At 46.0% G+C, this 71588-nt stretch overlaps 2 protein-coding genes across 2 annotated transcripts; one reads left to right on the top strand and one right to left on the bottom strand.

Annotated features, from left to right (window-relative positions):
* Nucleotides 1-10149: 10149 nt before the first annotated feature.
* TBX22 (T-box transcription factor 22) lies at nucleotides 10150-17227 on the bottom strand. Its single transcript, XM_065846782.2, is given in 9 exon segments — nucleotides 10150-12376; nucleotides 14983-15068; nucleotides 15149-15213; nucleotides 15348-15512; nucleotides 15710-15884; nucleotides 16115-16216; nucleotides 16501-16630; nucleotides 16715-17089; nucleotides 17092-17227. Coding segments are annotated over 9 exon segments (1845 nt in total). The 3' UTR covers nucleotides 10150-11765.
* A 39133-nt stretch (nucleotides 17228-56360) lies between these two features.
* ITM2A (integral membrane protein 2A) lies at nucleotides 56361-67123 on the top strand. The gene is made up of 6 exons (XM_065846646.2): nucleotides 56361-56520; nucleotides 60618-60749; nucleotides 60889-61077; nucleotides 62463-62573; nucleotides 63678-63828; nucleotides 66042-67123. The coding sequence occupies exons 1-6, from the start codon at nucleotides 56437-56439 to the stop codon at nucleotides 66128-66130; spliced, it is 756 nt and encodes a 251-aa protein (XP_065702718.1). The 5' UTR covers nucleotides 56361-56436; the 3' UTR covers nucleotides 66131-67123.
* The last annotated feature ends 4465 nt before the right edge of the window (nucleotides 67124-71588 follow it).

Below are 71588 nucleotides of genomic sequence, written 5' to 3' on the forward strand. Positions count from 1 at the left end.
CAGGTGTTGAGATTTAATGGGACAATTACAAACCCAAAAGCGTCTTTGCTCCAATACAAGAAAGCGATTCCTGCTCTCCCGAGTGCAGCACACTGGATATAAGTCATCTATCACATTTTACTCCCATAAATGGAATATTTTGTCACAGTGAGCCGCGTTATTCAGCTGATTCCTCTGCAAATCTCGACACGGGCATTTCTACATAACTTTCTTTGCATATTTTCTTTAGCACACTCCCATCCTCTAGTATCTCACCGAAACACATGTCCAAGTCCAGATTAGCCCCTATGAAATGAAAATCGCTTGGGGTGCGGAGGGGGAAGCAGAATATTATTCTTTATCCCGAATGGAAATATTAGAAGCTGACTCCTGAATTATCCTCCGGGTTAACCGAGCCCTAATTGAGATTGAAATTGGGCTGCTATTTCGGGTACGGCCTGGAAAGCTCCCAGTTCTATTCCCATTTGTGCCGCTGGAAATCCCCACCCATCAGCTCCAATTCTGCTCTGCCCGCATCTTGGGGGTGACGGGTCCCTCCCCGGCTCCTTCCTCCCCAAAATCACATTGAATGACAGCTCGGCAAGATTAGAGCTGGCGGTTGCTCACGCCAAGATGAGAGGAGGCATAGAAGGGGCTCTTTCCCCCAAAAAAGAGCTGATTGACAGCCGGGGTCAGGTTGGGGAAAGCATTTGCCGGCCCCTGTCAGCTCACGGGGAGCTGCTGACAGCTCGCACCGCAGCTCCCTTCCTTGCGATTTACGCTGCGATTCGGAGGGTGCCAAGGGAACCCTGCTCTGCTTACAACAGCCTGGAAAATAAACCACCCCCAAGGTCCAGCGTCCTCCTTTAAATCTCATTTTCTGGTTCTATAGGTGCTGTCTACAGGTGGTTGGGTTTCTCCAGAGGAACACGGAGCGATGCTGCCAAATGCTTGGAAATATCAGAAAATCCTCTATGAAAATGTATTAATCCTCTATGAAAATGTATTAATCCTCTATTAAAACCTATTAATCCTCTATTAAAACCTATTAATCCTCTACCAGAGGAACACGGAGCGATGCTGCCAAATGCTTGGAAATATCAGAAAATCCTCTATGAAAATGTATCAATCCTCTATTAAAACTTATTAATCCTGTATTAAAACCTATTAATCCTCTATTAAAACCTATTAATCCTCTATTAAAAATCAATGCTGTACGCTAAAAATCAATGAACTTTAACTTCAAGCCTGTATTTCAAAACCAAAGAGAAGCTCCTCTTGCTTAACCCTCTCAACTAACAGATCTTTTTTTGCTAGAACTGTGGATAATTATCTTTCAATACTATAAATGCACAATAGTATCTTAATAATAAGGTTTTTGCAGTAGTTCAGCACATGGGTGCGTTGGTACAATAGGATCGCGATGCTGGGAAAGGGGGGACAGAGCTGCCAACAAAAGTGCACTAAATTGACAAATAATTAATATTAACAGATTAACATGGATTGGTTGATGGATTTAGTCGTGGCAGTGAGGGCTGTTAATGAAGAAATGACATTATTGTGAAGCTGAAGTGACAAGCAGAGATGACCTGGTGCTAGAGGTGTGGGGTGGCACGTGTGGGGTGGGGTGGCACCTCGGGACATGGGGGTTGTCACCTGGCCACGCGTGACAAGGAAAGTCATGGAAAGATGAGGGGAAGCTGATCCAGCTTCTGCTCCAACCCTTCAGCATCAAAACGGAGAGAAACCAGGACAAAAGGGGACAAATGAAGGAGGGGGGAGGCATTTCCCCGAGGAGCTGAAGCAAAATACAACGTGAGATTAAAAAAACAAAACCAATTAAAAAAAAGAAAAAGGCAAATGGTCTGTGATAACCCGCATCTCACTGCTGAATGTTATCGCTGTCTACAGGTTACTGGAAAAACAAAGGGGCCAGATGGCAGCTCCTCGCCGGAGCAAAATTCCTCCTTCAATCTCAATTCCAGATTTTGGAGCTCCCCAGCGAGGTGCCCGGCAGCTCCCAGAGCCGTGAGGAAGCTGCTCGGCTCCCCAGGGCCATAGCTCTGCTATTCTTTATGGTAGATTTTATGTGTTTTAGCTGGAATCGCTGCAGTGCGCTGGGAGTGTGGGGAGGGAGCCCTCACCTGGCTGCCCATTCCAGACTATTCTCCTTGCAAAATGCCTCGAAATCCATAGTGGTAAAGCACGTAAATCAGAGAAATATTAATCTCTGGATTTCCACGTCACAGAAGGTAAAAATCCTCTATTAAAAATCAGCGCTGTACGCTAAAAATCAATGAACTTTAACTTCAAGCCTGTATTTCAAAACCAAAGAGAAGCTCCTCTTGCTTAACCCTCTCAACTAACAGATCTTTTTTTGCTAGAACTGTGGATAATTATGTTTCAATACCATAAATGCACAATAGTATCTTAATAATAAGCTTTTTGCAGTAGTTCAGCACATGGGTGCGTTGGTACAATGGGATCGCGATGCTGGGAAAGGGGGGACAGAGCTGCCAACAAAAGTGCACTAAATTGGCAAATAATAAATATTAATGGATTAACATGGATTGGTTGATGGATTTAGTCGTGGCAGTGAGGGCTGTTAATGAAGAAATGACATTATTGTGAAACTGAAGTGACCGGCAGGGCTGACCTGGTCCAAGATGAGATGTTGAATTGATTGTTCCCCATGGTCTCAGAGGGGAACAGCGCTCGGTGCATCACACGTGGCACAAAACGCTGCCAAGGGCACCACGGTGCTTTTTACACTATAACTTTAAAAAATCAGAACGTGGAACCTGCACCCCAGGAGACGAACACCCAGGGAGCAGCAAAATCACATTTGGGATCGCACCCCAATTAATTAATGCCATTTCTTAACACTTTTGATGTCCTAACACGGTGCTCAGGCTTCGCCACAGGGACAGGGAGGAACACATGAAATAAATTACCGAATTGCAGCTCTGTTTCCTTGGAGGGTCTGAGTGTCCTGGGGATGGGTTTGCAGCCACATCACTGCATCACGGCTCTGGGCGGAGAAAACGCGGGGCAGGTGCAGGTGCTGGGGACAGAGCCCTCCCCAATTCACAACCTGCAAGGATTGGATTCGTCTCCATTTATCAATCCATGCAAACAAGCAAAAAGCGCGTTGGGTTGAGACAATTAAACGCAATTTTAAAAGATCGTTAGTTTTGCTTTTTAGGCAGTAAAACAATCCCCAAGCCGCAACCGAGGAGTTCATACGCAACTTATAAACACCCTGCGGGGAAAAGCCAAGGGGAAGCAAACAAGACCCAAAGTAGATTTATCTCCAAACATCCCACGAAGCCAAAGAATCCGCTGCTATAAACACAGGAATTGCAACCGGCCACATGAAACAAAACCCCGCTCTCCGTGGCACCTGGGGACAGCGAGATGGAAGCGATTCCTCTCTAATGAAGATATCGATGTGCGGCGGAGGCTCTCGGAGCAGCAACCTCCGCTGCCTGGGAAGGAAAAGGGGATTAAGTTACAGAGCGGTTGTGCAGGAGGAGAAACCCCTGTTTGAAGCGAAACCTTCGCTGGCGTTATGTGTTTAATGCGTTGCACGCCATTCGTGGCATAAACACTCCCAGTTCATTTTAATTTCATATCGGAGGGGAATAATAAAGACAGCGGGGTTATTGGTCGCAGCTGCGGGAATGTGGCAAATGTAACTTGAAGAATTATTCTGTCAAAGAGACAGAGCCAGATATTATTGGGTTTTTTCCCTTACAGTCGTGCCAGCAGTTAAATAGGGGATTTTATTAAAAGTATTCATACAATTAAAATCTATAGCCTTGAAAGCCTTTATAGGAACTGGAGTTAAACCAAAATAACACATTTGCTTTCAAATGTTGTAGGTTTGTAACAATATGGAGCTGCCTTCCGTTTATAAAGCAAAAAACTAAGGTTGTTTTGAACGTCTGCCTTACATTTTAAAATGTAGGTAGCTCTGAAGCGTGCAGTGATTGATAGAGCTTGGGAGGATCACCTCTCCAGGAAGCATTCCATTTGGCGATAGGCATTTCTTACAGCTATGACCGGGGGGAACGACGCGTCCTGAGAGGGAGAAACGAGTTCTATTTGGTACACGTGGAGCTTCAACAACCAATGCCCGGGTTTTCAGCCGTTGTCCATCAGCGTGATGGATCGTCCTTCCCAAACCCAGCTCCAGCTGGAACGGTGCGTTTTCCTCCAACTAAGGAGCTACCCCCGGTGAATCGCAGCCCCAACAGCCACCCAGAGCCACCTTCTTTTGTCTGCCTTTCTTTTTTCATCTTCTCGAAGCTTTGTTCAGTAATAAACAACTGTTTCAATCTGCTGCGTTGATCAAAAGAAACGTTTTAATCAGTCCCAGGCAAAATATCATGCTATTATGTTATCACTGGAGCAAATCATCAGAAATACAAAACAAAAATATCGGTTTAATGCGCTCCAGATCAGGAATGTCTTGCAGAAAGTTGCCTTCCTCACAGGTGCGTCCTATTTTAACAAAAATAGCAGAATTAAAGCGCAGGGGCTTGTGCTGGGGTGAGCGTGGCTGTCAGGGCAGAAATGCCAAGATCAAACCTGACTAAGCCCAGTTACTGCAAAGAAAGCACTGGAAATGCTTTCCTCTCTCCCAGGGATGGTTTGGTTGTTTGGTTTTTGTTTAAACTGACAAATTATCTGTAAATCACTCATCCGTGTTTTCACCTGCTGCAAAGCAAACCCACAGGGACAGCTGTGGGGACACCGACCTGGTTCCCCCCACCTCCATCCGTGGTGAGGGATCCATCCCCAAGGAAACCCAGAAGCTTCCAAATTTTGGACACAATATTCCCACCGGGAGCCGGAGCGGGGTCTGGCAATGGGAACCATCAGGGATGCAGGAGCATCCCTGCCCCGCCACTCCGATGTGTGATCACTTGCAGAGGTACCCGACGTCCCCTCCTGAAGATTTAGGCTCAAGCAGGGCTGGATCTCATTTCCATCCTCCGCTCTGTTCTGTGTCCTGCAGACTTACTCAGTGAAATTCCTCGTTTTTACAGCCCACGGCTCCAGCTGCACAAATGGTACATGAAAACAATTTAAAAATAAGCGATCTTTTGGTCATTTGGGAAGCTCCATTTGGAGCAGGGTGCTGGGGCTGTCCCACCAGCCAGACCTGGCAACCGTGTTCCTCAGATTGTAGAATGGGATCATCACATCATTTTGGCTGGAAAAGACTCTCAAGATTATCGAGTCCAAACATTAACCCAGCACTGGCACTAAACCATGTCCCTGAGAACCTCATCTACATGATCAGATACATTCTCAGATGGACCTTTCACACTTGTTGGATTGAAGAAATCTTGACTCTCCACAGGGTCTTCAAAGGGGAAAGGTCCGTGTGACACATGTGGCTTTCAAACACCACCCAAAAACCCTTCTGACCAAAAACCGTCTCAGAAAGCGGGGATGTCAGCATGGGAAGGAGGGACAGCAACAGGGATGGAGCACCTGGGCCTGGCCGGATCCAGACGAGCTCTTCCCCATCCTCTCCTTGACATCCCTTCCCTCAAGAGCTGCTCACCTGCGGTTCCAACGTCCAACACCATCAAAGCACAAAGGCTTTGGAAATGTTCGGTTTCATTTCAGCCGGAAATGAAGTCTGAGCCTTCACTTTGATTTGGTTTCACCTCAAAAATCTCCAGGAAATAAAGCTATATTTATTCTACCAGTCTAAATTCTTAAATTCTGGTAGTATTGAGAAGAAGAGAGACCTGATGTTATCCGTTAGAATAGCCCAGATAGAGACATTATCCTGCTTTTATGAAAACCAAAGGCCAAATTCATATTTATTTGAGATGCAGCAGAATCTGGCTTATATCCTGGACAGAACAACATATTGTTTCAATCTATATTTGTATTAGGAATATTGATAACATTAGAAGAAATATAATACAGGAAATAACTTATCAACTTCAATTAATTTCACAGTATGGCTTTTTAATTAAGATAAAAGAAGAATTCAGCAAAGGGCTGAAGCTCAAAGCGTTGCTGGTAAATGGAGACGTGTGGTACCTGCACTGGAAAGTCAGGGGGATCTTTACTCCGTAGGAGAATAATGGTTGATAATAAATTTCTGTAAGAAATCATTACTTCTCCACTTCAAGATGATTGACACTGTCCTACATGATGATTCACTGCCAAAATGAAGAAATGGAGATATTTGTGTAAAGCCAAATGAAATCTGTTTGTTGCGCACAGGGAAGGGTGTCTGGGGCTCACGCTTCTGCTTTTAAAGCCCCAGTAGATTTTCATAGGGAAAGACATGTGAAATGCTCTCATTGCAGGGAGAGAACCCCCTAATTCCAGCCCCTCAAACCTCAAACCCTGCTGGAGGATCAGCTCTTACCTGACTCACTCGAAGGTGCTTTTGGGATAGGGCGGTTTTGCCTCCAAGTGGTTTTGGGGTGCGCAGGAGCTTTCTGAGCTGCCAGCCCTTCCTCCTTGTGCTCTGTAATCTGGATTTACACCTTTTTAAAAAGCAATTATTGTTTAGGTTTAAGACGCTGGTCTGTGTAGATGGCATCATGGTGCAAGTTGAGGATAAACCACTCCAGCCTCCTGATCTCTCAGTTTTCTCCTGCTGTCAAAGATGCCCATGAAACAACCCCATCCTACGAAATTTACCAAACTGCCTTAAATATACAGGGCTTTTTTTGACAGTGCATTCAGCATCCCATCAAAAGCAGAATCTCCTAAGCATTTGAAGTAATGTGCAATGGGAGATGATGTTATTGGGGTGATGTGGGCACAGCCAGAGCAGCATCCAACTGGGCAGATACCATAGAATCACAGAATGGTTCGGGTTGAAGGGACCTTCCCAGCTCCCCAGTGCCCCCCCTGCCATGACAGGGACATCTTCACCAGCTCAGGTTGCTCAGAGCCCCGTCCAGCCTGGTCTGGGATGTCTCCAGGGGTGGTTCATCCACCACCTCTCTGGCCAACCCAGACCAGGCTCTCAGCACCCTCAGGGCCAACAATTCCATCCTCATGTCCAGCTTGAATCTCCCTCCTTTAGTTTAAAGCCATCACCCCTTGTCCGATCACAACAGACCCTACTGAAAAATCTGTCCTCACCTTTCTTATCAGCCCCTTTTAAATATCATCGTCCTTCCCACAGCAACACCAACTGGCTTTTAGCATCACCTATTTGAAACCTTTCTAGGGAGTGCAACAGCAGCGAGCATCTTTTCCCAAACCTGAATGAACAAAAGGTATCTCTGCCGGTTTCAGATCCACACTGAAGAGATGCAGCAGCCTCTCCGCTGCACCAGCACCCAGAGCATCACCTGAGTAACAGCAGGAGTCACTCTAAGTAACCACACAAGCCCATTTCTCTCTTCTTGCCGGTTTTATTTGGAGGCTGACTGGAAGCAGATGGACCTGTGGGGCTGGGGCAGGTGGACCCAGCGGGCGGACGAGCTGCTAAGTGCTCCCAGCTGCGGGGCAGGGCCCGGAGGAAATTGTTGGAGGCGGGACCCAGCTCCGAGATGAGATTTGGAGCCAGTGCCAATGAGGAAAAAAGTGAATTTCTCAAAGAAAACAGTCTCTGAAAACCTGAAAGAATGAGGCTTTTAAAACAAGAGGAAAATATCTGAAATCTCTGTAGTGCATCTAAGATATGTTCAGAGGGCTGGAAGCCATCCTGAGCCCTGCCTTCATCTCTGGGGTTGTTCGGGCTCTGCCTCCTTAGACAGCAAATACAACTTTTCCTGGAGGTTCCCCTTTATCGCTGGTGTTTTCTCCTCTAGAAAGGTCTTGAATTCTACTTGCTGGTTTGTGTAATTTGATTTATAAGCTCGAGGGGTCCTTCACAAAACCTGGACTACTTCTTATGCTTAATTGCTACAATAAACTTAAAACTCGGTGCTTTAGGACCAGCAATATGGGAGGAAATGGTTTGATGTATGGCAGCAGAGGGTAGGTCCTTCTTGCGAACGTCACCAAAGGGACACGGGGGAGAAGTGGGTTTATAAATAACAATAAAGCTCAGAAATGACATGAGCTCGGGGAGACCAGAGCTCTGTTAAACGTGAACAGCTTGCAGTGCAATTCCCAACATCTGCAAAAGCCCTTGCAGCCGGTTTAATTCCCAACAGCCCAGATTGCTGCACCCGGGCTGTCCGACACCAGATTTAAATCCGTGGGGCTGGAGGCTGCGATTTGCACAGAAAGGGGTGCCCGGAGCTTGTATCCTAAACTGCAAATCAACAGGTGAAAGAAAAAGTGATTAACAATCCCAAGCTTTTATTCACATTGCAAGGAAAGTGTCTTTTTCTTTCCCTTTTCAAAATTGCTTTATAAAAAAGAACACCTCACATTTTAAACGTTGTTGGGATTGGGAGACACACGCGCCTGCACCCGGTAACCAAAATACATCCTGAGGCTGGAGATCCATCGTGGTGCCAGTGATCTTACAATTCTGCCTTCAGATGTGTCCCTCTTATTCAGCTTTCTGAGCCACGATTGAAAAGAATCAGTGCATATTTTGTGTGCTCTAGGAGACAAATAGACACACAAAACTAAGAAGAAAGGCCACGTAAATATTGCGGAGTCATCTGTTCCCAATCGGGCGTGTTTACATATTAATGTGCAATACGAATTTGTAAACATGAGCATTTGAAACTTTTGTAGGAACCGATACCGGCCTTTTCCCTTTCTGCAGCTTTATTGGAACAGCATGGCCCTCCTGGCCCCAGCCACACATGTACATCGTTTTATAGTATATACTGGATGCATTTCAAATGTGCTGGGTGCTTATTTGTTCTGCTCTATCTTGCTATCCAATCCCCGTTTGTTTTGCATAATTGTGATACAAATTATCATCTAATTACAGACCAAACCGCAGCAGATCAAATGTAAACCAAGGTACTTCGATCAGAAAAAGCTACATCCGATGGTGCCTTTGCACATTTGGCTTCTCCAATAGATGGATTAAATTTGGGAGAAATTGGATAGTAAACTGCGCCTTAATTAAAAACATTATTAGTTGGGTTTTTTTGTCTCCTTGTTTTTTAAATCAACCTCCCGGTGTCTGAGCACCGAGCTCATCCCATCTCAATGCTGAGTATGAGTGTGGAGCCCTTGGTACCGACAGTTTTATTTGCCGTACGCTCTAAAAGGGATCAAATATTCCTGAGGAACTTCAAAGCGCTCTTGGGAAAGCTCCGATGTCTCATTGCTAAGATCATTCAGCAAGTTTAATCTTAAAAAAAAAAAAAGAAGAAAGATTGTTTTCTCCCTGTTTAAAACCAGCACCATGACAGTGGGTTTATGTTTGTATCCACCCACTAAGTCTAAAGAACTGGGACTTTTGCAATTGCCACGGGTTTTCAAATAATTTTAATAGAAGGACATACAGAGCAGTGTGTAACCTGTTTGTATTGACAGGTCCTGCTTGAAATAGCGACCTCAATTCCCTCGATTTCCCATTTAATGAATGATGACTTATTGTACCGACTTACTCTCTCGAGTTCTGCTACTCCCGGCCCACCAGCAGCCGTTTCCAAAGCACCACTAGAAGGTTGCGTGCAGGTTGTCCACTGGTTTGGCCACAGCTTTTCTTGTATAAGCAGAAAAAAATCTATGTTATAATGTGAGCAATTCAGCCAAATTTCCATTGCGGGTATGGAAAAATCTTCCATATCGGGATGGTCAGGGATCCTTGGCCGGGTCTGAGGTGACAACGTGGCCACCGGGACAGAGCTACGGCTGCTGCGGGTACTGATTTGTTTCAAAAAGAACCACCAACATCCTTTTGATTCAATACAGTGATTTTTTGAAGGATAGTAAAGGAGATAAACGTGCCCATTTGCAAACGAGGAGGAATGAGGTGGAGTTTATCTGATCTCAATTTAAATACCAACTGCTGTAAAATTGTCCGTACTGAAAATCTCTATTCTGGTCATTATTGGTCAACTCTGGAATAACTTACGCAACGGCAAATGTTCCGAAAATTGGAAGTTACCCATCGCATCCACCCACGAATTCGTGACTGATCTGAAGAGCCATCCAGCTCCCAAAAAGTGTAACCAAATGTGGGGGCCGGCCCTGGATCACTCGTCCCACCACCAATGGTGAGGGATGGCTTGGAAAGAAGGACTCCCAGACGAAAAATAAAATTATTATTATTATTATTTTAATAAAAATAGCAAGATAAACTGCTAAGAAACAGCATGAGAAAGCAGGTTTGTTCATTTTTAGAGCTGTACAGACCATTTAGCAAGGCAAACATTGCCCACTATTTCATACTGGTATCACTGGCGGCTCCGCGAGCACTCAAAAGGAAACCAATGTCGGTTGATTTTTAGCAAAGCCTCGTGAAAGTATAAGTGACTTTTTGCTGGTTTAATAGCTTTTGATATTGCTGCTTCTGTTCTTAATTTGTTGTCTGTTATACAAAAAAACAAAACCAAAACCCTGATACCAATTCTGATTCTTAAACCTGCACTTAATCCCTGTATCATGCTGTTTATGTCTGTAAATAGACAATTCTCTTATCTTAGTCCCAAAATGCAGCCGATCCCAGTCAAGCATTATTTTCAAATCCCTGTCGTCCATCAAGTAATAAAATTGGTTTCAGGTAGGGACTGAGCATTGATCAAATAAACAACAAAATCTGTGCCCCAATTTATTGCCAGTTATATTGTGCCCTTGGGAGCTAGAGATTATTTACAGGAATAACAAGAATATCCACAGGTTATAATAAAACAAACAGGACTTTTGGGAGGAATTGAAGATCTCATGTTTCGTGGCCTGTAGAGCTGTCATTCTCCGGAAAGGATCTGTATTTTCCACGATACCGAGCCAGGAGCATCCCTGGGGCACAGGCTGACGGTGGGATTCAGGGTGGACCTCCTGTGTCCCCTAGGTGGGAAGAGTGTCCTGCAGGGCTCCCGGGGGTGTTCATGCCACACAGCTCTCTGAGATGCATCCACCATATCCCCCAGCATGGATTTGGGTGTCGTGGGGGAAATGAGTGACCCTCCATCCCCTATTCCTTCCCACCACACACCACCACCTCCTGGAGACCTTCAGAGCAGGAGCGTGGAGAGGGGGCTCTTGGGGCACCCCTGCATCACACTCCGCTGTCTCATCCCTGCAAGGTAGGAACACATCCATCTTTTATCCCAGCTCTCTTTACCTCGGCAGCAGATGCCTGAATTTACACCTCAACTCCGATAATCGAGTCACCTGGGTCCTGGAGGAACAAGGCACTTTCATGTCATTAATTAGGACCCATGAAAGTAAAGGGAACTTGTGAACGTGCTCAAGCATTTGGGCAAATACAGCTCCTTTGCTGACTCAAGGTCTCAAATAGTCCCTTCAAATCAGTGGAAGGACTCAGGTAGGGTGAGCAGAAGCTCACCGAGGCTCTGAGCTGACTAAAGGCAAGCTAGATAGAGAGTTTCAGGAAAACGTGTTAGTAGAAATGTATATTTCTACGTTTCCACTTCAGAGTGCAAATATGAAAAAGGCGACCGTACAGTTTGCTTTCAACATACAACCGCGACATAAACATTACTAAAAGACGTCGTCTTGCTGTGGATCATCTCAGACCCTCCACCCTTCCAACAACACGACATGTTTGCCCACCAAACAAAAGTTAAATGCCTAAAGATACCGCTCCTGTACCATGCAGTATTTCATAGTCAATAACTAGCAAGCCCTTGGGTATGAACAAGGAGAGACTCGCTTTACATATCAATGCTTAGAAACATTATATAATTCCACTAAAGGCAATGGTTAATTGTTGGGTGCCAGCTAGAGTGATTACATCTGCCATCTCTCAAAGAAGCTGGAATGCTGTCACTCACTCTGAAATGGCTCGCTGCATTCATCAGTCTGGATGGCACTGAGAAGTTATAACCGTACAAGCCATATGGAGGATGTAAAGAACAATTAAGTGCTTCCCGAGCAATGGGACTTGATGGGAAAATGTTTCCAGATGCATGTAATCCATACAGCACTTGACTAGCAGAACTGGGGACTTGTAGACATTGCCCGTTTAAGTCTTCGGCTTTGGTGTTTTTCAGATTGGTTATGCCGAGGGAAGATAGTTTTGGCATATCCACCACCAAGTGGGGTAAGAGATGCGGGCTGGTGCTTCCCAGTTTTTCGTGGCTTGGCAAGGCGAGAGGCTGTTGTCTCAAGAAGCTGGTAGGACAAATCTTGTAGTAGAGGGGCAGGTTGAGGTTGTGCAGGTAGGTGTCGGGGCACGGCACGCCCAGGTTGCTCGCTGACAAGTGGAACGCGGGAGGTGAGCAGGATGGAGAAAGCAGGGGGTTGAGAGGAGAGGGTGTCCCACCGCTGGAGGTCACCGGCGAAGAGCTGGAGCTCCCACCTGCAAACAAGAACAGAAATGGGCCGGGCTGGGCTGGCTGGTGTTCACAGCCGAGGAACCCTTGGAGAACTCCTCCCGCTCCACATCTCCTGCTGCTGTGTCCGTCTAAGCACAAACCCGCTCCAAAAACCAGCTCCTGGAAAACGGGAAGTTCTGTCCATAGATTATCTGGAGAAACATTCACGTATGTTTAATCTCAGTCATTTAACTGGGACAAGTGAGAGGTTCAGCTCCACACACACAGGTATCTGCTGGGTCTGTGCTTCACTATATGTCCAATATCCTTCTCCTGTTAAACTTTTGCCATTGCTATTTTAGGTCCCCTATTTTTTGTGGAAATTACAGGCAGCTTTTCCCCTTGTATATGAGAACAAAAAAATGTATTCAGCCTGATGGAGAATATTTTTTTACCTTCCTGCTCACAGGAATTGCCTAATTTTACTTGGCTTCCCATGCAATTTGAAACATACCCGTGAATACTATAGGTGTCTCCAGAAACCTTAAATGCACATGTCATTTTAACGTTCTCCTTTCTGAAACGAATCAATGAACACTTTCATAATTTGGTCGAAAAGCCACACGGGCTCACTTTGCAGGGGTGTACACCACCTCTGCTCAGCACCGGCTCACTGATCCTCATCCAGAGCAACATCCAGAGCAAAAGCAAGAGGTGACGGCTGCTCCGGTATGGGATGGTGCTCTGGAGCAGCCGCCCCTGTGCTAAACAGATGCCGGTTTCATCCAACGCTGTTTAAGAGCCGTATGTCTCTGCTGCACATTCATTACTGCATTCTTCCAGAGACTGCTTGGGTTTTTTACCCCTTTTATTTCGATTTCTTACCAAAGTCACGGGAAAAGGAAGGAAGGGAATGTGAATCCATTTTTGCTCTGTGTTTTTCTGTATTTACATTTAATTCCGAGCGATACGCTGCCTGGTTGTGATGTGGTCAGGCTCTACATGCAACCAGCAACACACAATGAGCCGTCCAACCCAGCCACATCTGCTGGTACAGGCAGCCTACAGAAAAACAATGAGTTTGGGACACGGCACAAATTAATCTCACAAACAGAGTATCTTACAGGACTCAGGGACTTCTGCTCATGGCAAATGATGGGATTGAGCTGATAAATGTGAGTGTGAGGCAGCGAACGAATCCCTGTGCAGAGCAAATGGGTTTATTAGTAGTATTTACTTCAAGGTATCCTAAGAAATAGCCCATGACTTCCAGTATGAATTTAGGATAAGGGTTCATGGCGGGGAGGACAGAACAGCTCAAATAGCAGCTTCTTTCTACCATTTCTATTAGGCTTAAAAACCCCAGGTTTGTGGCCAGTCCTTTCTTCAGCATATTGTTCACGCTTTCTTTTCATTTACCCTCTGATTTGGGCGCTTCGGGATTTCTACTTTTCAGCTTCTCTTCGGAAATACAGTTTTATTATTAGCGGAATGGGAGAATATTTTATATTTTTATCAGTCCAGGAAATTAATTCTGAAGAAAAATACCAGTTACATAAAGACTAACAAAAAACCCCTAAAATTCCCATGAAGCCGTAATATTTTAGCAACCGTACAACAACCAAAGCGGTTGCTGTTCTCTCACTCCTGCTGCAGCACCGCCAGCTCCTCACAGCCTGCAAAATGGCTTCAAAAAGCTTTTTTCCATAATGTCTTTTCTAAAATAACAATAATAAAAATATAGTTCTCTTTACAACCCAATAAACCTCTTAATTTCTCCCGAATCTGATTTTTTTAATACGTCTCTGCATTTCTACGCCTGTACAGCATGGATTGTTCATGTTGTTCTTTTCTTTCCCTGCAGAGACAGGAATGATTCGGTGCGTCCCAATACTTCGAAGAGTTCCTAACAGAAACGACACTTAAACTGGCGACTTTAAACCCGAACTGGAGCGCTACAGCACGCAAATGCTCTCTTAGTTTTTTCCCTCGGCACTGTGAACCATCAGTTTCCAAATGCTATTTCCAAAACCGTTTTTCTAGATAAGAGCTGCAAGAAACTGCTCCATGCTTGTCAAGTGGAGGGAGATCGTTTTCTCTTAAAAACTTTTCCCTCTTCCCTGCGGAGTTAATGGACCGTGGAACTGCTACACCCTAAATAGCAGCTAATTTTATTTTCTGTTTCATAACGCGTTTGCTCGCAGTCGGCTGCACAAGACACCGGTGGTCACTATTATCACATTTTTAGCTAATATTCTCAGACGGCTTGGAAACAATTAGTGTAACAGGATCAAAGCCGTAACAATCCGACTCTAAATCAGCCTCTTGCATGCTCGATTTTTTTTTCCTAAGCATTTAAATCTGATTTTTCCCGCGGGTGCAGCCCGACCGCACCGGTACCCTTCCCCGCCGGGGGCGAGCGATCTGCTCCTCAAATCGATTTTAACGGGAGTTTTGGCCGAAAACACGTGGAACTGGCTTCTCAAACCGCTCCGCTGGCTGCCGGTTCGTTTTGTGGACCCACTTCTTTATCTTAATGGTGTAAAACCCCCAAATGCGCCCCCACCGTGAGTTCCGGCAGTGCGGCCGTGGCGCAGCCCCGAGGCCGCGGGGAGAGGCGGGTGGGAAACAGGCAGAGAACGGGACTTACCCTGGTTATCTGTGCCGAAAGCCTTGAAATCCAGAGCGAGGGGCGGCCGCCACGGGTAGGTGTCCAGGAGCCCGTCCAGGACCCCCCTACGGGGGAAAACGGGCTGAGCGCCGCGGCGGGGCCGGCAGCGCGGCGGGGAGGGCGGCGGGCCGGCCCCGGCCCTTACCTGTTCCTCCCGGGATCCCGAAATCCTTTGGCGAAGGGATTCCTGTCGATTTTCAGCTTCGTGATCTGGGGGAGTGGGAGTGGAAAAGGGTGATGGGGTGAGGGGCAGGCAAGGACCGGCCGCCGCGGCCGTCGGGTCTCTCCATCCCGCCGGCTCCCCGGTACCGTCGGAGCTCTCCGTCCCCCCGGCTCCCCGGTACCTGCTGGTTTTGATACGCCGTCACGGTGGTGAATTCGGTCTCCTGGAAAGAGAAGGTCTGCACCCCCTCGGCCGGAAGCGACTGGATCTGCGCCAGGTCGAAGCGGGAATCCTGAGCGATAACGTGGACGCGGGGCTTGTACTTGTGCATGGACTGAAGGATGATCTGTGCGGGGGGAGAGGCCGGCTGAGCCCCCCCGAGAGGGAGAAGGGCAGGAAGAAAAGCCGATACAAGACGCGGGTGGGATCCAGCCCTCAGCCCCGGGGCAAGAGGGACCGGCCCGCCGCGGTTTTGGTGCTGCCCCCCGGGATGATGCTCTGCCCCCTCCCCCGGTCGCCCCGGCTGGGCTACCCCACACCTACGTGTCCCTTGTCGTCCATCTCGTTGTTGGTGAGCTTCACCCGGTCGAAGCTGATGATTTGTCTCATCCAGGTCTCCCCCGAGCAGGGGGAGTCGGGGTGGATGTAGAGCCGGGGGGTGATGCAGGAGTGATCCGTGTTCCCCGCCACCATCCACTGCGAGCTGTGATACACGTACCTGGCCCGGACCGGGCATCGGTCAGGCGGCGGGGATCCCTTCCCCGACACCCCCCGCCCCCATAGATTCTATACATGTGTGCGAGCCCGGCAGTTCCCACCCGCCTCACACCTGTGCAACCCTTATTTCACATCGGAGCACTAGATGCAGATCGGGCACGTTGCAAACATCCAGAGGGATCCCGCGTGGGTGTGTGGAAGCCTCACCGGTGTGTCCCCCCCATATTGTACCTGTATCTTTTGGAGTCCACCGGCACGACATCGATGGCGATGTAATAGTGCTTGAGCGGCTCCAGCCCCTTCACCTTCACCCTGACCGACGGGAACATTCTCCTGCGGGCAGAGGGGAAGAGCTGCCGGTTAAATGGCGAAAACGGGTTGGGAAAACAAAAAAAACCAACAACTCAACGGACATGGGGAAAAATATTTTCAAACTCAACAAAAATAGGGAAAAAACAGAAATAAAAATACTCACCAGAAAATGAGAAAAAAAAAAAAAAGGAAAAAAATGGTAACGAAAAAGAGACAAAGGAAAAAACAAGCGCGGTGCAGAGGAGCAGCCGGAGCGGGGAACCGGCAGCGGGGAAGGGGCAGCGGAGCGGCGGTGCCGCCGGTACCTGCCGGCCTTGGTGATGATCATCTCGGTGCCGATCTCATGGAACCTCCTCCAGAGCTCGGCTCCCTGCAGCTCCACCTGCACCCCGGCCCCCGCCTCCCGACTCTCCGCGCCGCCCTTGGGCCGCTTTTCTGCGGGAAAGAGAAACGGGAGGAGGCGGCTCGGGAGGCTCCGGCGGTCCCGCCGCCACCCCGGGGGTCCCCGCCGCTACCAACCCGGCTCCGGGGCCCTGCGGTTCTGCCTGGTGCCGGCCCCGCTGTCCTCGTCGGGACCCTCCGGCACCTTCCTCTTGGCCGAACGTCCCACCAGAGCTTCCACCGAGAAGGCGTGAGCCCTGGAGCTGAGCGCCATCCTCCCCCCCGGGCCGGGGTGCCCCCCGGGCGGCTGCGGGACTCAGGCGGGCGGCGGCGGCTCCATCCCGGCCGGTACCCAGCGACCCTCGTCCGGTCACCGCCCGGCTCCCGTCGGGGGGCAGCGGCCACAGCGAGATCCTCTTGCATCCAACTGAGTCAATAGACGGCTGCGGGCTCCACTGTTTGTTTTGGAAACTGGTGGGAGCATAAGAAACATTGAGTGACATTTCATAGGAGTAACGGGGGGGGGTCTGGGGGAAGAAGGGGAGGGAGGGGAGAGCGGGCGGTGGAGGGGAAGAGGAGCCGGCCCCGTCTAGGATCAATAAAAGAGTTACTGTTCTCCATTAAATTGTAAAACTCAAAGAAATTTGACATAATTGCACACTAGGGGCCACTTTTCCAACAAAAGTGCAAATAACGTTTAACCAGAACCAGCACAAAAAGCAAAAAAAAAAATAGGAAAAAGAAAAAAAGAAAGGAATAAAGACAAGGGAGAGCCGTGGCCGTGTGTGTCGGGCTCCAGGCCCGGGTGCGCGGGGGCTTTGCTGGAGCGGAGCTGGTCACATGCGGCCCCTCCGGTGTCCCCAGCACGCAGACTGCTGTGTCACCCCCAGACTGTGTGACAGTGCTGGACAGGCAGGCGGGCTTGTCCCCCATTTTCAGTTTGTTTTTTGTTTGTTTGGTTGTTTTTTTGGTTGTTTTATCTGTGTATGTTGCCTCTTTCTTTTTGTGTGTTTCTATAATTTATATTATAATGATTTTTTAAAGGCAGCTCCCGCCCGCCTGCTCCGGCATCACCCTCGGGATGGTTCCACTGCTCCGCTTCAAGGTGAACCCAGCAGCAGCAACCGCGCTGAATTAGGGACAGCAATCCCAGTTTTCCACCTGGGCTGGGGCTGAGGGGGCTCCGGGCCGAGTGGGGGATCTGGCGGGGACACTCAGCTGTGCAGGCAACGGGCTGCGATGAATTTGCACAGCGATATTTGGGCCCCTATCGGGGACCTCCCCACCCTGCAAAAGCTTGAATGCACTGCACTGATTCATTTTCCATCCAGGCACCCTCCCCAGAGCTGGCACTAAAGAGGATTCTGGGGCTTGGTCTTTATTTGGGGGGAGAGAAGGGGGGTAAGGAGGTGGTAATCATGCTAAAGAGAGTGAGTGTCCGCCTGCCCCATCCCCTGCGCATCCCTCGCCGCTGCCTCCCCCCGCACCGGGGTCAGCGGGGACCGACGAGCCTTAACGGGAAAAAAACATGGAAAGGGATAAAATTCACAGACCAGCTGAGAAAGCAGGTTAGGGAACGAGGGAACTGCAGCTTCAGGATGGGTAGGGGATGATCTGCAGAGCTCCCTGTCCCACTTCCAGATGCTCCTGGGCTCTGGGGGGAGCACTGGTTTGTTAAAATATTTCGCTTTTCAGGATTTCTTGTTGAATTTGTGTCTGTGTCCTGGTGCACACATTTCTTCCAAGCCTTGGGCTGGCAGCGGTGTAAAAACTGCTTTTTCTTAGTGGAGACAACCAAACCCAAATGTCAGACAGTCACTATCTGGCAAGATTGTTGTCAAATGTACAGTTTAAAAGCACGTGGTCCTGGTACCAGCTCCAGTTCAAAGCACAGAAACTGGGACAGAGGCACATAAGCTGTAAAATCAATATATGGAAGGATGTTTCTTGCGTTTGCTTCCCCAGGCTTTTGGGGAGCGGTGTGCACTTGCAGTTACATGGGAGAAGAGCTTGCCCAGACTTTGGCAGGAGCGTGTGCCCTTTGGAGAGGCTGATTAAATTCAGATTTCACTTTTATCAAGGCTAACGGTGCTTCTCTTCTTTTGCAAAGTGTCTCAAACTCCAGGGACCAGCAATGTTGTATCATCATCTGCACCATGTGGTGGTTTTGTTCCCATGTTATTCCACCCATGTCCATCAGCAAAAACCCTGGAAAGCCCCCAAAACGTGGTTTTCCTTCGCACAAGGCATGTTTGGATGGTCCCGGGACATTATCCCGCAGGTGTCCCCATCCATCGGGGTGAGAAATGGGTAGATGGAGGGGCAGAGATTTTGGGGAGGTTATCTTGCTCTGCCCCCGCCCTGGTAGGATTGGCTCCGCTGACACAAATCTTTAGTTCTCCTTACAAAGAGAAACGAAGTGAATTTCATAGACATGTTCATAATTATAAGAGCGTAAGCTCATGATTTAGAAGGTAGGTGAAGCGCGGGTCCTGGCCGGCGCTGATAGAAGCCAGCTGAGGGCACGACGTGTGAACCTTTATCTCTGCTGACATGACATATTATTAAAAAGTATTTCGAGTAATCTTTTATTTCCTTAGCATTGCACCACATTTCAAGAACTTGGCCGGGGATCAACCGAGCCTTTTTTTAATTTCCTACAATGAAAAAATGAAACAAAAATAAAGCCCAATTGAGATGATATAATCAGGAACATTTTGAGGGTTTAGGTTAAATCAATATGTCAGAGAAGGGTTTTCAGGGGACTTGGAGAGCTTTAATCTGTCAAGGACTGACTCAGACCCTTCTTGGGCTTTGTAATCTTATTGTCTTTACCAAACGATGTGACGGGATGTCACGTATTACCGTCATCAGAAAATCAAGCAAATAATCATTTGGCACAAAGTTCAGAATAACTAACCTAATTTTAAAGCAAGCGCTGTACAATATGCCAGAAGTGTTTGCTTAACTTGAAAATGATCTTTTAATACTGTCCATTAGGCTGTGAAAGCAGACAGGTAAATTCCCAACACGGCCGCTCCTGACCACGCTCTGGGCAGACTTTGGGATATTTAATTGTGTTCAAGCTGCGCTTGGTTTTACCAAGGTTTCCTTTGCATTTGCCAAAGCAAAACAAAACACCTAAAGCAAACCAAGCCTGGCTGTAGCTTGGGGGTAATATTTTAATATGATCTGCACTCCATTGTGCATCTGATACTTTTATCTTTCTTATCTCCAGCTGACATCTCATAGATTTATATCAAGCTGCAATTAGAAATTTAGTGCTAGGACATTATTACCTCCAGCTTGTTTCCCAACCTTATTGTTGCTAATAAATAAATGATGTTTCTTTTTCAGATCCCAGCCTGTTTGCTTGTCATGTTGCAAATAGAAACGAATGTGCTGCCTCAAATCCTGTAGAGATAAACCTGACACTGAAGAAATGCAAGCTAATAACTGATATTGCAATGTGCAAATAATATCATAGAAATATAATAAACTGCTGGCTGGTGCAGTGTGCTGCAAAGAGCCACCACTACCAGCACTGGTAAGGGGCCGCAGGTTTGTTGTGGGGTAACATTAAAGCTGCAGTAAAACAGTGTCTAAGTTCTTTGGCTGATACATGGGCTGCAATGGGAGTGGATGGACCTGCCAGCTCCATAACCTTCTGTGGGCTGAAATCACACCCGTTTGGGTTCTAAGGGACCTGGAATTTGTGGTATTCAACTTTAATTTTTCTAAATGTAACTACGATTTCATGTGAGCCATTAACTAATTACTTATTAGCGGATTAACAAATACTGATTTTTTTCTAAAATACGATTTTTTTTTTTTAAACAGAAACTCCTCAAGATTAAGTAAATCTTGGCAGAAAATCCCCGAAGTAGCTCATAACAGCACTTAGGAGATTGTTTTCCCTCATGTTCTCAAATGGCCAGTCCCACAGCAAAGCTTTAATTTCATTCTCCACCTTATTTTCGCGGTAATGAACTTTGGAGAACCTCTGCTGCTGTGTCCCAGTGCTGTGCGGTAGTGCGACCTCTCCGTCCCCCCAGGGCTGTGTCACCTGCGCTGGCCAGAGCAGGAGGTGACGGGATGGTCCAGCACGTTCTCGCCCTCAGGAACCGCCTGAATTAATTTAATGGCAAAAAAATGACAGATCTGGGCAAAAAATGGCCAGATTTTAGTGGTGGACAGTGGGTGCTGAAGTCTCTTGGTCAGGCAAGGTCCTAAGGAGGTTCTTCACTACCACGTGAGCTGCGTTAGTTAAAGATAGATTAAAAGAAATCTCTGTTATTTTATCTTATTTTATACATAAGCCACCCCTTCGAAAGGCTGCACAGGGAATAGGATTTAACTTTAAGGAAATGAGTCAGTGAAATAAAAACGATATATATAGAGCATTTGGGGAGAGTTCAATCAAATTAGGGGACTCTGATCGCTTCATGATGAGGGAAGGGTTGGTGGTGATCCCCGCCACAGCCAGGGAAGGGTCAGTGATGTCCACTTGCTGCTGGGGTAAGGGTGAAACTGCCCTGTGCACCTCATGAGGGTGAGACCGCCATGTGCACCTCAAGAGGGTGAGACCGCCATGTGCACCTCATGAGGGTGAGACCGCCATGTCCATCTCATGAGGGTGAGACCGCCATGTCCATCTCATGAGGGTGAGACCGCCATGTGCATCTCATGAGGGTGAGACCACCATGTCCATCTCATGAGGGTGAGACCGCCATGTGCACCTCATGAGGGTGAGACCACCATGTGCACCTCATGAGGGTGAGACCACCATGTGCACCTCATGAGGGTGAGACCGCCATGTGCACCTCATGAGGGTGAGACCGCCATGTCCATCTCATGAGGGTGAGACCGCCATGTGCATCTCATGAGGGTGAGACCACCATGTGCACCTCATGAGGGTGAGACCGCCATGTGCACCTCATGAGGGTGAGACCGCCATGTCCATCTCATGAGGGTGAAACCGCCATGTGCATCTCATGAGGGTGAGACCGCCATGTCCATCTCATGAGGGTGAGACCACCATGTGCATCTCATGAGGGTGAGACCACCATATGCATCTCATGAGGGTGAAACCGCCATCTGCACCTCATGAGGGTGAAACCGCCATGTGCATCTCATGAGGGTGAGACCGCCATGTGCACCTCATGAGGGTGAGACCACCATATGCATCTCATGAGGGTGAGACCGCCATGTGCACCTCACGAGGGTGAAACCGCCATGTGCATCTCTACTACCAAGATGTGAGGTGCCACCATGAGGACTTTCATCCAGCAGCTCTGGCTGCAGTCGTTGTGTCCTGTTGAGATCTTTCTTGGGACCACCAAGGTGGTTGGGGTGATGCAACAAGGGCTTCTGTCCGATATCTCACTGCAACCTCAACGTATTTCCTGGAAAAGCAAGGTTTCTGGGCTGTGAGGAACATTTTCAAGGTGACCTTTCCCAACCCAGCTCCTGGTTTTTGACCAGTGGTTGCATGTGAGGTGTGAGAGTGAAGAGAAGCTGCTCCGTCCCTTGTCCAACCATCTCCACCTGAGAAGCCCCTGCCAGCCCAGCGATCCCACCCAGCACCACCTTTCGTCCACCACCATTTCCCTAGAGCAGAGACATAAGACTAAGACATGGACCTTTCCCCCCTCTAAGTCAAGGGAAAAAATCCTGCTGTGTTGAACTTTTCTCATAATACTTAAAGAAAATACTTAAAGAATGTGTAATAATAGGGGATTTAGAGAGAGCAAAATCACCATATGGATGGAGTAGAAAACCTTCAGAACGGCACCAAAATGTGTCCCGTCCAGCTTTACTGCAAGGAATTGTACAGGGAGAGGATAGGCTGACCCTGCATGAGCCCCAGGAGCTGTGGGACCCTCTGTCCCCAAGGCCATCCCCTGTCCCCAAGGCCACCTCCGGCCCTCATCACCCCTGGAGCACAGGGAGGGAAAGGCAGAGTTCTCGGTTTAGCTGCCAGGGAAACCACAGAGGAGAAGCAAAATTAAAAATAGTCATGGGGAAGCTGATACTGAGTTATTCTATGTTCTTGGACAGACACGGGGCCATGTTCAACCCTCAGCGCTGGGGCCGGGCAGGATCCGGCCATGGAGCATCTCAGGGTCTTGGGAACCCCACCTAGGGCCCGACCAGCCCTGAGACCTTTTACAGTAGGAATCTGAGGGCAAAAAGTCTTTTTAGATAAGAAAATGGTATTATTTTTACAAATTTCAACCTATATTCTGGTTTGCTTCACATTAAGCAGTAACTGGATACTTTGAGACACCTGCTTGGAGGTGGGTCATATGGGGAAGGTCCTTTGGTGGCCTTGAGCTCATCATCTGCTCTGAAAGCAAAAATGGGCCAAGGTCTCCTGCGATGGCCAAGATTTGGGGCCAGGGAGGATGCCTTGATTTGTTGCTCATAAGGGGAGTATCTCACCAAATCCTGATGTCTGGACTAAGCTTTTCTCCCTCCTTCCCTGGGCTCGGAGAAGGTTGGTCCTCGCAAGACGAGGTGATTTATCCCTGGTCCCGCTGTTTCTGGTGCAGAGTGCTTTTCCAACTGTTTGCTTTCGACTGATTCCTTCCCACCGCCACCACCTCTTTGCTGGAGCACTCAGCCCCAAAACCAAGAGACTTTTCCCTCCCTGTCTGGAAAGATAAACTCAAACTCTGGCCTTAAACCGAGCCCACACCTGGGAGAGATTGACCGGCTGTGGAGAAACTCAGCTTTGTTTTGTTATTCTGTCCTTGGATATTACAGCTAATTTTTGCTGTAAATGCAGATATAAAGGGATGAGAATAAAAGCTTGTAGGAGTGATACATCAAGGAGAAGGACAATAAATCAAGAGTTTTGCAAGGAAGCTTTCACTCAGCTTCCAAGCATTGAAATGGTTTTGAGTTGTTAGCTTGCATTTTGATTAGGAAGTGACTTTTGAAATTAAACAGAAAAGATACAATCTTAGTATTTCATAAGTTCTGCCAATACAAATATCTGTCAGCAGATATGTAAAAGAATAGCTTTAAAAACAAGAAAAAGAATCACATGAAGTTTTCTAAGGAGAGTGATGTCACCCCCAACCAAGCTATCTATTCTTTGTATTTGAAATTGAAACCGCATGAACTCTCCATGCGAAGCTGGGTGAAACTGCTTTTTCAAGTATCCCCTTAGGGATGATGGATATTATTTTCTGGTTTTAATTTTAAAGTAATAAATAAATGTGATTGACGTGCTGCCCAATACAACCGAGCCGTGCAAAATACGTAAATGCAATCCGTGTATGTTAATGTACAGGTAGTTGCTATATGAAGTCTGTCAAAGAAATGTATCTATGGCTAGTATTGTTGGAGCAGAAGAAAATCAGCGTTAACTGGTCAACAACCTCCAGCTTCATGAGGAATTTCAGCTCAGAGAAGAGGAAAATCTGTCTCCACGGTATTATCTCCCTTTCCAAAGTTTCCTTCTGGCTGCACTGGGTCACAGGCTGCAGACTGTAAATTATACGGCCGAAAATCAGACAATCTTTTTCAATAAGGGAAGAAGAAAACCATACAATGATTTAATATAAGGAACAGTTCAGCTTACGGCTTTCTCTTGTTTGCAAATGCGGATGATTCTGTCGAGATCCAAAAACCACTCCAAACCATCCAAATTAACAAATAACCATCTGGCCGGGTGGCTCAACACCTCCCATGGCCATAAATTCAAATCCCAGCAACATTAGCAGGGGATTTGCTCTGGAAAACCAGCTCTGTCCTCGAGTAATGTAAAAACAAGGTGAGATGGGAAGACTCCTGGAAGAGCTGCAGCTCGGGGTGAGCCGGCTCCAGCTGAGCATCCCTTGGCTTTCGGAGAGGAACGGAGCTCTTGGCTTGTGAGGAGCATCCCCTCCTCAACTCATGGTGCCCATCCCAATGGTTGGGCTCCCCAGGCCCTTCCCAGGGTCTGACACCGCCACCCAGCACCGTCTCCGTGGTGTTTTTCCATCATCTGCTCTGTCCCAGCTCCGAGATTCCGTGCACACTCTTGGGGTTCACAGAGCCATCATGGGCATGGACCAGTGCTCACCAGCTGGAGTTTTCTTCCTAAGGTCTCCAGGACCAAAGCAAATCAAACTTGTAGGTGGTAGAAGAGAGATCTTCTTATCCAAGATGTAAAATCCTTCTCTCTGGCCAGGGTTGCTATGATCTGCGAAGAGTTTTTCCATCCTTGGTTGGAGACCATACTGCAAAATAGGAAGATCTGGAGGGAACAAAATAGGCTCCTTTGTTATATGCAACATATTGACATCAGCTCCTTTCCTTGCGTATTTTTTTTTCTAGATAAATTGCAATTTAAAATTAGGAGAATGGAGATAAAGTCCCTGAGGAGCCCTGTAAGCAGTGAGAAGAGCCCCGAAATCCTCATAACCACCACAGGTCTGGGCACCACGGCCCTGGGAGCCCCAATCAAGCCCTTGATCTACTGCATCTGCCCGAATTAATACCCTGCCCAGCCACTCTTGGCCAGAAGGCTGAGCTATTATTATAGCTCATGTACAAACGATTTACCTCTTCCTAACCCTCAAGACCTGGAACTAGCAGCAGAGTTTGATTTTGGCTCCAAGCAAGTTTTATCCATCGAGAAGTTGTATACCTTCTGCACATCTGGTTGCGTTTGGGGCTGACATTGCCTTTCCGAGCTGCTCATGCCTGTCTGTGCCCATTAGTTACCAGAGTCAATAGCCCCTCACTGTGGAGAGCCTGGTGGACATCTTACTTTGAAATATAATTGGGAATTCATTAGCAATCCCATGTTTGAAGGCTTAGGACTGTGCAACGGCATTAAACCAAGCGACAGGGCAGGTTTTGCTTCTTCCGCAATACGGCCACCAAAGGCAGAAGGCTGGGCAGCTCCTGCACTGCCAGAAACAAATAGTTTGCATTGAAAAAAAGCCCTCTGAAATATGTATTTTAACCCAGAACATAAATCACGTCCTGTGCCACTAATGATGAGTGGGCTTGAACCTTCTGTTTTTGTCAGAGCACCAAAACCCCACAGATATTCCCCAGAACTAACAACCACAGGAGATGATGCTCCAGCATAGTAGGAGCTGCCCCAGCCCTGGCCGAAAGCCACAGCCCCTCAGGGGTCACCCTATGGGCTCCCCCACACTTTGATTCTGTGTTTCCATCGCTCCTGGGACCCTCAGGCCCGCAGCAGGCAGCACGTGTAGGACCAGGGGAATCGCAATAAGCTGTGGGGAGATGGATTTACTTTATTCTGGATTTCTGCCTACCTTCGTGCGTCTGCTCCTTTTATTGTCCCACATTCCACAAACTCAAAGCACTTCCATACATAACAGAATTAATCCAGTTCACTGAAAAACATGACAAAGTTCAGCATCGATAATACCAAATGCTTCTGCTCTGCACATCCTCCAACTCCACATCCTGATCTATCCCAGAAACGGTAAATTCAGTTAAATTAACGCAGTTTCACCAGGGTTTTTTTAGCGTTACTTGGGCAGAGCAGGGATGCAGGTGGGGACCAGCAGGGACCTGCACAGGAGGCTCTGCCACCCTCCCAACACCTCGGGGGATGCTCAGAGCAGGAACATCCCATCGGAGACGGGCTCGGAAGATGCCGATGGAGAAAATCATGGGACAAGAACCCTCCTGCTCAGCAGGCAGCTCCCGCCAGGGCTCAATGAGCTGTGGCTGATGAATCCCAGTTGCCTCGGAGAGATCGTTTCCCCGTCTGAAAGAGCAGCCGCGGCTCTGGGGCCGCTCGCAGCCGCACAGAAATCCCCGCCCTGGCATCAATGTGGTTTGTGTTACCCCGTCCCCGCAGCTGGAGCTCAGAGGTAAGAGGACTGAAAAAGGTGTTATCCTCTAGTAACTCTAAGGCAGGATATAGCCATGAGATAAGGATTGAATCCATACTCCACCAAATCGTAGGGAATAAATATTTAAAACACAGCACTGGGATTTATTTTCTTTTTGCTCCGTAATTTATATCAACAGTAAAATGCACATAGGAGGATTAGTAAAAAAATAATTAATTAAAAAGAAAACCTTGTCTCCATGGGTGGAAAATACAGTTGACTGGTAGAAAAGGGGGAATGAGATGTGTGGCTGGGGGTCTGGGCTCAGCTGTGGGGCTGCAGGGTTTGTTGCCTGTTCTCTCCCAAACCAGCCTGCAAATCTCGGCCGGTTATCGTATATGCAAACAACCCTGGGTTTGAAAAGTATCTCCGTTTATTTACTCTTGCAAAAATCAGAAACACATTGGGAATAATTTGCGAGACAAAAAGAGAAGCCTTCATTTCTCAAGGACTCCATTCAACAAATAATGTTAAATAGCTTCTGGTACCGGGAACGCTGCAAACCTCGCGCTGGGGTTTTGCGTGTTCCAGAGATGCTGCAGAGACCTCTCGGACTGTTTCTCAGTCATAAAGTTAGGTCAAGTTTTAAGTTTAAAGGAAGAAGGTTGAATTAAAAACCTGTGATGCTTTCTGGCTTGGCCTCTGTGCCTACGGCTGCTGTCAGATCACTGTAATAGCTGAGCTTGAAGGAAAATCAGATTTTGTTACTTTCAGCAGTTTATTTCCCTTCTCTTGCAGCTCGGTTTTTCCTCTGCATCTGTCAGCCAGCTCCTTCTCCCCTCTTGCTGGAGGTTTAAAAGCAAGGAGGGGAAAATACCGTTTTTATGTATTATTAAAGGCAAAAGAAACTGGAAAAACAAACCCCAAAATTAACAGCAAAGGGGGAAATATAATGACCGCAGCATTTTCAATTAGATTTGTGTATGTATTAATTATTAAAATAAATGGAGTTGAATTAAGTCTGCCTGTGAGCCTACCACCTCGTGTCATTTGAACGGTTCCACGCACAGCTGATGGAAACAAACACCAAAATATACAATATTTCGTGATGGTCTCGCTATTGATCAGTCGTTCTGTTATTTGCCTTTGGTTGGCTCTGGTCTGTTTGCAGTTGGTGCAGAACCGTGCTGGCGCAACCCTTGTGCCCGTGCGCCTGTCCAGCTCCAGCAAGATGCGGATGGCAAAGCCAATTAGCAGTTGCAGTGATTATGTGTCATTAAGGGAGGGGGCTTCCCTGAGCTCTGCAAGGGAAAGTCGTGGTTCCCATCACCCAGCCACCTCTTGTCTGGCCTTGAATGTTTCTGCAAATAATTCCGAGAACAGATTAAAAGCAGTGACTTGTACAAAATAACCTCGCTGCTGGGGAAGAGAGAAATGAAAGCTTTTTCTGCTCTCGTATTGAATTAGTAAATAGTTTTGCAAAGGGCTGGTGAGAGAGGAGGAGAGCTGATGTTGTTCAGCATCAGCCCTGAGAGCGGTTCCCAACCCGGCGCTGCCTGCCGTGAGCCTGGGAGATATTTTTCGGACTTCCTCAGTACTTTTTCTCACTTAAAAGCAGGAATCTGTGGCCACCGCACGGCCTGAGCAGAGCAGGGAGATTTCAGAAGGATTTGATGGGGGTAGCACAGGATATTCGGACTTTACGGTGTGGGATGCACAACTTGGCTGAAGCATCCGCTGAATGCAGCTGCTGTTTCTGGAGCTGCTGAAAGCGAGGAGGTGGACTTGGCCAGATTGAAACAGCAAAAAACATCAGGAAAAGCCGCAAATCCAACGCTCATCATACTGTACTATGCATTCTATCATATTGCATTATATTGAACATATTTATTACAGCACCATGAACAGGTTCTGATGACAACTCCTGCCTCTTTGACTCGTGCCAGGTGAAAAGTTTCTCCTCTGAAATCCAGGGATTACTCCAGAAGCAAATCTGAATTATCCCTAATGCACCATTGAAATCAATGGGAGCTCTGGCACTGATTTCTGGGTAGTTGTGATCCTGCGTTGCATGAACAAAGGCAGCGAAACCAAGCACAAATGAGCCAGCAACAATTTGTTTGAGGATGAAATATTTCTTACCCCACTTGAAAAAAAGCCCTACAGCAACAAAACAGGAGGAAGAAACCTTCGCAATTAACCCAGCTCAAAAAGCCTCCTGCAAATGAAGTCGTATTTTGAATTCCATTTATATATATATTTTTTAAAAAAGACGTATCAGTTTACATTTATAATGTTGGTATCATCCAGCACTTTAAATCAAATTATAGCTGTATCAGGCTGCTTAACAATGTTTATTTTTAATTAAGTTTACTAGTCCCACATGCACTTTTAAAAAAAAGATAAATGAAACAAACTTAATTAAATTACATGATGTGGGTTAGGTAAGACGGCAAAAAGCCCAGCAAGAACACAAGAATTGAGAAATCCTTTTGGATATACTCACATTTTGCACTTTTCCTGCACCCCGTAGCCCCCCAGCTGGCCCCTTGGAGGTGGCAGCCCCTGCCCGTGCCCCACAGCGCTGGAGCCCTCTCACTCTGCCATTTACCCTTATATATATTAATAATATATTTTTTTCTATATAATAGATATAATTAAGAATATATATTTTAAAATCCTGCTTTCACAATTTAAAGAGCTCGGGAAGCTCCTCAGAAAGCTCAGCATCAATGAATTTCCTGCATTGCATGAGCACCATCAGGTTTAGGTGGGACCTGCCTGACTTGAGGACGCTCTTCCCAGTCGAGCCCCAGTGGTGGCAACGCCTGGGGGTCCCCAGGCCACCATGTGTCCCCCCAGCCTCCAGCACCAGCCACAGCACAGGGACTGAGGACTTTACCCTCCTTCCCTGAGGGTCAGCATCCCTGCCCATGGGGTTTTGGTTATATTTGATTGCAGAAATATCACCAAAATCAGGGGTTTTTGTGGAGCTTTTCACTTCGCAGAAGCTCCTTATTTTCACGGAAAACAAACGCGTTTGTGCTCTGCAGCAACTACCAAGAATGCATTGCATTTTTACCGAGAAAATGTTAATAAAGACACAGAGGATGAAGGGAAAGGAAGTGAAAGGGGGTAGGCAGCAGATCGCATGTGCAGACCTGGAGGGGTTTCTGCTTTTCTCAGCTCCCCTGACCTGAGTGATGCTCCGTGAGCTGGACCGAGCTCCCGCGAGGGCACTGGCAGCCAGAGCACCCCATTGGGTGTGTTTTCCTGGTGGAAATAGCACAAAAATATCCAGAGTGTCTATCTTCAAAAGATAAAACGGTTGCTGTGATGACGACAGCTGGGGAAAACCCCCATGCTTGCACAGCACCTCTCTGGGGAAGCAGGAGATGCAGCCGATAGCGTCGGGCTGAATTTGCACCCTGAATAACCTGTGGTCACGGTAAGATTACCGGGGATTTTTATGGGGGGTTAAAATTGAATAATCTCATCAAGGGAAAGAGCAAAGCAGCAAATCCCCTTGTCTCCGGCCCTACGGAAAGCAGATGAGCGTAACACCGCGAATGGCCGCTGAAAATCTGCGGGGTCCGGATTGTCCCTAAGGATAATTTGACATCCCCATGAAGACAGAGAAGGCGCCACCATGAGCAGCAAACGGCTTTTTGGTCCTCTCCGTAATTCCCCCGGCTCTGAGAGCTCTGCATCTGGGGCTGTAAGGATGAAGTCAGCCCCGGAGCCGCTACGGGCTGGAAATGATTTCACCGAGCTGCAATGCAGATGGATTAATTCCAGTACTGTAAAGTCAACATGGTCGAACACTGGCTACATCACAGTCTTCATTACTGTGGTCTGGATCAGGTTTTGATGAAGTAATTTCCCTTGGGTTTAGCACTTAGAAAACATATAGGGCGTCCTTCTTGGATTTGCCTGGAGAGTGGTGACCCCCCCACTCCCATCCGTCCCAAATTGGCCTTTATCAGTTGCACATGGACCCCGCGATTGGGAGGGGGTTCAAACGAGGCCCATATGGTCCGTGGCACACGATGCCCAAACAGACGCATGAAACGAGAGGCGGTTTGGGAGCATAAGATGGATGTTATTAATAACAAATGATATAACACTCCGAGGCTGAATCTTCAAATGCGAGGAGACGGGAGATGAGAGCGGGTCAGCGGTTCCTCCATCGCCAAATCCACCCCCAAAGATTCCAGTGTGCCCGTTGCATGGAAGCCAGCGCTCATCATCCTGCCCATCCTCCAGTTTCCAAGGTTCGAAGAGAGCCCTTCATGTGGAGTAGATGTTTATTTGGTCATTTTTTTCTTTGCTCTAAACCGTAATTGAATCCTCGTCATGTGCCATTTGCTTCCTTGGGAAGGAGCTCTGCAGATGGGACAGAGTTTTGCTCGGTCACCCAACAGCGCATCCTCGAGACACCCCAAAAACACCAGGGCCTGGGTGAAAAAGATGCTTTTAAGGGCTAATAATGGGGTCCCCTTGATCCAATATTAATTAATTCACTTCCAAAGACCCGTTCTTATGTTGGATACCAGCACCCAGGTCCTGGTTTCCTGACAGAGGGCAGGAAACGCTCATGGTTCAGCGGAACTAAAGCTGCACTTCAGTGTTATAAACCATAAGAAACACAGAAAAAATGCAGAAATGCTGATGTAAAGAGCCATGCACGTGTCCACACACCATCGCCTTTCTGGGGGGGCGTTGCAGGGGCACAAACTGGGGCAGAAACTTGCTTTTTGATAATAAAAAGAGAAAGCGTATATGGTTAAACTGAAGGAGAAGCTGGCAATTTGTGCGTAGGCAAACTTAAGCAGTTTGAATGACTCAACGTTATTTTTCTTAACTGAGTATTTTCCTGCACAAATAACGTTTTGGGGAGGGAAGGATGGGTGGCAGGCAGGGAAGCGGGAAGAGACCTGCTCTCATTTGGGTTGAGATCAGTGTATTTTGGTCATCTTTTGAGCCAGGAATTCAATCCTCTATATTACTCCCCTATATAAGCTCATCCTAATATTTATCTTGATACAAATAAATCTTGGATGCTAACACGGGGGTTTGGGGATGTTGGATCTGGAGTTTGGGGGTGTAAACCCTGGAGTCTGGGGATGTTAAGCCTGGAATTTGGGGCGGGGGACACACCAGGCTGTTGGGGGACACACCAGGTTGTTGGGGGACACACCAGGCTGTTGGGTGACACCAGTTCCATGCACATTTGGGGACAGTGGCGTCTTTGTCACCCTGAGATCCGAGTCTCCCGTCTGTCATCTTGAGGCAAGATCGCGCTTTTCCTCAGCCCCCAAATCCCTCAAAAAGACCATTTTCCTGCAGCATCGTGTACATTTTTCTGGCCTGGAAACTTGGTCTGTGGCCCTATTTGCTTTTCATGCTTATTGCTTGTGAAGTTTAACATGAGCGCTCCCCGGCACAGGGGACTGGAGGCACCGCACAGTGGATGGAAATAGAAAATACTCTATTTTACTGTTTTCTACCGAATTCTATTCCGCAGTGGATCCCAAAGACAGCACGTGCCAGAGGAAGCAGCACCACAGTCAGGTTCTTTTTAATGATCGGGAAAATAATGACTTCTTTCTTGCTGTTTCGTTTCGCGGGTGCTCTCCCCAGTGATAACGTGGAATTTCCTCTGAAACTCGAGCAGAGTGAAGGAAATTCATTTTCTCCCTCTTTTTTTTCCCCCCGTGTACAAATTACTTCATACGCCCAAGACAACACGCACTAATAAGTAGACCTGCAAGTCTTAAATTGGAATAAAATGATTCTCAGCATTGCCATTGCTAGCACAGGCTCAGGATGGGATTGCTGCCGTTGATCTGGTTTTGCAGCAAAAGGGACGTTTTCCCAGTGATGGGCAGCAGGGACAGACCTGGCGCTGGGGTTTCCTCTTTGCAGCTTCTGCGCTGAAAAGCTTTAATGGAAAATATAGGCAATTAATTAATGTTCTTGAAGCAGGAATGTGAAATGGTTACCTCTAAGAGCTGGTGGCTTATTTAACTCCAATCATAATTTAATCTACGTTTTAGAAAACAAGCAGTAATAGGATACATCTCTCAAATTTTATATGAAACGCCGTAATAGTAAAACACAGGGAAAAGCAAATATTCCCCATCTGATTTCCAAAGCGAGCGGTTTAGTACTTTTACAAGCAAAGGGAGGTAGGTGCAACAAGAGGATGATGATAATGGGGCAAGGAGCTAAAACCCCTGGCCTCAGCTCTTCGGGCAGGATTTACACCACGGCTCCTGCTGGACATTACAATATTCCAATACAGTATTTCACATGCAATACTATTTACATGACTTGATTTAATATGAGACAGAAGGAGGGAACGTTGGGTCAGTGACCGGGGACTGATTTGGAACATGCAATGGGATTTTGGATGGGGCTCCTTCCTCCCCCCTCCATCCAAATGTAGCAAAATATTTGGGTTTTAACCGCCTGCTCTTTTTTTAAGCAACAGCAGCTTTTCGCATTTTTGACGTTAAACTTCAATACTTCGACAAACTGACTTGTTCAACAAACTATATTAACAAGAAGTGCTTGCAGCATTGAGTGATAAAAATGGTTATCAATATTTCCCACATTTTTCCTAAAAATACATTCATGTTGCAGGAACTTTATTCCTCTTTTCTTCCTCCCCTCATCCTTATTTTATGTGCTTTTCTTCCTGATTTTGGGTTTACTGGTGTGGAGTAGAATTAACTCTGTTCAATTTAATCACTCAAAGATTACCAGGGAAGCAGCGTAGGACCAGCCTGGACTTTCTCCACCTTTCCCCCTAAAGCTGTGTTAATTATTGCAATAAGCTGGAGGAGCTGAAGCCACATCAGCTTTGGGAGATATTTACCCCAGATCAGTCACTCAGGCTAATATTACACTTTGAGACCCCATTGAGGTGGCGAACCCCATCACTTGTTCCTTGCGTTTTTAATTCAGTGCATTTGTATGATTTTCCTTAGGCTGCAGCCCATTTTGCCCTGGCAGGACTTGCTTAACCCACTGCAAAACCTCCTCAGACCCAATGGGACCTGTGCAGAGAAAGGCAGGGAAAGGCGATATGAGGAGCACAGGTTTGTAAATGTATAGTTTCCTTGGTATTTTTAATTTTAATTTCCTTTGTCGACCCAAGTCAAAAATCAACCTCTCCCTTTTTCCTGGTTTCCTTCATAAAACGGCCGCTCCCAAGGGAATTGAAATAATTCACATTTTCTTCTATACTTAAAACAATTTAAACTACTAGAAAAAGTGTTGCCGTTTATCAAATCCCTGAGACGACCCAGCCTGGTGTGGAGGAGTTTGTGTTATTATTGATTTACGAGGTGCTCAGCACCCCGTCCCGAGAGACGGCGCGGGCCAGGGATGCTCCGCCAGCACCTCCCCAGGCTTCACATCGCGGCAAAAAACCCCAGCGGGACTATTGCAAGGGTTTCCCTGGGTTTTAATCATCAGCTCTTCAAAGCTTTTCACTTCCACGTTGGCATCCCTGGAGCTGCGGGGAAGGAACGGCCGGGGCAAAGGCAGCTTGATAGCTTAAGTGCATAGGAAGTTGTCAGGATGTGCAAGATGCGGAGCCTGTGAAGTTCCCTTGGCTTTCTGCCCCGCTAAAAAGGTTTTTCCTTTCATGGCCTTTCACAATACCACGATTTTTTTTTCTACCAAATTGAGCCCTGAAAGGAGTAATTCTAGACAGAGCGAAATTTTCCGATCCCGGAGCCCTTTAACAGCTTCCCTGTTATTTTTACCCTACAATGAAATATTTGGAACGGATGAGAACAGAAGACCCACTTCTGCCAAGATCTGAAAAATACTGTTTCTGAAAGTGAAGCAGACCCTGGTATTTGAGTTATGGACCCAAAACCTGCGGAGACACATGAGCATTTGGCTTCCTGATAAATGGTGATAAAAATCCATCTTCTGCAAGAGCAGGGGTCACGGCGGGCTCTGCTGATTCAATTAAAAACAACAAGAAAGGTTTTCACTAATTTCTGGGCAGAAACAATTGTTTCAAATTTTTTGACATGTGAATAACTTTATTATTTGCCAACGTGTGTTTTTGGCAACAGGAAAACAGGAAACCAGCTCAGAAAACATTAAGGGAATGGAAACTGAGATCGTAAAGTATTTCAGCTTGGAGAGCTGTTGGTTTTCCAATATGTGAATGCGTTCGAAGCCGAACTGTAAAGCAATTAAAGACAATTTAATTGCGGAGACTTCTCACGGAGGGAAGAGATCTGGCATGTATTTGGGGGGGCGGTAAGCGGCGGAGACACCACAGCCCCCTCACCTGCAGAGGTTCTGCTGGCGGACATGAGGATTCAATGCAGATGTGCCCCGGCATCCGCTCCCTCCTTCCAGCTGCAGATACAAAAGCTGGGTCCGTCGTGTCATGTTCTTCCTTAATTATCCAGGAATTTGAGGCAGGTTTTTAATTGCACTGGTAGGTATTTTGGAAAGGTTTGGGTTTGAGACCAGCGATTGCCGTGTGCGGCCACTGCGCCAGCTCCTGGCAGCATCCAGCTCAGTGTGGAGGAATACGGGGACAGAATATTAAACCAGAAAAAAAGCATTAAGAGAAAGAATAAAATAAAGAATAATAATACAATATCTTTTTAAAAAAGGCAAACAAACAAAATAAAACCCACCAAAACAACAAAAAGGACAGAGAAGAGGAATCAAGTGAACGTTTGGGTTTGGCGCTGCTGAGTCTCCATGGCACAAACCAGCGGGGCTGGGCGCTGCTCCCCAGCAAACGAGGAGCCCTGGGGGTCGTTCCTCGTGGTTAAAGCAAAATAAACTCCCATTCTCCCCTCTGCTGTCCCTGGGCACGCAGAGGGACGCAGACGGGCTGCCTGCGCTCCCCTTTCTGCTCGGCTTCTCAGCAATTTGATTTCCATGCCATCTCCCGCGTGTCTGTAATGCAGAGGGTCACGGTGGGTGATTTACTGCTTGTCCTGCACCTTCCCAGGACACAAACCCCTCTTAGTCAGGATTTTGCCCATTTTCTTAGACATTCTTTGGGCTGCAACAACTCCCACCACGAAACATCTCGTCCCCAAGCGTTTTTTCCTACTAAGAGTCCTTGTAGAGACTGTTTTTTCCCCCTCGACACACAACCTGGTGAGCACTTACAGCTCACTTTGCATCCTGAGAACTCACCAACAAATTGCTTCCACACTACACCCCGACTTCAAAAATCGTGCAGTACAAGGGTTAACCAACTTAAACGTTTAAAGAGTCATGAAATGGACTGTTTCCGCTTTCCATCTGGCTTTTATCAATTTTAAGTCGGTTTCAGAAGTACTGCTACACAATCAAAACACACAATCTCCCTAGTCAGATAATTCAATTTTATAAATGAATTACTTATGTGCCTATAAGTAAATACATTCCTAGGTGGGGAGATATTGACTGCTGTCAATGAAATAATGAAGTCCAGGAGAAGTGGCCATGGCTGGAGCACCAGCCCCTCGGAGATGTTCTTTGGGGTGCAGTGGGATCGGGGGATCTCCCAGAATGGTGGGAGACAGCTGGAAAGGAGGGGACACCTTGACCCACCACGCTGTGGACCATGAGCATCTTCATGGACACGGAAGGGAATGGACTTGACTATGTGATTTGTGGTATGTGGGGGAAGTATGTTGAAAGAGAAGGTTGAAAGGGAGACACGGAGCTCCTGCAGAGAGGGTCTAGCGAGTCCCAGCTTTCCCATGCAGACATGTCCCCTTCACCTGTGCTGTTTTAACCCAACCTTGTTCAACAGTGTGCTAAGGAAGAGCAAAAAACTGCACTCAAATGTATCAAACCTCATGTGAGAAGACCTGATGCTGCAGGAAATGACTTCTCAGATATTGCACTTTGTTGCACAGGGTGTATATCTGACACGGGCCTTGTCCCACAGGAAACAAGCCCAACACAGAGGGATGCTAAGTGTCGAGGAGAAGGATGAGCTGGACAATGGGAACTGCCAGGGGTGGGCAGGAGTTGGCTTTTCTCTTGTCTTCTCAACATCTGTTCAATAGGAGCCAGGTCATTGCGTTGGGTCGCTGGTGGAAGGGCTACTGGTGCTGCCAAGACCTCGTATAGTGCTTCCCTCTCTGGATATTCACCTCCTTGCACTAATCCTTCATTTGTTCAGTTATTTCGCTTTTCTGCAGCAGCGATTTGACACCCTCTGAGCAGACCTGGCTGACGCGGTCGTTTCATGAGGAGCTTTGTGTGGTTTTCTGCTGGTGCTTCATCCACATCAGAGGCAGAACATGGGCTTTTTCAAACTCTTCTCAAGCCCCTGCATCTAAAAGCTGGGTTGTGCTGTGGAGATCCATACCATAAGCTGTAAGACCTTCTTGAGAAACGTGGGCTTCTGCTGAGCAACAGGACACAAGCACATCTCCTGGGAAGCAATGGCAGGCAATGATCTGGCAACAAAATTCTTGTCCCACCCAAACCAGACCAAATTAGATCGGATATTAAGAAAAAACATCTTCACAAAAGGGTTAGCAGGCACTGGAATGGGCTGCCCAGGCCAGTGGTGGAGTCACCATCCCTGGAGGGGTTGAAGAGATGCAGAGATGAGGGTCTTAAGGACATGGGTTATTGCCAGAGTTGGGTTAACAGTTGGACTCGATGACCTTGAGGGTTTCTTCCAACCAAAATGATTCTATGATTCTACAAAAATGAGCTGGGCTCCGGAGCGTGTGGGGTATCGGGTTTTACATGGATGCTCGCTCCCAGTAACAATTCCCGCTGTGGAAGTGGGTTCCAGTTGCTTTGTACATGTCTCTCTCCATCGTTTGATTCTGGTCTCCAAAGCAGCTGGAAGGAAGAGAAACAACAGGGTCCTGCAGCAAAATCTGCATGGAGAGACATAGAGCTCTCTGCAAAAACAGCTCCCAAAGAGGTGCAATAATTCGCTGGTTTGATTACTCTGGCTTGGGAGGGATCCCCGGGCTCACGGAGAAGAGCAGCTGCTGCTTCCCCGTGTCCTCAGGTCCTCTGGGCTGGTCTGTCCCCAATCCCAGGGCAAAGTGACCTTGGGGTTGCTCCAGTCGGGCACATCCCAGCAAATCCGGCACATTTCTGCATAGTAATGCAATAAATCTCCTTTGCTGAGGGGGATTGGGAGCAAGGGTGAGCTTCGCTCTCTTACGCCGCGAGTCAATTGCTGGGTAAATAGAGTGTTGAAAGCCTGGAGAAATTGGGAGACGAGTCTTCAAAAGGACAATTTGAGGGGGTACAAATTGCAACCACCAAATCTGCATTCACATCCTGCATCTGCAGATAATTGTAAACATCTGTGGTGCCAAGGGGGTGGGGACGGGGTAGGTAAGGGGAAAAATAGAGATGCACGCTCCTCTGGATCGTTGTCTGGGGTGCAACAGTTCGGACACTGCAGGGACCAGGGAAGAGCCATTGGCACGCGTACGCTGTGAAGTGCTGGGCAAGTGGGTGCTTCAAAGGATATAGTACAACAGCTTGATTGAAGAAGGTAATTAAAATAAACAGAATAAAATATAAAAGAAAGTAATAAAATAAAATAAAATAAAATAAAATAAAATAAAATAAAATAAAATAAAATAAAATAAAATAAAATAAATAACCAGTTTGGTTTTAAATGCAAACTCTAGCTGTGCCTAAACGCCTATGAAGCAGACTTGCAGTGTTTCCTATCGCAATCTTTTCTTACCTTAAAGGGAATTGATTTCTATAGAGAACACAGGAATCTGTACTGCACTGAACTTTTGAAAAGACTTTTGCCTCCTCGTCTTAAAAATGCCCAATAAACAGGTTCTGTTTCCTCTTCTGCTCCCTCGGTTGGTGCTGGTGAAAAGATCAGTGATGCTGAAGTCCTATATTTTCATTTGAGAGACTCGATGGGCGCTGACAGGCATTTTTCCAGCCATTATGCATTGGGAGGGTAATATGCGTACTTTGGCACTTTCCCTTAGAAAGGAACTGTAGTGAGGTCTTGCCAATAGCCACTAAATTACACCTCGGAAGGTTGGGTGTTGGGTTTTTTTTGTCTTGTGATGGCCGGATTCTTTGATTTTAATGTTGTTGGAAAAGCTGTGGCAGAAGTACAGTGCCCCAAGAACGGCTCCCGAGCAATCAGCTCTCTGCAAAGTTCAGGAGGTCCTTATTTCCAAGGGGGAAGTGCTTTAATCAAGATTAATTTTTTCCAGTTTTCAGTAATCGGAGCTCTTCCTGAGTTTTCCTCAACTCTCCGTTACGATGAAATTATCAAATTTCCATGGCAATTAGCAGAGTGAGTTTGAGCATAAGGATCATTCTGTACAATGGATGGCGGGGAGCAAGTGACATGAGGTTGGAAGGTCCGTATGAAGGATGTCTACGTGATGTTGTCCCATCAAATGTGTCACTTTGGGACGTGCAATATCTATCCAAGGCATTGCTGATACTCATGAAAACCCAAATCCTGCTCTTGGGCTCTGCGGTCCATGAATAAGACAGAGAAGGATTAGCAGAAGAAAGCAACTTTGACCTGGATTTAGGCTTTAGCCAAATATCTAGCATATATATATTTAGCCAAATACCCATCCATATTCTCGTCTTGAAGGAAACGGTGTCCCCTGCAGCAGAAGCCACCTGCAAACACAGCCCCAGCCCATGGGATTGTGTCACCCTGTAATAATTCTCTTACAGTTACCAAACGATAAATCCTTGCACAGTTGGTTGAGAAATCTGGGCTAAGAAGGTATGGAAGCGTATTATTAAATCCAAATGGCTCAGCAGCCCAAGCCTGTCTTACTCACTTCTTAGCAAAATTAACAATATTATGGGGCGTGATAAAGTGCAGCACTGTAATAATAGCTGTTCCCCAAGTGCACCTTAAATAAAGTGGTCGCTTTTTCAGGGAGTTTGTAGCCTGACGCTTGCTGAATGTCAGAAGAAATGAAATCTTTAGTATTTTTCTTCCTTTTCTATGCAATTCCTTTAAGTGTGGCCTTTTGGGTTGAGGGTGGCTGGTGGCAGGACGGTCGCTTCGGAGTGAACCTGGAGCTGCCCCCGGCACCAGTATGAATCAGGACTTGGCAGAGTGATTTGGAGAAGGGGGCTGCCATCTGTGTCACAAAATCACTTACAAAGCGGATTTCAGAGCACAGCACCGGCTGTAAGAGGCGCTCAACAGGCACCGCGCAGGTGGCACCGTGGGTCCCTGCGCATCCAGGTGCAGGGTGCTCAGAGGTGTCACCTCCGTTTCCCACAGCCAGGAGGAAAAGTGTCACCTGTGCCATGGTGGGTGGGTTCCTCTCAGCCTGTGTCATGCTCAAGTCAGCTGCTGCCATCCGTGAGCTATAATACAGAGGGGAAAAGCGCACAAAGCCACTAAATCCTGACATTTGCCCCTTATTATCAGACATTTGTGCTTGCTTATGACTTTCTGTTGATCTCCCAGCTGAGCCGCCGGGTATCACTGAACAGTAACATTATCTGTTCAGCTTTTCCAAAAATAGCCTGGGTTCAGCTCCACGCAAAGACAGGAATACTTTGGCTTTTGCTTTGGGGAGAGATGAAGCCTCAGGGATGAAAACTCAGGGATGAAAACTCAGGGACTGCGTTACTGACAACTTGCAATGAGAATGAATTATTTAGCTAATGTCCTCATCTAAGCCCACGTTTTATTCATACAAGTATAATCTGTTCCCTCAATCTGGATGGCTTTAGAAGCTGAGGGTCTACCAGGAGCCCGGTGCAGCCCCTCAAAAGCATCAGAGCTCCTCACAGGGCACCTGGAGCTCAGCATCCCGGTTTAAATGATGCCCAGCACCTGAGATCTGCCCACTTTCATCTGCCTCTCTCTCCTTAGGGCTGCCTATTTATTTCACTGAAACTTGGATTGAATGATGGAAAATCTGACCGTGCTTCTTCATAGAAGACAACTTTTTGATGTTGTTCATTAGCACTTTGGGTGTTAGCTGCTGTGTCATTGTGGTGAATGCACAATTCCCTCCACAGGACAGCAAAAAAGGGAGAAGACACCATTTGGAGTTTCTCAAATATGCAAAGACAAGCAAGAAGGATGGAGGCAATGCTGGGAAGCTGCTGTTCAATGGGTAGAGCCTGTACAGGGAAAACTGGATTTGGTTACCCCCTTGCTTGGAGTTTCTTTTACCAATGCGAATATCACATGCAGCAAATCAGGTTTTGGGTAAGGGAAACGTGTCGCACAGCGCTGGCCTCTCACATGGCAAAACCCAAGGATTTCCACCGACCCGGTCCCACGCCAACGCTTATGCTGGGTACAGGTCTGGTGAGGACATGGGACATGGGACACTGGCTTTGTGTTTCTGCATCAGCACGGAGGGAATGGAGACAACTCCAGGTAACACTGAGGAACTTAATGAAATGCATTCAGCAGGGTTGTTAAGGAACAGAGGTTCCCTAACGAGGATACAGGTTTCAGATTCATTATCTGCCTAATTACTGCAGAAACAGAAGATGTGGCAGGCATGGATCCGACTGCCCCCCACATGGAAACATTACCCACAATTTGAATGGACAGTGTGACACGGAGAGGAGCGACTTGCCCAGGGTGTTCCTCTACAACATCGGAGAAAGGAAAGGTATGAACTGGCTCTTTGCTTCTATATTTTCATGAAATATTCCAGTTCTGTTGGCGTGTAATGAATGAAGAACATGAACCAAGGAGACCAGCCCTGTAAAACACCAACCTTCTGCTCACGCCCGGCCAGGGCCCTGAGTTATTTCCAACATATGCTACAGTCCTTCTCTGATCAGCAAAGCACTTAAACACATGTTTAATTTTTAGCTTAGATGCATGAGGTTATATCTTAAATCAATGGAACGTTCAATCAATAGGACGTTTTCCTTTGTAAGGTCTGCAGGGCCAGAATTTAATATGGAAAGTCATGGGTTTTTTTTTTTCTAAAGACTAAGTTTATAAAAATGAATATTATAGCATTGTTTTCAAGCTTATTAACTGTGTCGTACTGTTATTGCCTCCAGTCAGTTCTTTAGAAAACAAATAAACAGCAAGTATTTGTCAATCTCAGCAATAAACTATAGTGGCAGCAAACTTAATCTGCTGTTAATTAGCCTTGTGGAAAACTAAATCAAGCATCAGAAACCACAGATTATTTTAGGCTTCCTCCAGCATAAACACAAAGGCTTGAGGATCCATAACATATTATTTTTGTTGACAGTTTTCCACTTTTCCCCCAATTTATTTCATGTATCCAGGAGGCTGGTCCTTGATTGCTTTTAGCTCTGTCTTCTTTTGGCCTCAGTGTGGCAGTTTGTTAATCCTTCCTATTTTTGTGTGTTTAAGCAGGATTACAAACTTCAAATACACTGTAAAAGGAACCTGTATACAGACTTTCAAAATCACTTAAGCGGGCCAATGACAGAAGTCCCAGCCTTGCAAGCAAACACAGAACATTTCGGAAATCATCCCCAGTGTTTATTTATAAGCCATTTTTAATTACTCCGCAGGACTGAATGAAAGGACCAGAAAATGGGAAGCGACAGAGGGTTTTGCATTAAGTTACAGCTCATGGAGAACAAGGGAGCGATCGCCGTGCTTTCAAGTCTGGATGATTTTGGTGTGTAATCATGTTCTGCTGGTTTATTGACAATGTAATAAAATTCAATTGCCAGCTATCCCAGGGCCAAAATGATGGAGGAGGCACATGGGTGTGTGTCACCCTGCAGCTGCATCTCTGCAACCTCCGTCGCTGCAGTGACAAAAGGCACATGGAACGCAGCGTCATGGGAACTCAGGGATCAGTAAATGGGTAAAATGTGTATAAAATTCCATTTTACATAACGGTGATGAGTTATTAATTGGTAATGAATAAAAGGGGAAAAAAAAAAACGAAGGAAACTCAATCTCATACCCAAAATACCCGACTCAGCAGATAAAGTACAGCACATTCCCACCGAGTCCTCAAAGACTCGTCCTGCCCATTACGGCGCGAGGATGAGAAATGTCTTACAGATGACGGTGGTTTCCTCAACAGCTTGAACGCATTCCTCGTCTCGTTGTTCAGCGGCGGAGCTGGAGGTCAACGTGTCTCAGATGAGCCAACGCGCTGCCGAGACGCGGAGAGCAAAGTTCTCACTGCAACCAGCCTGGAAAACGCAACGTTTGCTGCCCTTACGTGGTTCCTATCGTCGTGTTTAACTGCATGGTTTACTGACCATTTGCAAGCCGGGCATTTACAAATAGGTGCATGGTAAACAAGTCATTGCAGATCATTTCTAAGCATTTTTTATGGCAATCCCCGCCCCTGCACGTTTGACTCGGGGTTACTAAGGTGTTCGGGTAAATAAACCGAGATCTGCAAAAGAAAAAACATGCAAAGAAAGTAATAGAAAATTGTGCAAGCTTTTCTAACATTGTTTAGCCCCGATGTCACTTCCCAGGCTTCAAAGGTTTGCAAGGGGTAGAAATTTCCGGCCTAACAAAATCCTATTCCTTGGGCCTCTGTGGCACATGAAGAGGCTGCATCACATAGCGATATAAATATATATATATTACACATACACCTTCATGTGGGCACGCTTTTCCTTGCAATTCCGTCCATAAGAAATTTGGGTGAAGCAACGGAGGTGATAACAAGTGATGGGGCAGTTTTTTTGGCCTTAAGCGATATTAAATTGATGAGGCTGTTGCTTCCTTGGTTGCATTAAAGACTCGGGGATATTAAACCCGGGCATTGTACTAAGAATAGAGTTTTGCACAAATAGCTGTTTCTCTTTTCTCAGTGCCAGGATCCCAGTTCCAGAATAGCTGCATGGCTATACCTACAATACCTGTATGTATGCTATACATTAACACTTGCATTCAGACACTGCCAGCAGCACCACGACAGACTCATTTTCCCCGCTGTTTGTTCTTCCTTGAGTTTCTACTCCCATAAAAGTTGCTATTAAATTGCCTGGGAAAGAGCGGAGCGTTCATTTATGGGGACAAGATGATTTTTCAAGCTGATTTGCATTAATTTTGAAAGCCGGATTTCTTTTGTTCCTGTTTCTTTCCAGGAAAAACTGAAGTCATAAGAGAACAAACCCCTTCTCGCCTGGTTTTGATCACTTGGCATACTTAGCACTAAACTCCGCAGAGTTCAACTATTTCCTACGAAGATCATTAAGGGTGCGACCAACATGTAAGGAACAGCAACAGGAAAACGCTGCTTTAAACCTAATACCACATCACGTTGCATTCATTAGTTACTTGACGTTGCAGCTAGGACAGGGAGAAATACAAAGGCACGGAGCAGAATGATATTTCGGTTTGGTAAAAGATACTGGATCGGTGAAATTATTCCCCCTTCCCTCCCCAAATTGCAATATTTAGGGGGAAAAAAGCAAATAAATAAAGAAGAGCTGATGCACACCCATGGGGTGCTGGAGGAAGGAAGATAAGAAAAGGCGGTGGTTCTCCTCCCTCTACACCATCCAACGGGACGGTCACGCTTTATCTGGCCGAAACAGATCTACCCAGCTGCAGATGAGGGACACGGCACCGGGGACGGTGGTTTTAAGTGAAAATGCAGCAGTTTTCCAGCAGAGAGCGGCCAAACGGCCCCGCGTGGAAGGGGCGATGCCCATCTTGGCCGGGTGCAGAGCTCTGCTGGCCCTCACACCTTCCTGTTCCTAAACCAGCTTCTTGTGATAGTCAGAACTCCTGCTAACTGATCAAAAATCCTTCATAGTAATTAAAATAATAATAATAATAACTTCTACTAACTGCCCAAAAATCGTGCATAGCAACAATAATGACCGTTTGGCCATGCTGTGCGCAGTTGATGCAAATCTAAATGGAGGACTCAACAAGACTAGACAAGAGATGCCAGCCAAAGTTGCATACTAAATCCTACATTTTTGCATGAGCTTTTTCATATAAATGCACTCAAGCACAATGATATTATACACAAATACTCAGGAGATCAGGATACTCGGACATGTTATAACTATCGCAGCTCTATCAGCTGCTCTAGGCTTCAAGGGTATTAAATCAAATTTATCCTGTATGGGAGTGAGCAGCTCCCTTCGTCATCCTTAATTATGGAACATGCATATGTGCCTGATGTAAACACACAGATTTAATATTAACAAAACAACAAGGAACATATTCTGTCTGCACAGAACCACCTGCCCTTCTGCTCCTGCTCGTGTTGGGCTCCATGTGCCTGCCCGCAGCGTTACAGCATCGCCAGGTTAGTACAGAAGAACCAGCGGAAATTAAGGAAGAGCAAACATCAGTTTCACAATAAATGAATTTGCTTTCCTTTGCCACAAGATGGAGCCTTGAGATTAAACCATTTGTTTGAGGTTTGCTTGTTATTTCAGAAAATCGAGCTACATTTAAAGGCGTGTGTTTCGTTTTCTCAGATGATTATCTGTGCTTTTTTAGTGAATCATGTTTTTCATCATCTCTCATTAGTCAGATATGAGGAAACTACAAAGCCTCTGCCAAAACAGGTGCCACTCTGGCATAACTCAGGCGAGGAAGATGTGGAACAATGCGGCTTTTCTTCTTCAGCAGGCGATCGTCTCCGGTACCATGCAGGTAGAAGAAAGAAAACATTGTGGAAAAGCTGAGGCAGGAATGAGGGATAAAAGGGAGATATTTGGAAGCAGACTTGTTGGTTTATTTTGTATTTTTTTCTCATTTACCTTCTGGTTCAATTTTACTTCTGCAAAATCTCCTGGTTACAGGGCCCACAGGTATTTCTGAAGGACAACGGATGATTTTTTGATCCAAATAATTTACTGAGCTCCAGCGTTTGGTATTAGCAGCAGAATTTAGGAGGGAAGCCATGCCACCAGCACCTTCCTCCCTGACCCTCACCAACAGGCACTTCCCTGAAATATAAAGCGTGTGTATTTAAGTTTCATTTCTCTTTTGATTTCACTTCCCTTCAGCCTGGAAGGACCGAACTTTTTGTTTTGTGCAGTGTTTTTCTGGTGGATTCGTTTTCCTCTTTTCTACTTGAAGTTATTGCAGTAAAGCTGGGAAAATCAGCATGGTTTGGGTTTTTCTCTGAGGGCATTTGAGCTCTAGAAAAGTCTCCAAAGTGGGTCTTACAGGAAGAAGTTGTTCTTCTGTATTTGGGTGTCGCTCCCAAGAGTGGTTCCCACCCCTGCATGGACCTGGGCCAGCAAGGAGAGGAGTTGGAGGAGAAAGAGCCAAATTTTGACTCCAACTCACAGCTCAGCAGAAGACGAGGGGCCCATAAGGCTCTGGGTGCTTTCTGTGTGTCATTTTACGTTGAGAAATGACAAGGAAATGTCCAAATTCAGTGAGAGGAAGGCAGATTGGCGAATGTTGAGTAGATCTCTGGTTTATCTACCAGACGACAGGCAACAGCAAACAATATTGAAGTGTCTGTGGATGCCTTTGTCATCCTCACACCTGTCCCTGGTGTCCCATCTCCTCCTGTGCATGGATCCCAAAGGAATGGGGTGGATCAATGGTTTCCTTCTTGAATTCCACCCTTAGCATCACATTATCTGTGAATTATTATAGTAGCTTGACCCCTACAAATCGATATGCCCTGAAAACACCTACATGAGAGTGTTGAGCTGGCTGACATCATTGCAAGGCCACTCTCCATAGACTTTGAGAAGCCGTGGAAATTGGGGGATGTCCCAAAAGACTGGAAAAAGGTCACAAAGATGATCCAAGGACTGGGAAATGAGGAAAAGCTGAGAGAACTGGGGTTGTTCAGCCTAAGGAGAGATCTCATCACCTTGTTGTGGTATTTAAAGTGTGGCTACAAAGAAGACGGAGATGCCCTTTTACAAGGAGTCACACAGAAAGGACAAGGAGTACAAGTTATTGCCGAGGAGATTCTGATGGGTCACAACAGGGAATGTTTTAGCAATGAGAACAATCAGCCATTGGAATAATCTCCCCAGGGAAGTGGCAGATTCCCCAAGATTGGACACTTTAAAGATTCAGCCGGATAGGATGCTGGGCCAGCTCGTCTAGACTGTGCTTTTGCCAAGAAAGGTTGGACCAGATGATCCCTGTGGTCCCTTCCAACCTGGTGTTCCATGTTTCCATGGTTATCTCTAGGTCAGAGCGGAGCAGCAAAGGTCTGAACGGTGGCTGGGAAGGGAATGGGCATCCGGCCGCAGCCGCCATGCAGCTCCCAGCCCTGCCCAGCGGCAGGTCCAGGCGTTGGGCAACCCCACTCCTGGGAACTACAGCATCATGCAGGTCTTTGTCTTTTTTAGATAAAAAGCCAACACCCTACTGGGTGGTTTCTTGCACCAGTTCCTTTTTATAAAAACACCCAGTTGTAAATAATGACTCAGTTGTACCTGTACCCAAACCACCGTTTTCAGGCACTGTAAATAGCATGGCCGGAGGGTCGAGGGAGGTGATTCTGCTCCTCTGCTCCACTCTGGTGAGAGCCCACCTGAGCTCTGGGTCCTCAGCACAGGACACACATGGAGCTGCTGGAGAGGGGCCAGAGGAGCCCCAGGAATGACCCGAGGCTGGAACAGCTCTGCTGGGAGGACAGGATGAGAGAGCTAGGGTGTTCAGCTGGAGAAGAGAAGCTCCGGGGAGACCTTATTGTGGCATTTCTCTACTTAAAAGGGACCGATAAGAAAGATGGGGACAGACTTTCAAGCAGGACCTGTTGTGACAGTACAAGGGGTGATGATTTTAAGCTGAAGGAGGGAGATTCAGGCTGGACATGAGGAAGAAATTGTTGTCCCTGAGGGTGGTGAGAGCCTGGCCCAGGTTGGGCAGAGAGGTGGTGGATGAACCATCCCTGGAGACATCCCAGGCCAGGCTGGACGGGGCTCTGAGCAACCTGAGCTGGTGAAGATGTCCCTGCTCATGGCAGGGGGGGCACTGGGGGAGCTGGGGAGGTCCCTTCAACACAAACTATTCTGTAATTCTGTGATGTGTTTTCTAATTGCAAATGTCAGTGCTTCCTCAGTAAGAGGGGGACTCAAGGATACAGTGACATGCTCAACCACACTGAGGACACTTCCTTAGTGCAAACAGGGCTCCAAAACCACTCTTAGCCCAAGGTTGCCTGGTGGCTGCGAGAATTTGCACAAAGGATCAGAACCAAGATCTGAAAGGGTAGAATATTTCTAAAGAACACCGATTTTACATGAATAGCAATACTTCCTTCCTTCTCACCCCTTGCCCTGGTGCTGCCCTGCACCATTTTCCCTCCTGTACCCCTCATTCTTCTGCCTCCCCAGCTCTTTTATGGAACCACAGAATCATGGAATCACAGAATCATGGAATCACAGAATCATGGAATCACAATCATGCTCGGCCGTTCCCAGCCCCTCCTCGCTTGCTTTTCAGACTAATGAAAACACGTTGAGCGCCTGTGTTAGGAAAACAACAAACTGTGCAATATCTTCAGTGGAATGACCGTTTCCAACGTCTGCATGATGGAAAGCAGGGCTGAGGCTGCACCTGATCCTCTTGGTACTGTAATTGAACAGAAAATGGCCTAAGTTAATATTAACTTTCAGTAAGTCTTGAAACGAACCAGCCACAGTTCTGCTAATTAAGGTGAAAAAGCAGCTCATCCAAGAAACTGAAGCAATGCTCTCAGCAAGCAATTCCAGAGACCTATTTGTTATGTTCTATTTATTATTCCCAGTAGGATATACAGGATGTAAGTGGAAGAATTTCTAATGTTGTCATTAATTTCAGTGACATCTTTTCCTATCAACAAACACCATCCAACTCTGCTGAATAAAAGCAGCTAAAAGTCAGGAAAGTGGTGATGTACACTTGCCACGGGGTTAAATTTAGATTCAAGGTGGCATCATCTCCAGCATATGACACAGAGTAAGGGGGACATAGCAGGGAGATCATGTCCTTCACTAATGAGAATATTCACTTGGGAAGAAGCGGAAGAAAATAACTTAGAAATAAGGTCATCATTCTCCTGACAGCCCCACGGGAAACTCAAGTAGTGCTGAGCATGAACTCATTTTCCTGCTGAGCATGCCAGGCATGTGGATGCCACTTCGCATGGCAGCAAGAGCAGCAGGTTGTGAACAGCGGAGGCAGCTCTTATTTCTTTGGAAAATACTTAAAATCCCAAGAGAAGAGTCTGTGAGGAGTCTTCAACCCTTTGGGCAATAGGTCCTGTGTGAATTCCCAACGGTTGGATGTTGAGATGATCGTTGTGTGAGGTTGGGACATCCTTTGGCTCCTAGTGTCTCTGAGCATTATCAGAAGAGGAAAGTTGCACCATAACTGCCAAGAACTCAATTTCTGCGTGATGCAATCCCTAAAAAAGGGGAAGTAGACACCCTGAGACCTCAGCAAGATTTCTCCTTTAAGGTGACTGCATTGCCACCGCCAACAAATGGGTCTAAGCACTGAAACGATTGACACTTAGAAACAGCTGCTAACATTTTAAGATATTCCAAAATTGCAGAAAACCAGAAATTCGTTTACTTGAACAGAAGGGTCACGTTCCTGGAAACTCTCCATCCTAGACACCGAGTTGCACAGCAAAGGAACAGCTGGGAGGTAGAACCAGGGCAGTGGGAACGTGACCTGCTCCACATCATTGGCGTTAAGAGACATGAAGGTACAAAAGGAGTGGAAATGGTGTCGAGGTTTCAAGGTTCAGTGACACAAAACCTGACCTGATGTTGGTGGTAGCGCTTTGAGTGCGAGGTTGGACTAAAGAACCAATAAAATTCCCTTGCCACAAACATCTCCATGTTTCTATGATATTAAATTCAGGTCAGTGCATGTGTCCTTAACATGAACTTGGTGAGATCTCAATATATCCTGAACTGCTTTCCTTAAAAATACCCTCTTTCTGAACTGAATGGCTTTCGTACCAATGTTCAACAGAAGAAAATGACCATTTTATAGGGTTTCTTAATGCTACTCCTTCAATGCTATTTACTCTGCTGTCTGCTGGAGAGCCAACACATCCACAAATAGCATCGCATGGGCTCCCATCAAAGACTTCTAACATCACCAGGTGCCTCCTCAGTATGACTGCTTGGAACAGGAGAATAAAGTTCCGCAAGATATTTCCCGTATCATTATGTGGTATCTACCGTATGAACAGAAAACACCTTCTGCAGTAAAGCCTGTGGTCTGTAAAAATGATATAGACACAAGGTTTGTTTTCCCCTAAAGTGAAAAGGCAACTTCTCAAAAATTAATACATAACAAAAAAATTGACAATTTTGTTAGGATCTGTTTTGAGAATGTAATATTTTATATACATGGTTTAAACTTTGTGTAAGCGTGTGCTTGTGCCTGCATGAGAGCGTCTCTGCGTGACCCTGTTCCTTCCTCTCGGCGCCGTGAAGAGGAAACTCGTGCCTGTGTTTTTGTTTTTCCTCGCTGCGCTGTAAAAAGGAAACACGAGCTGGGCTCGGCCGCCTCCGTCGTACAGAGCAGCTCCCACCTTCCTCCCGGCACAGACGCCGCAGCTCTGGGGAGGCTTTGCCTCTCGCAGCTGCCGGGCCCTCAGCTCACAGATAAATCCCCCACAGGGCACCGCAATCACCTGCTCTGCAAATCCCGTTGCACAACTTCTCAGACAGTCTGCAGGAAACAAACAAACAAACAAAAACCCCTACAAATCTCTTTAACCGACAATGTTTGTACTCCAAGCACAGGTGTTCTGCGGTATTTCTATTTTCGACAATATAGGCTTCACACAGATGAAAAGGGACACCTGTATTCTAAAGAAAGATGAGGCTGCAGGCAGGTTCACTTGCCATAAGGGCTTCTTTTTTGAAAGTTCGTATTATTATATCGTTAGGTAAAAGAAAGCAAAAGGGCAGTGCAACTGGCTGCAAAAAATGCCAGGGGGTTCTTACTCAAAGGCAACTACAAGGTTGATTTTTGTTAGGGTTAATGGACTGAAGTAGGTAATGTCATATAATAACATTGTTTTTTGAAGTCCTTATAAATTAGTTAGCTTGTTATGATATCTAAAATATATACTTACTCTGATAGAAAGTAGGGTGCTATTTGTAGGAAAGGTGTCTCTATAATTGTATTATAGCTTTTTTACTAACTAGATGCTATCAGTTCCAATTCTGTTGTAGCTCTGCGTAGGTAACAAAACTCTGCTAAAGCCCTTGAAAGATTCACCCATGATTCTTTTTTTGAATGCTGTAGAGCTATAAATCCTTTATTAGTGTCATAGGAACAGTTATATCTACTCAATAGGCAACTGCTGCATATACGCCACACAGAGATGTAAATAATGAAAGCAAACCAGAGCTCTTGTTTCTTTGGCTTTTTTCAGAACCGCGTCTTCACTGGAAGACTTGACCAATGTTAAACTGAGGAGGTGCCAACCCAGCAAACATTTATGTAGCTCAGGACAACCGCGTCTATAGGCACCGTGTGCAAGAAGCTCGAAAGGAGCTGCCCCTGCGTGCACAGCAGCGTCGACATGTTGCAAAGTACACCCACACACAGCAAGTCAAACAAGCTGCACCAGTCAGTGCCCAGTTCTGACAGCACGTCAGGGATCCCTGCCAGCACGACTCTGTTGATCTGGGATCATCTTCACACAGCCCCAGCGTGCGCACAGCTCCAGCTGAGCGGCGTTTCGGGGCAAGAACACGCCGCGTTCAGCGCAGTTTGGGACAGCGTAGCCAAACAAGATGTACTTCACCATTAAACTAAGTTTAAACTGTGATGAGCATGGTCAGCATGCGCTGTTTTGCTGCTGTTGGGAAGAGCTCGGCTGGGGCAGGGATGCTGCGGAGGGTTGGGGAAGGTGTGGGCGCTGCTGCTTTCCTGCTGCCAGCTCAGGCATCGCAACACAGCTCTTACCAGCGAGTTAAGAGATTAGGACACAGAGCAAATATGGAGGATCATAGAATCACAGACTAGTTTGGGTTGAAGGGACCTCCCCAGCTCCCCCAGTGCCCCCCCTGCCATGAGCAGGGACATCTTCACCAGCTCAGGTTGCTCAGAGCCCCGTCCAGCCTGGCCTGGGATGTCTCCAGGGATGGTTCATCCACCACCTCTCTGCCCAACCTGGGCCAGGCTCTCACCACCCTCAGGGCAAACAATTCCTTCCTCATGTCCAGCCTGAATCTCCCTCCTTTAGTTCAAAACCATCACCCCTTGTCCTGTCGCAACAGGCCTTGATCAAGTCTGTCCCCAGGCTGGTGGGATGGGGTTACCCCCAGCATTTTCCAGTTTAAGGTATCTAACAAGTAACAGCCCCTAAGCAACCCATGGTCCTTGTTCTATCCTGGGTTCCTTGCCTGCAGCAGCCCCGGGCCGGTGAACTCCCAGCTGGTGCTGCAATGGGACCCTTGGCCAGCCCACCTTGCAGACGAAGAACTGTGGGGCATGGCATCCATAAAAGTGCTTCTGGGGGGAAATGTGTCTGAAAGGAAAAAGGCAAACCCAACATGACACCCTGGAATGCCAAGCTAAACATTCATCTGTGTCCAAAAATGCACATTGGGTCAGTTCAGTAGAAGACACTTTGAGCTTTGAGTGTTTATTGTTCCTCCTCTAATAGCAGTGTTTAGCAATGCTTTTCAGACCTGCCAAGGCTCTGGGTTCCTAATATATCTCTGGTGTAATTCTGTTTGCCTCGCTGCAGTTACACCAGAGCTGAATTTGGCCCTTTAATCGTCTGGGGTTGCTGATCACTCTGGGCGTGCTGCTTGCTCAGCAGATTTTCTGGAGGACTGGAATTTCTTGTGGAATTCTGTCCGGTGAGGCAATGGCTGTGTGGGCAACGAGTCCTCTTCAACACCGGTCCGAACACACCCATTAGAATATCTGCCCTTGACATTGTTGCTTAATTGGTAAATCACTTTACAGCTTCAGCTCTCTCGCCTTCTGCTCATCAGTTTTTCAGAAAATGGACTCATGGCTTTCCCCTGAACAGAAATAAGATATTTTCCATTGAATATTCCTGCTACGGTGTTTTGTAACAAGGCAATCAGTAGAAGGGATTAATGGTTTTGTTTTGTGTTTTTTGCCACAGATATTAATGCACAGCAAAGCAAAGCATGCCAGGCAGGCAGGGAAGTCAGCGGAACACACACAGCCTTGCTGTCCAGAAACAGAGATCCTCAGGCAAGGGCCCAAATTCACCTCAACCCAGTGGGAAAATTTCATTTACAAACATTTATATAGCAGCTCACAGCCCAACAGTCTCGTAGACCGAAATACAGGTTCCTCATCGACAGCCTCATAAACAAGAGCGAGGTAGAAATGCAGAGGAGGTCTGAGGGTCACTGATTAGTGAAGGAACAGAAACAGTGAATATCAGAGCTTGAGAGGGAGGGAAAACGGGCTGGGGGGTGACGAAGGAGGAATTCTCAGCTGGTAAAGGACCGGAGGCAAAAAGCAGAGCTTCAGACATCTGGATAAACATGCACCGTTGAACTTGGAGAAGGTTTCTTTCCGTAAAGGAGCAAGTCTGCACTTTCTCTTTCATTTTTACAGCGTTACGTGACGTACTCGTTGTTCACCTTCTGCTGTCCTTCTTCCAGTAACTGTGCTACTCACAACAAATGTCACTTGATAGATATGATGTATATTTAAAACTCTTATTAGCGACTTATTAACTATAGATTCTGGGCTGGGGCTCACCTGAGCAATGCTTTGCCTGTGTGTAATGCTCTGCATAGGGGCAGCCCTGGTTACTTGTGAGCTTGAGCGCTGTATGGATATGAAGCTCATGGTCAGTGAATACGCGCTTCAGTGCTCAACTACGTACTTGGATTTAGGGCTAATAAAAAACTTAAATAGGCGCTTAACTTGAAGCTGTGAGTGGTCATTGAAATGTGAAGCGTGTGCTCACATGTCTTGCCAGCTCTGTTTGAACTAGAACAATAGATGTTATGCACATGGGTAGTGCCTTCTGCTTCAAAGTCCGAGAAAACTTCACAAACTAGGACAAATATAATATCACAGCGTTCCTAAAAAGGAAGGAAACATTCTCCTGTGTGTCAGATGGAATAAATGTGAATGTATTTTAGGATCTATGTGGTTTAAAAAGTATATTAGAATACTTTAAAAATTCCTACGCAGCAAAAATCAGTTTTAGTGCTACGGAGGATTGCTCAGAAAGGTGCTTCAAGTGGCATTAGCTGCTGAACCAATGATCAGTCCAATAAAAGATTCTACCTCACCTTACAAATCTTGTTCTTTAATGTTCTTAGTCTGTCTGGGCCACTTACATCACATTATTGCTAAAAAGGGAGGTGTCGGTGCTCACTGTCTCTTTTAAGAAATACAGGTCGCTGCTCTTTATGAGATAAAGCCAACAGAATCATAGCTGCTGTGGCATAGCAGTTTGCCCTTCTTTTTGGCCAAATTCCTCCAGTCTCTAAGACAATTTAGTCTGTATTTTTGTTAAATTTTGAAGCAGTGTTGCTTTAACATTAGAAACACCAGAAGGATTAAAAGGATAATTAAGGATAAGGGGATAATCTCCTGCCTTTCCAGGTGATAAAGATGATCTCAGAATAAATACCAGTAAACTAAACCCAGGGTATTTCAGTGGAAAGGAAATATCATGGAATTCAAAAGAATAAGTGATGTTACTTGCTTAGATGTCCTGGGATTTCCAGGCCTGCAGCCAACATATGGCAAAAGTCTGAAAGAAAACGGGGCCAGCACCGAGAGGTGGATGCAAAAACGTTTTAGAGGTGAAGTGCTGCACTCACCCATGCGATCTCTAATATTTATTCAGTTGAACAGCCTCATGATCTCAGGATGGTAAAAAAACCCTGAATTTTCTTACATTGACACATGTCAGGATGCAATTAGTCTTCCCAGGGCTGGTACTTCTGACTGCAACTGCTCTACAAAATATTGTCGTAGGAGGAGCTTTGTTCGGAAGGAGTAGTTACTGGCTGAATTAGCAGTTATTATCAAGCGTGTAAGGATAGGAAAAATTGTTTGAGGTTACTGGAATTACCTTCTTCTGGACACTGCACATTTTAAATAAGTTTTGAACACGATAAGACAAATAATTGTTACAGATGCAACAAATGGAAATGCACAGAAACCAAATCTTCTGAGCATTCCAGTTCTGCAAATCCAGCAAGTGCAGCCAAATGTCCAAAGAAATTAGATCTTTTGATTTTCTATGAGCACAATATTCCAAGGTGTGTCCGTCGCTTGCAGCAGATCACAGAGCACAGGCGGTGCACGAGCCGGGGTGTGCAGGCACCGATCTTGGTAAACAGCAAGGGCCATGTCAGTTTTAGTTCCGCGTGCCTTTTCAAGTGAAGGTGTCGGGTAATTGGAAGATGGAGTAAATTGGTTTAAGTATAAAGTAATCGTACAAGATTAAGGTACTGAAAATTATTGATATAATTTACAAACTGCCATGTTGTAGAGAACAGGTATTGCATTGACTATACGGGAAACCGGCTTTATCTGTTTTAAAATCTGTGTTTCAGGGACTTTGATGGGAGTATGGCTTAACTTATTCCTGACGTGCTAAAGCTAGAAACTCTGAAAATTAATTTTTTTGCTGATTTCTTGGTAAAGTAGGTAAAAGTATTTTCTGTTACTAAAGTCAGGGTAGCTAGACATAAAAGACTTTGTTCTCCGACTGAAGTCAGAGTCAAAATTCTTACGAACATGAAAGGGAGCAATATCAAACCTATGATCTTGGAAAGAAATAACAGCGGTGTTCCATCCGCAGAATAACAAGCACATGCTTTGAATGCTGGAATACATGCTGCATTTTGTTTGTGCTTAGAAGAATTACTTATTGCAATATTTGCATAGTGTTCAGTTCTGTTTAATTACAGCTGTCTGCGAGGAAGAGTTCAGCGATGGAGGCACCAGATTCAAACCAGATTTCTTTCTGGAGCTGTAAAGTCAAACTCCAGTGAGACAGACACAGATTTTCATCCGTGTGAAGGCGAAGATTGCTTCAGACGGTCTGATGCACGAAGCCTTTTCTTCTTCTCCCGCTTTGGAGACATTAAATGAATGGTGAAGCCTCATCTTGGCTGTTAAAGATCCCTTGGGATGTATTTCACAAGAGAAGGGAGGGAGCTTGACTAAACCATCCCCATCCCTGCGCCATGCTGAGTGCGGCCCAGAGATGCCCCGTTTTCTCCAGTGATGCCTTCCTGGTGTAAAATAGAGAATTAGACGTGTGTATGATTGTCTGCACGAACGGTGCACAAAGCTAAAAGGAAATAAAATGACCGGTGTGAAGACAGACTTAGGAAACATGAAACGAATGTGCTCCTGCTGTCCCCTCAGCACCTTGTCCTCCCTGGACCACAGCCAGGATCTCCTCGATTTCAGGCAGGTTTTAGGGTGCAAGTCTTTTAAGGCAGGACTTTGGTCTCCGCCCTTGCTTGTGAAGCTCCGTGCAGCTGCAGAATCCCTGTCAGGGAGAGCCATGGTGCTTCTAGAATGCTCTGTGAAAATAAAGGTTGCTCTGGCAGTGCCTGGCATGGTGGACTGGGCTCCAGCACCATTTTGGAAGAGGAGCATTGGGATGCTTTGGCTTGACATGTCTTTCCAAATTAAATTTATATATGTGTATGTATATATATATATATATATTTTTTTTTTTTTTTTTTTTCCTCCGGAAAGACTCACATGTTGATTTTCTAAATTTAAACCTATTGGTTGCCCTTAAAATGACCATTCAAAATAAACACTGGAACACTGAACAGGTTGCCCAGAGAAGTGGTGGATGAACCATCCCTGGAGACATCCCAGGCCAGGCTGGACGGGGCTCTGAGCAACCTGAGCTGGTGAAGATGTCCCTGCTCATGGCAGGGGGGGCACTGGGGGAGCTGGAAAGGTCCCTTCCAACCCAAACTATTCTATAATATGATTGTATAGTGTGATTCCGTGAAGCGCCCGGCCTGCAGGGGGCACTGCGCAAACGGCGGCGGGGCGGGGCGCGTCGTGCCGGCCACGCCCCCCACGCCCCCGCAAGGGGCGTGGGGGGCGTGGCCGGCACGACGCGCCCCGCCCCGCCGCCCAGAATCTCTTCAGCGGGGAGGCCGGCGGTGCGCAGCGGCAGCGCAATGGTGAAGATCGCGTTTAATTCCCCCTTCGCCCAGAAGGATGAGCCGAAGAAGGAGGCGGCCGAGGCGCTGGTGGCCGACAAGGTGCGGAGAGTGGGGTCTCTCCGCTTGGCGGGAGGAAGCGGGGCCGAGGGGCGGCCATGAGGGGGGTTGGCAGGAGGAGGTGGAAGCAGCCGCCGCCATTTTCTCGCGGAGGCAGCGGGCCGGGGGAAGGCAGGCGGGTGTCTGCGGGGTTCCCGGTTCTCCTCAGCGCTCCCTTTGGTGCTCCCCGGTGCTGGGGACCAGGGGAGTGTGCGTGTATAAGGGCGGGTCGCTCTCCTCAGGGAATGCAGGACTGTGAGGGCCCCAGCGCGTCGCGCTGCGCAGCGGTTCGCGGTTCCCTCAGTGACCCGCGGCCGTTTTCCGCTCGGGAGGGCCCGGGGCGGTGCCGAGCTCCGGGCTGGGCTGACATCCCCGGGGCAGGCCCGGGCTGTTTATCTCGCAGCTGGGCCTGTGCCACGGCCCTGTTTCCTGACGGGGTTTTAAACCTTCCGAGCTCGAGTCCTGCTGAACTCCGCGGTTCAGCTCTGTCCCCCACCCCGTGGAATTCACAGAATCACAGGAGTTGGAAGGGACCTGGAAAGCTCATCCAGTGCAATCCCCCATGGAGCAGGAACACCCAGCTGAGGTTCCACAGGAAGGGGTCCAGGCGGGTTTGAATGTCTGCAGAGAAGGAGACTCCACAACCCCCCTGGGCAGCCTGGGCCAGGCTCTGGCACCGTGAAGAAGTTTCTTCTCAAATTTAAATGAAACCTCTTATGTTCCAGTTTATACCCATTGCCCCTTGTCTTATTACTGAGAAGAGCCTGGCTCCATCCTCCTGACACTCACCCTTTACATATTTATAAACATTGCTGAGGTCACCCCTCAGTCTCCTGGTGCCTGCAGCTCAGACCCCCAGGAAAAAGCTGTTTTGCAGCAGTGTTTTCCAAGCACACAAAGTGGGTCTGGGCTCATCCTCCGCTTGCTGTTGCTCTGAAAGCCTCGTAGGCAGCTGGTTGGAGCGCGATGCTGCAGTGAGGTGTCTGAGTTTCTGCTGTGTCCAGCTTAAATTAAGAAACCTGCCATAAAGGGTTTTAAATAGAAATCTGGACAAGTACTCTGTGGTTGGCTTTTCCTTCCTGACGAGTTGCTGTGTCGCTGGCTTGAACTGAACTTTCCATATCTGCGGCAGACTTTATTTTGAAGATGTTCTGCTTAGCTGCTGATGTTTTTAGCCAGGTGAAGATCAACGTCTAGGTAAATAAATCAGTGGCTTCAGAGGAGGAATATGGGATGGACAGAGTTTATTTGTAAACACAAAAAGCAAACACCCAGGGACTTGGACTCTAGTGTCTTTCTTTTTTCACTTTCTAAGCTGTAATCAGGAAAGCAGCTCGTCTGCCAGCCCGCGGAGCCTCTGCCTCTCCTCAAATAGCCTCCCGTGGAAAGGGGAAGCAGCGCAGTGGTGTTGTTGCTCTTCTGGGCTTTAAGAGTTGTATGTGTGCACGGATAATACAGTAGCACCCAATTACTAGATCAGGAGGAGCGTAAAAAGCAGCGATACAGTGTAGATAAAGGCTTAATTTAAATTTTGAAGGTGTCATTAGTCTGGCCACTTTCTTGTAGGACAGACTCATCAGGTATTTCTGAGGCAACTTGTACATCTTTTGCTGGCTCTGTATCATGCTGGTTCTGAATATAATACTTCCAATATACACTTCCAGCCCTTCTTCTCTTGATAGCTGCTCTTAGCAATTTAGAAGCTACTCATGCTGTTTTGTTATACCTGTCACAATATTCTCCGTGTTTGCAAACGTGTATGTGGTTTTTTAACAGCTCTTCACCCTGACTTCAGGGCTTAGAGTTGCGTGTAAACATCAAGTTCACCATTTTACTCCGAGACAAACTTGTTCTAGTGCTTGTTAATGTCTCCTTTTGCTGGAATATTTGTGCAGAGCAAACAGACTTAATGGCCAATGTTGTCTGAAACAGCACAATTAAAGTCCCCTAGAATATCTGCACAAAACCCTTCAGCTTGCAGAATACTCTCCCTGCAGATACTTTGGAGCTGACTGTGTCAACAGTATCCCTTGAGCTAAGCTGTAGATGTTAACACAAGTGATTTTTCTTCTTCCCTCTTAGTCCTAGTTTGCTTTGCTTGTTACTGCACAGCTTAAAACTGCATTTTCTTTGCAGGTTTTTAATGACTTATTATTTTTGAGCAGAGGCTTTGTAACCTATTGGAGCAAAGCCTTGGTGCTGTGTTCTCTTATCAGCTCCGTCAACTCTTTCTTCTCTCAGATTCAGGCTACCTACATTGCTTCTGAAATGATAAATACCTTTGCTTTGTTTGAAATGCATATCGTGCAACCGGAGCTAATTACATGTCGACATCATCGAAGCACTAGGACGGCTGTGGTGCCAAAACCTCCTGCAGACTGTTGTGTTCAAGTAATGATAGACTAGATGAGTAATATACTGAAAGGTGGAGGTGAAGGTGGCAGAATATAAAGAGAACAGAATCAGTCTTAAAAGCCGGTTAACTGTGAAAGATGTTTTTCACGTAATGGCGTATAAATGTGGCATAATTCTGACTTGAAACTAGTTGGGGTTTTTTTTTTGACAAAATGCTTAACTAACCAATTGTGGCAGCTTGTGTCTTGCTGAACCAACATTTTTCTGTTTGGAGGATGCGAGAGAGGAATGTAGGAGTATTGACTTTCGCAAAACAGCTTGTTATTTGTTTCAGTAATTGCATAGCTGATGTGTTCGACTTTTATACTGCTATATCTTGCTGATCATGGAAATATGTGCGGGCTTTGTAATAATACTGTGGCTTGTTGTGATCACAGGTCACTTAAATATATTGTGTTCTACAAGAATGCAAATAGTGGGACCCAAATAATGAAAGGCAATGGAAGCTGCTGTGCTAAATCCAGCTACTGACCCTAGGAACAACACGAAGAAAAGCATCTTTTGCTGTGAAACCCAGTTTTTTCTTCCTGACCAGTAGAAAGAGCAGGTCTTGAAAGTGAGCTCCTAAATACCTGAGTCATGAATCATTAAAGGGACATGCTTGACCAAATGATAGATTATCTAAACATTTTGGGGTTGTGTTGTTGCTGCTGGTGGTGGGGTTTTTTGTTTGTTTGTGGGTTGTTTTGTTTTTGATTTTGAAGACCCAAAATCCTGTGTATTTGCCCAAAGGGAACGTCACTTCTGATTGTTTAGTATTTGACAGTACCGTTGCTGTTGTCCTCTCAGCTCGGCTTGTGTGAATCTTTCGCTGGGAAGTCCAGAAAGGCATGGAAAGAACTCTGGAGCATTACAACTTGCTCTTCAGACACCAGTCAGTATCACACAAATCATCACTATGTTATGTGATGGTGGTAGTAATTTCTTTTGGATCCAGTTATCTTCTCTTTGAGAGAACACTGGGAGGAAAAATCAAGTCCGTGAACTAAAGAGCTTAGTTTCAGGCTGATAGAAACAAAACTTCCCTGGGACTTGGGTGGGAAAAAGGGTATTTTTGAAGCTGCAAGGTAAGATGTGCCACAGGGACTTATTTTTATTTGGCATGATTTGAAGCTGTGTTTAAGATGATGAGTGGTTCTCTTTCTTAGCAGACCTCACTGGTGCATGTTGCAAGTTCTAAAACCTGAATGTTTCACTTGAGTGTCAGGTGTTCCCCAGCTAATAAACAAAGTTGCATCTTATTTTTTTTCTGTTAGTCCAGTTTTGTAAGGCAAAGTGATGTTATCTTATTCCAGGAGGAGGGTAGGAAATAGGCTTTTGGGAATAGGCCTGAAACACTGTGCCTTAAAATGACCTTGCTCTACAGATCTTGCTTTCCTTGTGCTATATTGCAGCTGCAGCACTGTATCTTTTGTTACAGTTATTTAAATTTCTCGCATCTCAAATAGTTTCCTGATAAAGGTTTGTCTAGAAAGCATTCTCTAACTAAGAAAATATCCATTTCTACTGTTTGAAAGCTGATCTTAATATCATGTGCTTTCTTATTATATGATGCTTGACTTATGATTCTTACTGCACGCCTAGAAGAAACAGGAGATAATGGGTCAAAGTGAAGAGCAGATAACAGCTGACTTTAGGTTCAAAGCGTCTGTGCTTTCTAAGTTCTCATCCCTTTTTACGTAAAGGATCCAGAGATCGCCACACACGGAGGTGGAAGCTCATCTGGAAGATGTCTGCTGACTCTGCTGGGTCTGGCGTTCATCTTGGCAGGAGTTGTTGTCGGTGGAGCCTGCATCTACAAGTACTTCATGCCTAAGGTGATGTGAAAGTTCTTTTTTCCATAAGCGTCACTGAATAAAAAAAGTGTAATTATAAACGGATTACTACTAAGTGTTAGAAATACAGTTTTAAAGCACCATTTGCAGTAAAAATAACTAGACTTGCTCTTATTTCCAGCACAAGGTGTACCGTGGTGAAATGTGTTACTTCGAAAATGAAAATCGTGATCGTGCAGTGGAACCGTATTTCCTCCCCATTGCTGAAGAAGCTGACATTCGAGAAGATGACAACATAGCCATCATTGATGTGCCCGTTCCAAAGTTCTCAGACAGTGATCCAGCAGCGATCGTTCATGACTTTGATAGGGTGAGTATATGGGAAGCAATAAGAAGCAGCCGGTCTTGTTGCTTACTGGGAAATCATGGAGCGGATGGTAATCATAAGAACTTTAGGGTATTCAGTCTGGAGACTTTTAAAGCTTCCTGTCAATGGAAGTTTGTCTTTGGGGATGGGTTCAAGTGTGGGAGATCAAACCCTTTTAACTCTGTAATTGTACTAGACTTAACTTCTGCAAGGGAGGAGTGTTACAGGATTGCTAGGGGAGTTTATACCCACAACGACTCTAACTCAGAACAACATTTGTCTCTGCTCTACAGCTTTAAACATTGTTACCCATAAGATGTCTGGAAGTGACACTTGCTATGTCGTCAAGATTCCTATGTAAATGAAATTGGGGGTAGGAGAACATTGTAAATATGAGTTAAGGAACAGGGAAACTGAGGATTTGGTCTGAGGTTCTGCCAAACTGCGCTACAGCAAAACGTAGAATTCCAGAGAAACATGGGTTGTTTCTCATTGGATAAGTGAACTGAAAAATCACTTCAAGTGGCTGAAACATGGAACTTGACAAAACTGTGTTAGTTGCATGTAGTTTCTCTAAAGCAAAGATGAAAGGATGGTTTTAATTTGACTTCTTAATTAGAAAATTGCATTGATAGTACTCATAATTATCCTTAGCTGTAAAAGCTCTCACAGGTTGTATGCAAATCAAACCTTGGCAGTGCAGATATAATCACAATAAACCCACTAGAACTGACCTCTGCATGTGCTGCCTTTAAGGGTAGCAGAGGATGGATGTGGCCAAGCTGTACTACCTGTGTCCGCAGTATTTGCAGCTTTTATTTGTGGTGTCTTGACAGACTCTTGGCTATAACTTAAAGGATTTGGGTGACTTAAGAACTTCAGTTGATTCTGGTGAAGTGCTATGCAAAATAATAATAAAACAAGTAGATATGTTGATAATTTTAGTTTGTGCAGTTGTTGCACTCAGTGGCAATCCTGATGTGACTTTCTCGAGACTAATACTTTTTCTGAAGAACTATTTACAGGGAATGGTTGCTTATCAGCAGCTGGACACCTTTTGTTTTCACTTTGCTTAATTGGACTGCTTCAGTTACGAAAGCGTACTACCAAATACTTTCTCTGTATTAATACAAACTATAGCCACTTAGAATTATGACAGAAAAAGCTTTTAGAGTCAGCTCTCACTTCTGCACAGAAGTCCTGTTGGAAACCTCTTTGCGAAAATGGCGATAACCAAGTTCTTAAACTAGACAGTCCTGGAATGCATCACTTTGATACTCGCTGGGTGTGATCTCCAGCTTTTTGAGCTTCCTCTTTGGTCCTTGTAGAACTGTGTTCCAACAATCAAAGGCCATGCTTAATCAATGGAAAACTTGTTTTCACAATAGCTCCTGACGGCGTATCTTGACTTGCAACTGGGTAACTGCTACGTGATTCCGCTGAACACATCCATAGTTATGCCACCAAGAAATCTGATGGATCTCTTTGCAAAACTGGCGGTACGTGGAGACTTTATTGTTTGGTTATGCTGAGCAGATCACTTTGGATACGAATGCTGGGTGTTGCTCCTGAGCTAGAACAGTCCTCTTGCCATCAAAGTACATAATCCCTTGGCTCAATCACTGTGCTGAAGTTAAGGCCAGCTGTCGGTGTATATTATGTTGAGTAGATTCATGCTTAATGCTCGTATTAATACCTAGCTTTATGAAAGCTGAAAGCAACTAGCAAATAGAGTTAAATTTAGCAGTTATAAAGGAATTTGATAGAGCTTCAAATATCATTGGAAGCCTAAACCTGAAAGTTACGACTGGAAAGCTCAGCTGCACTGCAAGAGTTTGAAGGAAAAGCACAACGCTCACTTGTTCTTCTGTTCTGTTGGCACTGCTGTTCTGTTACACTGGAGTTAGGAGCTCACCATGAACATTTTGACTCTTCAGTAGCCAAAACTTTTTATTTTTTTTCCCCGAGATGACTTATGGGTGAAGTTGATAGTTTGCTGCTACTTCCAAATCAAATGTGCTACTGAGTTATCTTGTGTCAAATATACTTTTTGAAAAAAAGTAATTAACTCCTCCACATCTAGTGCTAGAGGCCACCTGATCTGGCTTAGCTTGTTTTATTTTATGTTTCTTTAGCTTCATGTAGACAAACTCTGAAGTGTGTCTCCTTGTCCCCATCTTTAAGAGTTGGTCCGGAGGGGTGGGAAGTAATCTCAAAGTGCTCTGATCTGGTGAAGACTTCACTTTGTAGGTCACACTGCCTTCTTTTATGGGAAATATATTGCCTCAAACATGGAAACTTTCCTGATACTTTGTTTCCACTTTAACTGTAAACTTTCCCAGGTTCTGTTTATATTTGCTTCAGGTGAGGTAATGTTAAGGTTAAATGCACTTTGTTTGGGTGAAACTGCAACTATTTGAAGTACCCTTTGTCGGTTTTTAACTTCTGTGCTATGCAGCTGTCCAAGACCAGTATATCTTAGTACTGAAAAGAAGGAAAGCTTAAATCTACTGCTTGAAGCCCTTCCAAAGCAAAGAATAAAATGTAGTGGTTTGTCCCGTTGTTAGCAGAATACTGTTTATCAAGGTTTTTTTCTGTTCTAGACTGGCTCTTACTTGCCCCAGACCTACCTAGTCCGTGAGGAAATGGTGGTTACAGAGGAGATAGATAATGTGTCTGACCTGGGTATCTTCATATACCAACTCTGTGTTGGAAAAGAGACGTTCAGACTTCAGCGCAGAGACCAGATAACGGGTAAGTTCCCTTCAATAAAAGAATGAATCTAATGTTTGAGTAGGGAAAGGGTAAATACTTAAACCTTCGGAGTTTTTCGACTTGGAAATCTGTGAGTGTTCAACATGAGCTGAGTCCACTCAGAGCTGGTGGGTATTTTCCTGTACTTTCAAGCATGTATCTGAAGTTTCATTTTGACATGGCGAGAGAGAATTTTGGTTATGGAATTAGAGGTTACATGCACAAACCAAATTTGAACTCACGCCTGTTTCGATTCCAACTTTTGGTTGAAGTTTTAAGTTAGTTTGCCCCCCAAATTCATATAATCCATCTGATCATGTTAGTCTCTGTGGGTGCAGCTTAGTCTGTCCTGTCCTATCTAATGCTGGGTTACAGGAGCACCAAGTAAATGCATCATCTTCTGGTTCACTTGCTCTGAAAACCAAAAAATAGTTGAACAACGAGCTCTGGATATCCCAGACTTCTCTCTAAAAGAGGAAGAACACCTCATGGGAACTTCTGAGCTCTGTGTCTGTACTGCCATGTTTGGTTTGTCAGCACTCACTGCTCTGGTTTTCCTGCCAACCTCTTAGACACGAGTTTCCTCAGCCCAGTCCCAGTTTACAGCCCCAGATCTGCTGTTTGCTGGGGCCTGCAGCCTGATACGAAACGGAGGACTCTGCATGTGGGAGCATAAATCTGGTCCAAGAGTGTAGGGCATGTGAAGAACAGTAAATGTGGCTTTAAGGGAGGGAGAGGCTTGTGTCCCTCAGCTGTTGTGAAGATGCTTTTGTGAACAAGTCTAAATTGGCTGCTGCTGTGACTGGCTGTAATCTACAGGCAGAACTATGAAGAGTGTTCATAGTGTTTCCGTAAATCATCTTGCTATAGCATGTTGTTGACATCTTTGCTGCATAGTTAAAGACTTCTACAGAACACATGTACAAAAGGATTCTAGTGGATGAGTAATGCTTCTTGGTACAGTTTCTGTTCTGTAACCAACCCTGTTTGCCCTTGGGGAGGAGGAGGGCAGGGTACCTAGTCAGATGGAAGGCTGCCGCTGAGGAGAAAATTGTTCAGGGACAAGGCTTGTCTTGTCCAGATCAAACTTCTGGCACGCCTTTCTTCTATTGTGTACAGGCCACGTACATGTAAAGCATTAGACTAAAATGGTTAAACTCCTGTAATTTGTCTGGAGTCTTCTCCTTTAGCTGGTAGTGCCTTGGCCCTCAGGTTTGTGGAGTTCATGGGTTCACCTGTTAGATCAATCTGACCTTTGGTTCTGTGGCAGCTCCCTGGAGTTGTACCTGAAGGTGTGGAAGGAACCAGACAGGTTATCCTCACCGTTCAGTTCTGTATTCAGGTAGTTTTAGCTTGTACAGGCATTAAGATTGAGATTAATTGAAGGGCAGCCTTACCTAGGAAGTGTTTATAAATTAAAGCAACACCTTGCTGGGTTGGATTGAAGAACTAGTGCTTCTAGACTTTGGGTAGTGTCTCTTGCTTACTCTGAACACTTCTCTGCTTATTAAACGAGCTATAAATCTTTTGCAATTGTTGTACATTAAAGTGACTTAGTTGGGCAGCTCGGTTTTGATGGCAGGGCTATGATATTCTGGTCTCCTAGTAAAGATTCACAACTGATAGCTGGTAAACTGCCTGTGTGAGATCTGATGCTGGCATGTCCCAAAATAGAGAAAATCACTTTAATAGTGTTAGGAAAAACTTCAGTAAGGTGATCAGCCAAGTGGCACATCCTCCCAGGGCTCTCATCAGGGTGCGGACTGCTCTAGAGAAGCAGGCTCTGTGTTCATACATCCTGGGTGGGAGGAAGTGCTGATAAAGAACTGGGTTCTTTTTCTGCGCCCTGACTTTTTAAACTCTTTCTGTGTAATTTTAGTCTGCTTTGCTTTTTCTTTGTGCTTACTTTGCCATAAACTATCTGTTTAGTGACACTAAAATGTTGGTGAGGATACTAGGAAAAAAGTGCTTGTGTTGTCCCCTGAGTAGTATGTGTCCCCCTTTTTCTATTGTTAGCATTCTGAAAATGAGGGAGGCTTTTCTGGTAGAAAACAGACTGGTACCAAGCTCTGATGGTAACTAATGGCTGCAGAAACACCACGTACTGAATGATTGTATCTTGCTGCCTGTTCATAACGATACCCAACCTGTAAATACTTGCTGCTGGGTTCTAGATCTGCTTTACTTAGGCTCTCGTCTTCTCTCGTCCCCAGGTCTGCAGAAACGTTCAGTGGAGAACTGTCACTCAATCAGACACTTTGAAAACTCTTTCGTTGTTGAAACAAAGATCTGTCAACAGTGAAGGGTGTTGGATGGGAGGTGACTAGTTCACACCTTCATTGAGAAGTCCGAGCATTAGACGTCGACTTCTTAAATTAAAACGTGCAGTGATAATCAAAAGCCTTATGCATTTTCTGTGTATTGCTTGTATTTCAAAAGACAGAGTCACCATTTCAGCTTTCTTTGATCCTTGATATAACTTTTTAGTTGTCTCATGTAAAACTTAAATTTGAGTAAGGTTTTTGTTTAGAAGGTTAATATCAGTTTATCTGTTGAATGTGTTTGATTTAGTGTAATCTGGGAATGGCAGAAAAATATATATATATAAAAATGTTAACCAATTCCTTGGCTGGAACCAATTCTGTTCACCTTAACTTTCACAGAATGATTAATAGTAACAATCTGTGGTTTGCACATCTTGTGTAGTTCTGTAGAATAGCTCTGCACTAGGCATCCTGGCTAAGAAACCCTTCTGATGCGTACCATTAAAGGTTTATTTTAACTGCCATGTGTGAAGCATGTAAAATCCAACCTCAGTAATCATAAACCTCTAACACTACCCTCTTTCATTTTGTGCAATTACTGTATTGAATTCGTATGTATATTTGGAACCTTCCCCGAGCTTACGTTTAATTCTTCTACCTTTATTTGATTTTGTGGTATTTAGTTGTTAGATTCAGATAGAGTTGCTCTTAAAGCTTGTCAGTATTTTTGGTTATGAATTGGTTTATCCTGTAACTTCCTATTTCAAGAATCTGTTCTGATATAGCTCACTTGTGAACGTGACTGTAGTTGTAAACTTAAACTACTCTGGCTTATATGAACTTTTTAGATCAACTTTTTATGAGCAAGTAGCATTACTACTGCAGTCAGAGCATTGTTCCTTTTTTTTGAAAGCTGCAGTATTAAGGTAATGAAGAGTTAAGTGTCCTGCAGTTGATGAACCTGAGAGTTTTATTAAGGGACTTTATATTGGCATAAATTCTGCAACCCTATAATAAATGTTTCTCTAAAACTTTGGCATTTGTGTGACTTCATGGTGCTCAGAGGTGAGAACGCAGCACATGGCACGCGGGGGATGCGATGGTTGTGGGCCTGGGGCAGCATGCAGCGCTCTTCCCCCTCACCCTCCTCTCTTTCAGCTTGTGGAGCCGAGTTTCTAATTCCTGTTGCTCTGGAAGTGCTTTGTGGTGCAAAACAAACTTGAGCGACAGGGAGGAGAAGACTGTCAGTTGTGGTACAGCAAAGGAGGGCTCCATTCTGGAATTAATCCCTTTGAATGTTGGTGTTGATGAGGCTGGTGATTAAAGGTATGCTTGTCTTTGTGTGTTAATGAGAAGTCGTCTTAGCATATCATAATAGACCAAGACAGCAAAGGGTTAATCAACAGCTTATAGCACTTTTCAGCATTAATTCATGAACTTTGCTGTGCTTTAAGCTCAAAGCTACAGGAGCACTGCGGTGAGATTTCAGGTTACTCAGAGCTAAAGTGTGTTTTGAACCCTTCTGGCTCTCTGGGAAAGTAACAGGGATCACGTAGCTGGAAGTCACACAGCAAGCAGGTTCTCTGCACTAGGAACTGGGGAGTAAGTGACAATAGGTGTAGCTGCTCTCAGTTGTTGTTTACAAAGCTTTGCAGAGGAAAGGAGCGGAGTGTGGCCCCTGGGAGTAGGGAATTCTGCCTTGGCTTCTGACGTGTGTGCTGATGTGACGCAGAGGACATCCCAAAACTAGAGCTTTGGTTTGCTTATCTCTAAAACAGTAGGTGTAGGAGAGTATTTCATTGTGTACTGAACTTGACTGAAATAGAATGCTGCAGAAAGCACTGATTATTGTCATTGCGGGTCAGGTGTGCTTTACTGAAACAGGTGTGTGGTAGTGGGGGACGTTTCTGCTGCAGACTTGCTGTGTGCAAGGAAGTTCTATCTTTGAGCGTCAATGCAGCAGAAGGCTCATGCTAGACGAACCTCTAACCTGCTGTCTACCTGCAGACACGGACCAGGAGTGCCAGGAATGCTTCCAGATGGGCTGGAGCAGTTTCTCTTGGTAAAGATTTTTAAAAGACATGAAGTCAGTTCCATAAGAGTTATTAGATGTTCTGGGCAGTAAGCCAGCACACTCGAAGGAACAGATTGCTCTTACCTGCTCTTGCCCTGAAGAAGCAGCTGAAGTTCAGGTTGTACCTGTGGTGTCCTGGGATTATCATCTGCCCATCAGCGTTTTGTGCTGGGGCTGGGTCTGTAAATCAGAGGACTGCAGATTTAAGGATGCTTCTCTGAAAACGCTTGCTACTCTTGGGATCTTCTAATGCTGTTCTTCAGTTTGAGGAGCTCCGTGTCTTTGGCACCAGTAGATGGCACAGTCGGCAAGCGCTTGGGCGTAAAGTGTGCGGAACTGGTTAAAAACTTGGTATGTTTATTCTAATATGAAGGTTTTCAGGTATTTTGCGAAAATGACACCTAAAAATGGCTTGATAAAACCTTCCTCTAGGTGGTGTTTATTGTCTTTGCTTGGTTTTTATCTGTAGTAAAGAACATGAATGTGTTTATAATCCAACTGTAACCTGGGTAAAACCCTATTAAATATCTGAGTGGTGGGTGGTAACTGCAGGGATAACATTACCAAGATGCAAATGTATTTACTGGGGTAGCCTCTGTTTACAGGCGTGTTCACTGACCAAGGAACCAGTGTGCACAGGACAGTTGTCAGCACCTGTGCACTCGCTTATTGCAAGTTGTCTGTAGCTTGCACGTTATTTTTCTGACACAGTATATTTAGATATGTTTTAAATACCTTTATGAATGCTAAGCTGACAATGCAGTGCTTTGCATGGTGGTTCTTCTGGCATCACTTGTGAGGGTTTTTTCAAGTTTAAGTGCTCTAATCGAAGAAAACACAATGAAGAGCAAAGCTGACTCTGTTAATTGGAGGAGATGCTGTTGACCTTTGCAGAAGCCCGATGACTCCGAGTGGTAAGATGGGGTGGCTGCTGGTGGTGTGTGGGGTGGGCATTCCCATTACAGTAGGTGCTCGTCTACAGCAGAACTGCAGAGTTTCCTCCAGCCTGATTTTGTAAAAATTGATAGGAATTAAACTGGTATTTGCATATATAAATACCTTGAGATGAAGATCTGGGGAATTAAAAATGAGGACAGCATGGAGACCTTTGAAAGACATTCCGAGGCCTCAACCTGTGTGAAATAGAGCTTTAGCACCTCAGACTCGATAAACGTGGCTGTATGCGAGACATTTTCACAATAAGCTCAGCTCTGTACTGTGGGCTGTTGTGGCACAGCCGGGCTTAGGGTGGCAGTGAAAAGCTCTGAGCAAACCCCCCCAGCAAAAGTCACAGCGTGTCCGTCTGGAGGACGAGGAGGCTGCTGGGACTTGAGCAGGACCGGGCTGACCTGTGGACTTCAGTGGTTCTTGGCATCACAGGGCAAGGCACCAAAAATTCAGGCGTTATGGTGAACGACAGCAGAAATATCAGAGAGCTGAAATCAGCTCTGACCCTTATTGACGAGGGAGCAGCCGCCAGCTTTAGATTCCGTACATGGATGCTTTAGTTGGGGCTGAGCTCGAGGTCAGGCTCAGAAGGATTAAAGCTGCTGTGACTGTCCTAATTTTGAGCTGTGGGGGTTGGCTTGGCTGGCAGCTACAGCACGGAGCCTGAACGCTGGCACCGATCAACGCTTCCAGGCTGCAACTCAAGTAATTATATATACAGATAATTGCGGTCACACTATTTCATTAAAATTATTTCTTCATTATGTGTATATTTGCGATCCTGCCTAGGCAATATAAATGGGTGTATTTCTTCTCTTGAGAATAATTAAAGACTCTCCACCTAGCACTCCACCTCCAAAGGAAATCATTTCTTACAGTGTAACTGTTTTGTTTACTTGAGTATTTTCTCTGTTTTCGTACCATGTCACCTGCAAGTTCCACATTAACAGCTGTGCAAGTGAATTTATTGTCCTAAAAGGCCTTTTGAGTGTGGCTGGAGCCATTATGTGTCTGCTCCAGGATGGCCAGGTTCTCCTGAGCTGCTCCGTTTTAGGCCCTGTTGACGGTAGAAGCTGTTGTGGGTGAAGCCCGTGTGTGGACACCCGATCTGGAACAAGGACGTTGTTCCCACAGGTGATAATCCCTTGTTGGACTGGAACCGGGTGCGTTCATTCTGGAGGGAGAGCGCCGGTGTGTGGGGTTTGTCAGAAACAGATCCATGGAGAGAAAACCCTCCGGTTTCCAGTTAATGAGCAAAAATCCCTTGTGGGAGGAGAGCGTGTACAGGGATTTTTGGTTTGTGGGGTGGTGATATCGGTGCTGACCACGCGCTCTCACTTGATGATTTGGTACTTTGGTTTCCCTGCAGTCGGTGGTTGTAGCTTCTTTGTCATCTCGCGTTCTCAGCCCCTTGCGCTAATTAATCCTTAATGCTTAGAAAAATAAGAGGGATGTTGGGGCTGCTCGCCCCTTCCCAGTGTGCTGTATGGCCCCGTGTGGAGTTGGGAGACGTTAGTTGAGGAGACGAAGCTGTATAGTTTTTTTGGTTTTGTTTGGTTTGGGGGGTTTGTTTGCTTTGTGTGGTGTTTGTTGTTGGTTTGTTTGCTTTGTGTGGTGTTTGTTGTTGGTTGGTTTGCTTTGTGTGGTGTTTTTTGTTGGTTGGTTTGTTTTCAATGGGGGGTGGGTGTGATTGGACTTTCCCACAAAGCAAACGGTAGCGCTTCTGTGGCTGTGAGCTGAGCTACAACTGCTGGGTTTTTCACTTAGGGTTCTAGTCTGAAGAGACCTGCAAGCACTTCTGCTTCTCTTGTCCACCTGTGCTGCAGCATCAGCTGCTTTTCCTTGATGCCCAAGTTCTTCCTGCTCTTCCCGAAGCTTCTGTGTTGACCGCTCTTGCCAGCTCACAAAGCACTGCTGTGCCAGGTGGGTGTGCGGATGGCTGAGGAGCAGGAATCACACCCCAAAGACACTGTCTCCTGTTCCCAACTGCCTCTAAAGTGGTTTTTACAGCAAAGGTTTGCTGGGTGGTGGCCGGGACGTGTGTAGGGGCCGGGCTGAGCTGCACCCAGAATCCCTGACCGCTGCTTCTTGCCGAGGCTCCGTTTGCACCGCACATCAGGAGCCTGGGCTTTCAACAGGGAAATGACTCACACCAGCTGGGGGAAAACAAAGTTCTTGGCCCAGTGCCATGAGCGTAAGAGAAAGGAGCGAGTTCCACATCTCCACAGCTTTTGTAGTTCTTCTATAAATACTTCACTTGCAGATATACTGGGGATCGGCACAATCTATTTGCAGACTCACTATAGTCATTGGTTTTTTCAGTGGAGAGAATGACTTCCCTGTACAAAACTCTTATTTTTTCATTTATATTAAAAAAACACCCACAAAACTGATGAACAAAACAGAAAAACAACCAACCAACCAAAAAAAAAAACCCAAATGAAAGGACACTGAGAAAGCAAAAAGAAGAGTTT

Source organism: Patagioenas fasciata, chromosome 11 (genome assembly GCF_037038585.1).
Source record: "Patagioenas fasciata isolate bPatFas1 chromosome 11, bPatFas1.hap1, whole genome shotgun sequence".
NCBI lineage: Eukaryota > Metazoa > Chordata > Aves > Columbiformes > Columbidae > Patagioenas > Patagioenas fasciata.

Bases quoted from the DNA above. Each gene is read 5' to 3' on its own strand.
- ITM2A (XM_065846646.2), top strand. From the start codon at position 56,437: ATGGTGAAGATCGCGTTTAATTCCCCCTTCGCCCAGAAGGATGAGCCG. The intron at 60,750-60,888 runs GTGATGTGAAAG...TCTTATTTCCAG, and splicing joins ACAAGTACTTCATGCCTAAG to CACAAGGTGTACCGTGGTGA. The intron at 62,574-63,677 runs GTACGTGGAGAC...TTTCTGTTCTAG, and splicing joins ATCTCTTTGCAAAACTGGCG to ACTGGCTCTTACTTGCCCCA.